The following is a 72,089-nucleotide window of genomic DNA, read 5'->3' as shown; positions in this document are numbered from 1 at the left end:
TCAGAAGTCCTAAAACTCTTTGGCAGAAGGGCATGTGGTGGTGTTTAGGTTACCCTCAACACTATGACAGTATCAGATTTCTCTCTTTTTTGTCTCAAATGAATTCAATAATCTAAGTACTTTACATCTTCTAAATTACTTTAACAAGTATTCTTTGATTTAAAACATCTGAAACCACACCATTTAACCACTTTGATCACTTCTCATTCACCACTTTCATAATTCAATCATCCAACCCATCACAAACAATCAAGTAAATCTCATAATTACACTTGCAACCAAAACAACTCCTCAATCAGAATAAATCATAGCAATCATAGTTCACAAACAATTTTATAAATCATTTAATTCTTTCAAATTCATCAACCACGCAAATTTGAAATTGAACAAAAAAAATTATAAACATATTTGTCTTCAACTCAATTGCTCCTTAGAGATATATTTCCCACACGATGATCTAAACTTACTATGTTTTTTTACGCTAATCAGATGGATGTGTAAAACTCTTCACTAAGATCAAACCTATAATCTTTGATCTTGAAACGAGGAAGAGATGAATTAGAATAAGTCTAGAAGATTGATATATATTAATAGAAACAAATTCTATAAAGATAATATTTTTTTTATTTTCTCTTAATCCAACAATCCTTAAATTTTTTAATTGACTTTAGATATTTAGAAATTGCAACATATACAAAATATGAACTTAAAATACCGTATACCTATAAATGCCTATTATGCAAATATAATAACTTATATCACTTATTAAACTATAACAGTAAACTTGTATTATAGTTATAATCATAAGATTATGTATTTTACAAATAATGAAAAACAAGTTGAAATTAGGAATATAATATAACAGTAAAAAAATTGTAATATTAGTTTATTCATTCTCTAAAAATATCATATTAATTGCTAATTTAAAACTGTTTAGTTTCATAGTGAAACCTGACAATATTAAGAGGAATAAATACTTATAAACAAATATATCCTATTTAAGATCATTATATTGCAGAGTTATGCTCACATTTCTAAATTTATATGACAAAATTTTTGTGTATGATTTTTTATGTCATTAAATTTAAGGTTTTATATGTTAAAACATTATATGTGATCAAAATAAGAAGAAAAATATTTTTTTCTTAAAACCATAATGACTAAATAAAATATTATTTAAAATATGAAATTTTTTAGAAAGGTTTTTATTTGATTAAAACTTTCAAAATTATTTTAAAGACAGCGTTATACAATAAAGTATTAAAACTTTAAATTAAGACATTGTATAATAATTATGGTCTTATGTTATTGTTTGAGTTTGAAAAAACTAAAACAAAAATTTATTACAATGTATTGAAAACTTCTTTTTTTTATAATACTTGTTTCTTATAATAAATTGTCTTATACTAATATTGTTTTTAATTATAATTATTTTAAAAATTATAGACTACCTATGTTTGGAAAAATTCAGGAAAATGATAGATTAATATTGTCCACTCTAAATAAACTGCATGATCGTGCAAAAACTAGCTAAATATCTTAAAAGAAAAAAAATAAATTATTTATATATTTTTGTTAGTGTAGACTTGAACTTGCTTTATTTAATAAATATAGTGAAAATTTATATCAAAATGTTATAATATTTTTTTATAGATTACAAAGCATCATTACTTTCAATATTCAAAAAACTGAAACAAGCACAAACAAACACAGTTTAAAAACAAGTTAGTGTCACCCACAAAATTAGTGTCCAATGAAAAGAGCGTTCAGCGATACAAGGAGTGTTTAGTGATACCTGCAGCTCCTAACTCTCCAATCCACTTGAGCTCACTTTGAAGTGAAGACCTAAAGGTATCTTCGCAGTCCAAGGCACCACGAACCCCTAATGCTGCTCCGTGACTTTTGTGCCCAACAAAACTTAGGTGGGGTCTAGTCTCACTTAGGTGGTGTCCAGTGTCGCTTAGGTGGGGCCCAACGTCAGAAGTCCTAAAACTCTTTGGCAGAAGGGCATGTGATGGTGTTTAAGTTACACTCAACACTATGACAGTATCATATTTCTCTCTTTTTTGTCTCAAATGAATTCAATAATCTAAGTACTTTACCTCTTCTTGATTACTTAAACAAGTATTATTTGATTCAAAACATCTACAACGACACCGTTTAACCACTTTGATCACTTCTCATTCACAACTTTCATAATTCAATCATCCAACCCATCACAAGCCATCAAGTAAATCTCATAATTACACTTGCAACCAAATCAGCTCCTCAATCAAAATAAATCATAGCAATCATAGTTCACAAACAATTTTATAAATCATTTAATTCATTCAAATGCATCAACCACACAAATTTGAAATTGAACAAAATAAAAAATTATAAACAAATTTGTGTTCAACTCAACTGCTCCTTAGAAATATTTTTCCCACATGATGATCTAAATTTACTATGTTTTTTACTCTGATCAGATGGATGTGTAGAACTCTTCACTAGGATCAAACCTATGGTCTTTGATCTTAAAATGATGAAGAGATATATTAGAAGTTTAGAGGTAAGATTGATATATATTAATAGAAAAAAATTCTATAAAGTTAATACTTCTTTTATTTTCTCTTAATCCTCCAATCCTTAAATTTTTTTAATTCACTTTAGACATTTAGAAATTGCATCATATACATAAATATGAACTTAAAATACCATGACGTTTGTACCTATAAATGTCTATTATGCAAATATAATAATTTGAATCACCTATTAAACTATAACAGTAAACTTGTATTATAGTTATAATCATAATATTATGTATTTTACAAATAATAAAAAATAAATTGAAATTAGGTATATAATATAACAGTAAAAAAGTTATAATATTTGTTTATTCATTCTCTAAAAATATCATATTAATTTCAAATTTAAAGCCATTTAGTTTCCTAGTGAAACCTGACAATATTAAAAGGAATAAATATGTTAAAACTTTATATGTGATAAAAATAAATAAAAATATTTTTTTTCTTAAAACGATAATGACTAAATAAAATATTATTTAAAATGTAAAATTTTTTTGAAAGGTCTTTATTTGATTAAAAGTTTTTCAAAAATATTTTAAAGACAGCGTTATATAATAAAGTATTAAAACTTTAAATTAAGACATTGTATAATAATTATTTCAATAAATATGGTCTTATTTTATTGTTTAAGTTTGAAAAAACGAAAACAAAATTTTATTACAATGTATTGAAAATTTATTTTTTCTTATAATATTTCATTTTTATTAAAATTTGTCTCATATTAATATTGTTTCTAATTATAATTATTTTAAAAATTATTGACCACCTACGTTTGGAAATATTCAGAAAAACAACAGATTAGTATTGTCCATTCTAAATAAACTGCATGATCATAAAAAAATTAACTAAATATCTGAAAAGAAAAAAAATATTTATATATTTTTGTTATTATAAAAGTGAACTTACTTTAATTAATAAATACATTGAAAATTTATATCAAAATATTATAATATTTTTTTATAAATTACAAAGCATCATTACATTCAATATTCAAAAACTGAAACAAGCACAAACAGACACAACTTAAAAAACAAGTTAGTGTCACCCACTAGATCAGTGCAGGAGGCACCACGAATCCCTAATGCTGCTACCTGACTTTTGTGTCCAACGAAACTTAGGTGGGGTCCAGTGTCACTTAGGTGGGGACAACGTCACTAAGGTGGAACCTAGCGTCAGAAGCCCTAAAACTCTTTGACAGAAGGGCATGTGGTGGTGTTTAGGTTACATTCAACACTATGACAGTATCAGATTTCTCTTCTTTTTTTTACCGCAAATGAAGTTAATAATCTAAGTACTTTACCTCTTCTAAATTACTTTAACAAGTATTCTTTGATCTTAAAAAGATAAGGGATGGATTAGAAATTTAGAGAGAAAAAAAAAAAAATATATATATATATATATATATATATATATATATATATATATATATATATGTGTGTTTATAGAAAAAAAGAATGTAGAGAAATTGTGTTTTTTAATTTTTTTTTCTTAATCCAACAATCTTTAAATTTTTGGACTGACTTTATACATTTAGACATTGCACCATTTACATAAATATGAACTTAAAGACAATAAAACTTGTACCTATAAATGTTTGTTACACAAATATATTAAACTTGTACCACTTATTAAACTATTAAATTTGTTTTATAGTTATAATCATAAGATTGTGTATTTTATTAATAATAAAAACTAAGTTGAAATTAGGAATATAATATAACAGTAAAAAAGTTATAATATTTCTTTATTCATTCTCTAAAAATATCATATTAATTGTGAATTTAAAATTAATTAATTTCATAGTGAAACCTAACAATTGAGAGAAATAAATACTTATAAATATATCCAATTTAAGATAATTTTATTGTAGAGTTATGCTCAAATTTATAAATTTATATGAAAAAAAAATTTATGTATGATTTTTTATATGTCATTAAATTTAACGTTTTATATTTTAAGACTTTGTACGTGATAGAAATAAAAAATATTTGTTTCTTACATTTATATTGACTAAATAGAATATTAATTAAAATGTGAAAATTACAAAGGTCTTTATTTGATTAAAAGTTTCAAAAATATTTTACAAATAACGTTATACAATAAAGTATTAAAAATTTAAATTAAGACATTGTATAATAATTTTTTCAGTAAATATGGTCTTATTTTATTGTTTAAAGTTAGAAAAACTAAAGCGAAGATTTATTATAATCTATGTAAATTTTTTTCTAACAATAGTTAACTTTTCTAATTAATGCGCAATGAAAAGAGTGTCCACTGGTATTAAAAATATCCAACATTCCAATCCACTAAAGCTCACTTTTAAGTGAGTACTCAAAGATATTTTGGTAGCGCGAGGCACCATGGTCCGTACCGTAACGTGTCCTGACTTTTGTGTGAAACGAAACTTAAGTTGTCCCAATGTCAATTAGGTGGAGCCAGAGTCGGGAGCCCTACAACTCTTTGCCATAAGGGAACATGGTTGTATTTAGATTACGCTTAACATTATAATAGTATCAGATTTTTCTCTTTTGTTCCTCAAATGGGTTCAATAATATATCTAAGTACTTTCCTTCTTCTAAATTACTTCAATAAATATTTTTTGATATTAAAACAATGAATGGATGAATTAGAAATCTAAAGAGAAAATAAATATAATTTTATAGAAAAAGTTTCTAGAGAAATAATGTTTTTTAATTTTTCTCTTAATCCAACAATTTTTAAATTTTTGGACTGACTTTGTACATTTTGACATTGCAACATATACATAAATATGAACTTAAAGATTATAAAAGTTGTACCTATAAATGTTTGTTATGCAAATATATTAAACTTGGAACACTTATTAAACTAGTAAATTTGTTTTATAGTTATAATCATAACATTATGTATTTTATTAATAATAAAAACTAAATTGAAATTACGAGCATAATATAACAGTAAAAAAGTTATAATATTTCTTTATTCATTCTCTAAAACTTTCATACTAATTTCTAATTTAAAATTAATTAGTTTCATAGTAAAAAAGAATAAATACTTATAAATATATCCAAATTTAAGATAATTTAATTCTCACATTTATAAATTTATATGAAAAAACTTTTATGTATGATTTTTTATATGTCATTAAATTTAAGGTTTTATATTTTAAGACTTTGTATGTGATAAAAATAAAAATAAAAATTCTTAAAATTATATTGACTAAATAGAATATTAATTAAAAATAGAAAATTGAAAATTACAAAGATTTTTATTTGATTAAAAGTTTCAAAATATTTTATAAATAGCGTTATATAATAAAATATTGAAAATTTAACTTAAAACATTGTACAATAATTATTTCAATAAGGTCTTATTTTATTGTTTAAGTTTGAAAAACTAAAAATAAATTTTATTACAATGTATTTTTTCTTATAATAGTTAATTTTTCTAATATTTTTTTTATTTAATATTGTTTTTCATTATAATTATTTTCAAAATCATTTGACAACCTATGTTTCAAAAAATTTAGAAAAACGATAAATTAGTACTATGCCCTCTAAATAAACAGGATGTTTTAATTATGAAAAAACCTGTTACAAATTTGAAAAGAAAAAATAAAATATTTACATTTTTTATTATGAACTTGCTTTACTTAATAATAAATATAGATGAAATTTATATTAAAGTGTTATAATATTATTTTTATAAATTACAAAGCATCGTTACTTTCGATTTTTAAAAACTAAAACAAAAACAAAGAGATATATCTCAAAAAGCAAGCTAATGTCATCCATTAACTCAATGCCAATAGAAAAGAGCTTCCAATGGTATTGAGAATTTTCAGTGATACCAAGAGTATCGAGCGCCCCAATCCACTAAAGCTCCCTTTTGAAGTGAGCACCCAAATGTATCTTGGTAGCGCGAAACACCACGACCTCTAATGTTCCCTTACTTTTGCATCCAACTAAACTTAGGTGGTCCCAACATCTATTAGGTGGGGTTAGCGTTAGGAACCCTACAACTCTTTTCCAAGAGGGAACACGCTTGTGTTTAGGTTAGATTCAATACTATTACAATTTTAGATCTATCTTTTTTGTGCCTCAAATGAGTTCAATAATCTATCTAAATACTTACTTCTTATGAATTAATTTAACAAATATTTTTTGATCTTGAATGGATTAGAAATCTAGAGAAAAGATAAATAAATGTTTATAGAAAAAAAATTCTAGAAAAATAGTGTCTTTTTAATTTTTCTCAAAAATAAAAAATTATTGAATTTTTTGACTCACTTTATACATATAGAAATCACAACATATTCATAAATATAAACTTAAAGACCATAAAACCTATAAATGTTTGTTATGCAAATATATTAAACTTGTAACACTTATAAAACTAGTAAATTTGTATTATACTTATAATAATAAACTAGTAAATTTGTATTATAGTTATAATAATTAGATTATGTATTTATTAATAATAAAAATTAAGGTTAAATAAGGAATATAATATAACAGTAAAAGAGTTATAATGTTTATTTATTCATTCTCTAAAAATATCATATTAATTTTTAATTTAAAATTGATTTGTTTCGTAGTGAAAGCTGCAATATTGAGAGAAATAAATACTTAAAAATATATCCTATTTAAGATAATTTTATTGCAGAGTTATGCTCACATTTATAAATTTGTATGAAAAACTTTTATGTATGATTTTTTATATGTCATTAAATTTAAATTTTTATATTTTAAGCCTTTATATGTATAAAAATTAAAAAAAAAATCTTAAAATTATAATAACTAAAAAAATATAAATTAAAAAAGTGAAATATACGAAGGTTTTTATTTGATTAAAAGTTTAAAGAATATTTCAAAAACAGCGTTATACAATAAAATATTAAAAATTTAAATTAAGACATTGCATAATAATTATTTCAATAAATATGATCATTTTTATTGTTTAAGTTTGAAAAACTAAACCAAAATTTTATTCCAATTTATTTAAATATTTTTTCTTATAATAATTAATTTTTCTAATAAATTATATTAATATTATTTTTTATTATAATTATTTTCAAAATCATAGACAATTAATGTTTCGAAAATTTCAGAAAAACCATAAATTAGTATTGTTCGCTCAAAATGAGCTGCATGTTATAAATTTGAAAAAACCTGCTAAAATCTAAAAATAAAAAATAAAATATTTATATATTTTTTTATTACATAAGTGAATTTTCTTTGATTAATAAATATAATTGAAATTTGTATGAAAATGTTATAATATTTTTTTTTCATGAATTACAAAGTATCATTACTTTCAATTCTAAAAATTTGAAACAAACACAAATAGGCACAACTCAAAAAGTAAGATAGTGTCACCCACTAAATCAATGTCCAATGAAAAGAGCGTCCAACAATACCAGTGTCAAGTGGTACCAAGAGTGTCTAGCGTCTCAGTCCACTAAAGCTCATTTTGAAGGGATGACCCAATGGTATTTTGGCAGCGCAAGGCACCACGACCCCTAACGTTCCTTGATTTTTGCGTCCAACGAAACTTAGGTGGTCCCAGCATCAATTAGGTGAGACCTAGTGTCAGGAGCCCTACAACTCTTTGCAAGAAGGGAACATGGTGGTGTTTATGTTACGCTCAACACTGTGACAATATTATATTTGTGTCTTTTGTGCCTCAAATAGGTTCAATAATTTATCTAAGTATTTTATTTCTTCTAAATTAATTAACAAGTATTCTTTGATCTTAAAACAGTGAAGGAATAGTTTAAAAATCTAGAGAGAAGATAGATATATGTTTATAAAAAAAAATTATAAAGAAATACTATTTCTTTTTTAATTTTTCTCTTAATCCAACAATCTTTAAATTTTTGGACTGACTTTATACATTTAGACATTACAACATATACATGAGTATGAACTTAAAGACCATAAAAATTGTACCTATGATAAATGTTTGTTATACAAATATATTAAACTTGTATAACTTATTAAACTAGTAAATTTGTATTATAGTTATAAACATAAGATTATGTATTTTATTAATAATAAAAATTAAGTTCAAATTACGAATATAATATAACAGTAAAAGGGTTACAATATTTATTTATTCATTATCTAAAAATATCATATTAAATTCTAATTTAAAAATAATTAGTTTCATAGTGAAACCTAACAATATTGAGAGGAATAAATACTCATAAATATATCCTATTTTAGATAATTTTATTTCATAGTTATTCTCACATTTATAAATTTATATGAAAAACATTTTATTTATGATTTTGTATATGTCATTAAATTTAAGGTTTTATATTTTAAGATTTTGTATGTGATAAAAATAAAAATATATTTTTTTCTTAAAATTATATTGACTAAATAAAATATTAATTAAAATGTGAAAATTATAAAGATTTTTATTTGATTAAAAAATTCGAAAATATTTTAAAAGTAGTGTTCTACAATAAAGTATTAAATTTTAAATTAAGACATTGTATAATAATTATTTCAATAAAGTCTTATTTTATTGTTTAAGTTTAAAAAACTAAAAGAAATATATTACAACGTATTTAATTTTTTTTTCTTAAGATAGTTCATTTTTCTAATAAATTGTTTTATATTAATATTGTTTTTAATTATAATTACTTTCAAAATCATACACAATCAATGTTTTGAAAATTTCAGAAAAACAATAAATTAGTACTGTCCACTCTAAATAAATTGCATGTTTAACTACGATCAAACCTCCTACAAATCTAAAAAAAATATTTATATTTTTTTATTACATAAGTGAACTTGCTTTACTTAATAAATATAGATGAAATTTATATCAAAGTGTTATAATACTTCTTTTATAAATTACAAAGTATCATTATTTTCGATTTTTAAAAACTTAAAAAAATAAAAATAAACAGACACATCTTAAAAAGCAAGCTAATATCATCTATTAAATCAATGTCCAATGAAAAGAGTGTCCAGTAGTGTCCACAGTGTCCACTGGTACCAAGAGTGTCGAGCGTCCAAATCCACTAAAATTCCTTTTAAAGTGAGTACCCAAATGTATCTTGGTAGCATGAAACACCACGACTCTTAATGTTCCTTGACTTTTGCGTCCAACTAAACTTAGAGGTGGTCCCAACGTCTATTAGGTGGGACCAACGTTAGAAACTCTACAACTCTTTCTCGTAAGGGAACTCTTTTTCGGAAGGAAACACGACGGTGTTTAGGTTACATTTAACACTATTACAATTTTAAATTTCTCTTTTTTGTGCCTCAAATGGATTCAATAATCTATCTAAATACTTACTTCTTATAAATTAATTTAACAAATATTGTTTTATTTTAAACGACGAAGGATGGATTAGAAATCTAGAGAGAAGATGATAAATGTTTATAGAAAAGATTATAGAAAAACAGTGTTTTTTTAATTTTTCTCTTAAATCAACAATTTTTGAATTTTTTACTCAGTTCGTACATTTAGAAATCGCAACATACACATAAATATAAACTTAAAAGACCATAAAACTTGTACATCATGCAAATATATTAAAATTGTAATACTTATAAAACTAGTAAATTTGTATTATAGTTATAATATTAAGATTATGTATTTATTAATAATAAAAATTAAGTTGAAATAAGGAATATAATATAACAGTAAAAGAGTTGTAATATTTATTTATTCATTCTCTAAAAATATCATATTAATTTTTAATTTAAAATTAATTTGTTTAGTAGTGAAAGCTGCAATATTGAGAGAAATAAATACTTATAGATATATCCTATTTAAGATAATTTTATTGCAGAGTTATGCTCACATTTATAAATTTGTATGAAAAACTTTTATGTATGATTTTTTATATGTCATTAAATTTAATTTTTTTTATTTTACGCCTTTATATGTATAAAAATAAAAATATTTTTTTTTCTTAAAATTATAATGACTAAAAATATATAAATTAAAATGTGAAATATGCGAAGTTTTTTATTTGATTAAAAGTTTAAAGAATATTTTAAAAATAGCGTTATACAATAAAATATTAAAAATTTAAATTAAGACATTGCCTAATAATTATTTCAATAAATATGATCTTGTTTTGTTGTTTAAGTTTGAAAAACTAAAACAAAATTATATTCCAATGTATTAAAATATTTTTTTTCTTATAATAGTTAATTTTTCTAACAAATTCTTTTATATTAATATTGTCTTTTATTATAATTATTTTCAAAATCATAGACAACTTTTGTTTCAAAAATTTCAGAAAAAACCATAAATTAGTATTGTCACTCAAAGTAAATTGCATGTTATAAATTTGAAAAAACTTGCTAAAAATCCAAACAAAAAAAAATATTTATGTATTTTGTTATTATAGAAGTGAACTTTTTTAATTAATAAATATAATTGAAATTTATATCAAAATGTTATAATATTTTTTTTCATGGATTACAAAATATCATTACTTTTAATTTTAAAAAATTGAATCAAGTACAAACAGGCACAACTCATAAAGCAAGTTAGTATCACCCACTAAATCAATGTCCAATGATAAGGAGGGAAAATGGTGATGTTTATGTTACACTTAACACTATGACAATATTAGATTTCTGTCTTTTGTGCCTCAAATAGGTTCAATAGTTTATCTAAGTATTTTACTTGTTCTAAATTAATTAACAAGTATTCTTTGATCTTAAAACAATGGAGGGATGGTTTAACAATCTAAAGGAAAGATAGGTATATGTTTATAGAAAAAAAAAATAGAAATAATATTTTTTTAATTTTTCTCTAATCCAACAATCTTTAAATTTTTTAATTGACTTTATACATTTAGACGTTACAACATATACATAAATATGAGTTTAAAGAACATAAAAGTCGTACCTATAAATGTTTGTTATGCAAATATATTAAACTTACATCACTTATTAAACTAGTAAATTTGTATTATAGTTATAATCATAAGATTATGTATTTTATTAATAATAAAAATTAAGTTTAAATTACGAATATAATAATAATAGAACATTAAAAGGTTTATAATATTTATTTATTCATTATCTAAAATTATCATATTAAATTCTAATTTAAAAATAATTAGTTTCATAGTGAAACCTAACAATATTGAGAGGAATAAATACTTATAAATATATCCTATTTTAGATCATTTTATTGCATAGTTATGCTCACATTTATAAATTTATATGAAAAAACTTTATGTATGATTTTGTATATGTCATTAAATTTAAGGTTTTATATTATAAGATTTTGTATGTGATAAAAAAAATATTTTTTTTTCTTAAAATTATATTGACTAAATAAAATATTAATGTGAAAATTATAAAGATTTTTCTTTGATTTAAAAATACGAAATATTTTAAAAGTAGTGTTCTACAATAAAGTATTAAAAATTTAAATTAAGACATTGTATGATAATTATTTCAATAAATACGGTTTTATTTTATTGTTTAAGTTTGAAAAACTAAAAAAAAAATATTACAACGTATTTAATTTTTTTTCTTATGATAGTTCATTTTTCTAATAATTGTGTTATATTAATATTGTTTTTAATTATAATTATTTTTTAAAATCATAGATGATCTATGTTTCGAAAATTTCAAAAAAATGATAAACTAGTACTGTCCACTCTAAATAAACTGCATAATGTTATAAATACGAACAAATTTTCTAAAAATTTGAAAAGAAAAAATAAAATGTTTACATTTTTTTTGTTATAGAATTGAACTTGCTTTAATTAATAAATATAATTGAAATTTATATCAAAGTCTTATAATTTTTTTTTATAAATTAAAAACATCATAACTTTCAATTTTCAAAAACTTAAACAAGCACAAAATAGGCACATCTCGAAAAGTAAGATAGTGTCATTCACTAAATCAATGTCCAATGGATAGGAGTGTCCAATGGTACCAAAAGTGTCCAGTCTCAATCCATTAAAGCTCACTTTGAAATGAGCAACAAGGTATTTTAGCAACGCCTGACATATGTGGTCCCAGGACTAATTAGGTGGTCCTAACATTAATTAGGTTACGCCAACACTATGACAATATTAGATCTTTTGTGTCTCAGATGGGTTCAATAATCTATTTAAGTATTTTACTTTTTCTAAAATAATTTAACAAGTTTTCTTTAATCTTAAAATGATAAAGATATTAATTGAAATCTAAAGAGATCATAAATATATTTGTATTGAAAAAAATTATTGAGAAATAGTGTTTTTTTTTTTTAATTTCTTCTCTTAATCCAACAATCTTTAAATTTGTGGGCTAACTTTACACATGTAGACATCACAACATATACATAAATATGAACTTAAAAGACCATAAAACTTGTACGAATAAATGTTTAGTATGCAAATATATTAAACTTGTATCATTTATTAAACTAGTAAATTTGTATTATAGTTATAATCATAAGATTATGTATTTATTAATGATAAAAAATAAGTTGAAATTAAGAATATAATACAACAGTTAAAGAGTTATAATATTTATTTATTCATTTTCTAAAAGTATTATATTAATTTCTAATTTAAAATTAATTTGTTTCCTAGTGAAACTTAAAAATATTGAGAGGAATAAATACTTGTAAATATATCATATTTAAGATAATTTTATTACAGAGTTATGCTCATATTCATAAATTTATATGACAAAACTTTTATGTATGATTTTTTATATGTCATTAAATTTAAGGTTTTATATTTTAAGACTTTATATGTATAAAAGTAAAAATATTTTTTTTCCTTAAAAGTATAAGTACTATATAAAATATTAATTAAAATTTGAAATATGCAAAGGTTTTTATTTGATTAAAAGTTTCTAAAATATTTTAAAAATAGCGTTATACAATAAAGTATTAAAATTTTGAATTAAGACATCGTATAATAATTATTTAATTATGTTCTCATTTTAGTTTAAGTTTGAAAAACTAAAACAAAATTTAATTACAATGTATTGAAAACTTTTTTTTCCTTAAAATAGTTCATTTTTCTAATAAATTGTCTTAAATATCGTCTTTAATTATAATTATTTACAAAATCATATACAACTTACGTTTTGAAAATTTCAGAAATGCGATGAATTAGTATTGTTCACTCTAAATAAACTACAGGTTGTGATTATGAAAAAATTGGTTGAAAATTTGAAAAAAAATAAAATAAAATATTTATATATTTTTTTTTATTATGAAAGTGAACTTACTTTAATTAATAAATATAGTTGAAATTTATATCAATGTGTTATAATATTTTTTTATAGATTAATCATTACTTTCAATTTTCAAAATCAAGCATAAACACACCAGCTTAAAAACAAATTAGTGCCACTTACTAGATCATTGTCCAATGAAAAAAAGCGTCCAACGGTATTAAGAATATTCAACGGTACTTGTAGCTCCCAACGCCCCAATCCACTAAAGCTTACTTTAAAGAAGTGAGCACTGAAAGATATCTTGGCAGCTCGAGGCACCACAAACCCATAATGTTCCCTAACTTTTACACCCAACGAAACTTAGGTGGTGACCGACATCAGGAGAAGCTCTTTGCCATAATGGCACATAACGGTGTTTAGGTTATGTTCAACATTAGGACAATGCCATATTTCTCTCTTTTGTGCCTTAAATGGGTTCAATATATAATCTATTTAAGTACTTTACCTCTTCTAAACTACTTTAACAAGTTTTCTTGGATTCAAAACATCTCAAACGACATCATTAAACCAATTTGATCCCTTCTCATTCACCATTCTCATAATTCAATCATACTATCCATCACAAGCAATTAAGTAAATCTCTTAATTACAACACTTGCAATCAAATCAACTCTTCATCCAAAATAAATCATATCAATCATAATTCATAAACAATTTTATAAATTATTCAATTCATTCAAATCCATCAACCACATAGATTTGAAATTGATTAAAATAAAAAATTATAAGTTTTCCTTACCTTTTGAAGATCTGGTTTCAACTCAACGGCTCCTTAGAGATATATTTTCCACAGGATGCTCTAAACTTTCTTTGTTTTTTACTTTAATCAAATGAATGTGTAGAGTTCTTTATAATAATCAAGCTATCTTTAATCTTAAAACGATGAAGATATGGATTAAAAATCTAGAAAAAAAATAGATATATGTTTATAGAAAAAAAATTCTATAGAGATAGTGTTTCTTCTGTAAAATGAAACTCAATTATAATAAATTCTATTTATAATCTTGACCTTCCATTAATGAAATATAAAACAATCGTAATCATCTTTTAGAATAGACATTACTCCCAAAAGGTCCTTACAAATTTCATTTCATTATTAATTTATTAAAGAAATCACATAATTTCTCTTGAATCACACAAATATCTATCTAACAAAAGATATTTGCCAAAACAAATATTTATAATACCTCTAAAAATAGTCGTATTAAATATATTTTATTAAGGATTAACATTTTATCTAATATAAAACTTAGATTAACAACAAAATTATGAGTCAAGGATCAAGGTGGTGAAGTTAATTACAATCAAAGTGACATATATACTAATCTCATCGTATGCAAGACTTCTTTTTCATTTTCTCACAACTTGATAACTTAATCTATTTGTTATACCATAGGTTCCTTTACTTAACACACGAATTTAATCAAAGTTTAGAAATCGTTTCAAATTTGTGACCTCTAGTTTTTATATATGTATATCACTTGAAGAAATTATATTTAAATATTACAATAACACTTCTTCATAGTATTGAAATAAATTAATCCATGAGTATCAACCATTTAAATAAATTAAACCAACAATATTCAACATTGTCACAACATATATATTGCATCAACATATATATTGCATCAATGTTCAAAAATAACTCACAAAAGCAAAACTCAGTTTTTGGTAACCGTTAAGTACTTCTACATAATTTCCAATTTCATTCTACATAATTTCCAATTTCAAATCCAAACTTCAACCAATTGTTTTGTTTAACCAAAATACATTTATAACAAGTTTCAAATGTTTAGCTTTAATCAAGAGAAGCATTGATTTCACGTTCACATTAATCCAACCAATTTGGATCATACAAAAAATCAATTGCTCAATCTAAGCAAATCTACGAGTGGAATGAAAAAAAAAAAGAAGTTATCTATTTTCAAGTATTATCTAGACACAAAAAAAAAAGTTATTGCACTTACTTACTCACGAAAAAATCAAAGTGTAAGTCAAAACCAACTTAAGACTACTAAAAAAAATTTATTACTCGTTACTTATTATTAAAATATACAAACATTGATCAACTTATAATCTAAAGCTACTTAAATTTCGTCTAGTTCGATATTCAATAACTACTCATGCATTCCATATTTCTTTATTTCTTCAACCTTAATTTCAATCTATACTTATAGCACAATCAAATTTAGAAAAATTAGTTTCCTTGTCTAAAAATCTAGTTTACTCCAACCAAACTTTAACAATCTTTGATTCATACAAGAAATTCAAATCTATCTATAAAAAACTTTGATCATTAAATTGAAATTTCATTATGATCTTAAATCAATATATATTCATTTAGATTATACACATGCAAGCACATAAACCTATGTATGAAACCACTCTTCATGCGACCATACAAAAAAAATACACTAAGAGGAAATAAAAATCTAATTAGTTGTTCTTGTTATCTTTTTTGCTAGTTTCACTATTTTGGAATGTATGAATAACTAAGAAATAAAAGAAAACAGAAAGAAAAATTATTTTAAAGAGATACGAATTCTTATAAAATAAAATTTAAATAATTAACTTTTATTTATAACTTCGACTTATTTTAATTAATTTTACTATTAGACAAAATATTGCCCGTTTACTTCCATAAAAATAATTTTCCATGATATAGTTTTAAATTTTAGGTTTTTAAAATTTAATATTTTTAACTTGTGGGAAAGGAATTAATACTTTCATTTTCTATAACTTTTGAAATGTGTAACTTGATATTCCCATAATTAATAAAACTACAATCCTTACTTTATGGAATTAGAGAACATTAAAAAACAACAAAGCTCAGTTAATTATAATATACCACATTAGTCTTCTTAATATATTTAACAGGCTACTTTATTTTTAAATTTTTCTAATATCTAAGATTTATGAAACTAATTAGATGTATTAAAAACAAAATTTACATGGAGTGCCCTAAATATTTTTTTCTTACTTTGAATTAAACGTAAAGTTTCATTCAATAATATGTGTAAATAATTTCATCAAACAATGCAATTATATGTATGTATATATGTAGTATTTTTGCCAACTTGTGTGAGTTATGAATGTATATGTAGACTTTTTGGTGGGAATGGTAGAGAATAATTTATTTATGAGTTGAATCAATTATCAACACTCATTCACTCTCCTGTTTGGGAATTTTGATATGACAAATCACTAAAGTATATAGAAAAGATGAGGACTTTATACAACAAACAAATACCTCATAATGTGCTTCTAGCTTTTACTGTAATAAAAATCAGACTCTGCTTCAACTAATTTGGAGGGTGTCCTTTAAATTCTTTATATTTTATTAAAAAAAATATTATAAACTTTATTTTTATTATTTTGAATTAAAATTTTCATATACGGAACTCCTGATTTATCTACTTTTTAATTTAAAATAAAACTAATAAAATTTATAAATTATCATGGAACTCCAAAATGTCAAAACCGATATCAGATAAGATACCGGCCATTAATTGATCAACCAACGAAAGAGTTTCCTTCGTTTAATTTTTTGGTGAAACTAAAATATCATATTTTAATAAGAGAAAGATAATTCAGGTTAATCTTACTCATTAAGGTTTAAATAGAAGTAACAATAAAAAGAAATACAAACAACATATATTTTAATATAAGATTTTATAATATACTCTTTAGGAGAAGCTTATTGAAAAATATTATGAATATTTAAGGTGATCGATTTTATAGTTTTAAATGGAGTAATTGAAAAGACAACATGGTTAAAATATTTGAATTAGAAACCGACAACTCTTTTAATTTATTTTGAAATGATACATGGAATTTCATTTCGGAACTGAAATATGTTCCGTGCAAGTCATATAGTTTATAAGCAGCAAAAATCTACACGAAAGTCACTCTGTCAAATATCAGCCATTCTTAATATAAAATAAAAGAAGATAATTGGTACTTAATTTTTTTTATTAGTAAGAATATTTTTATCAGTAATTGATACATATTATTGAAACAAAAAACAAAAAAAAAAGGTGTAGGAATTTGGAAAAGAAAATATGATATATTATAATGGAATCACCAATTTAACCGAAAAAAAAAAAGAAATTACATAGGAAAGTGAAGTGAATTTGAGGACTTAGACTCTACCAACCTCTGGAACATAAAGGAAAAGGTAAAAAGAGGAAAGAGAAGGAAAGTGAATATGATACTAAAAAAAATGCATTTGCTTTTAAGTTTCGGTGGAAATTTTGGCAGATTGTGATGTTGCGTAAACCATGGTACACTAGAAGAAGAGATTGTTAGAAATGTGAGGTGAAAGAGGAAAAGCAGAATGATCTAAGAATGATGCAGAACAATGCAGAGTCGGTGAATATAGTCAGTACATAACAGACACACTGAATTTTATATTCAAATTGTTTGTAATAAATGGTTAAGAGCAGCAAGAATTTTTATGAGGTTTTTTCTCATGACCATTAAAGAAATTACAATTGAGTTCTACATTCTTACGAACGTATTTCCAGGCGCCTAGTATCCATCATTTATAGTTAGGATTATTAGGGTATTTAATCTCATTCGCTCTCCTAACTTTTGTTTTTCAGTGTCAGTGTCAGTTCAGCAGAGTGTTTTCGCTGTTGGTGTTCTTTTCGATTTCTATACATTTCATCACTCTACCAAAAATTTTATCTGTTTCTACCGTATTCCAGCTTGGTAATTTCCACTGTCTGTCCAGGATTGAGTCCTGGGATATTAAAGATTTTGATAAAGTTGATTAAAAGAAAAGCCAAACATTTACTATATGTCTTTTTGTAACTACATATCTTAAAAGTTTGTCTAAACACGAGCTTATCAAATACAAATTTATATGCAAGCTACTTCTGCATATAAGTGCATATAAAAGGTTAATAGACTAAAGCATAAATTATGGGTTAAGTTAAGACTAACTTTTTTATTTATTTTTTTACTTCATCATATTTACTTTTAAATTTTTCATTGAGTCTCTCAAAATTATTTCAAATTATGTAATTAAATATTCCTTTAACATATTTATTTTTACTTTAGTACATTGTTTCTTCTGAAATTTCTTGGTACATATATTTTATGAAACCAGTATGTATATTTAAAAATTTAAATTGTTGTGAAAAACAAGTAAAATATGAAAGAAGAGAGAATTTGATTGTGTATTAAAAAAAGTTTGCAATAAGTGGAAAGTGCATGTATATTAAACAAACAATATTTCATAACCACAATCACTGTAATACTGAAGACAATATAAGTCAGCGTCAAACCAAACATCACTTTATCAAACCATAATAAATACAGAACAATATCATATATTTATAATACTTCATCCAAATACTCATACACTAGTTCCTATTAGAGTTATCTAAATATATTAAAACAAAACTAGTATAATGTTACATTCTAAATTCCTAACTAAATATCACAAAAATTAAACTATATATATATATATATATATATATATATATATATATATATATATATATATATATATATATATATATATATATATATATATATATATTATCAGACAATACAGCAACATCTAATAATTAAAATGTACCAATTTCGTGAATTCAAATTTCAAGCCCTTCAGATTTAATTTTTAAACATGATTTAATTCTGTTTTAAATTCTGGATAAATTTTAAAACTTTCAATTAAATTCATAATAAATTTTAAAATCTATTGAGTTCTTAAAATTGTAAAACATTACATTTCAATTAAGTCTTTATCATTAGATGTTTTTTTTAATTTTGTAATATAACAATTATATTATATTCTCACCTGTCATCATATAATATTTTGTTATAAGAGATTTGATGACAAGATATTTCCTATTTAATCAATTTTTTTTTTAAATTTTATTAAAATTATAAAATTCAAAATAAGCTTAATAGTAATTGTCACGTCACAGATTAAAAAGACATTTAATTGAGACTCAAAATTGAAAAACTTAAAAATATTTAAATTTAATGTACCACAAAAATTTATTAAATATTAAATTTATCACAAACTCAAAATATAATTAAGTCTTTAACTATTATATATTACATCATTAATATAATATTTATAAAGTTCAATATTAAAAAAATACCACAATAATATTTATATTTAGAAAATTTTGAATTGTAGATATTTTTTTAAGATATGTATGCCGACCAACTCACCCTAATGTATATGCACGCGTTGATATTTATGTGGGAAAGTAAAGAAAATTGAAACACTGAAGTGATTATGTCTTTGTTTGTTCCTAAGTCAATTTGAGGACTTGACTCGAACTAGCATCAGGAAAATCAAAGTAAAAGGAGGAAAGAGAATGAAACTGAAAATGATACTTAAAAAAATGCATTTGCTTTAAGTTTGTATGGAAATTTTGGATTATTCTGCGTTGCGTAAACCATGGTACACTACAATAACAATTTGTTGTTGTTGCTCATAAAAAAAAAAAGATTATTAGGAATCTGAGACCAAAGAGAAAAAAACAGAATGGTCTAAGAATGATGCAGAACAATTAAGAGTCGGTGAATTTAGTCAATACCATCCTTCAGTCTTATTAACACAGATGGACCCTTTCATTTTTTTAATAATATGAAAGAAAAAAAAATCCCTTTCGTAATATATAAGAATGTGCCGAGAGAGGTGAAATATTTAAATAAATCTTAGTATTTAAAAATAATAATCTTTAATTTGAATAAAAATACATTCACATTTAATTTTAAATAAAATCAATTACCCCACCATATTAATGACACTTTTAAATACAAGTTATTTTCAATCATATTATTCCTTTATATTTATATTTTACTTTCAAACTCACCTAAAATCTTTAAAAGATGAGTATTTTTCTTTCGGTTAAATATAATTCTAACATTTATAAAAAATTGAGATTACATCTAACTTAAATCTTAAATATTAAGTTTGTGAATTTTATTTATTATAAATGTTTAACTTTCTTCTCTTTATTTATATGATATTTATACTCGTATTTAGATTTGTAATACGCGTTAATTGTTGGATTCTTTGACTGAATACCAAATAGAGTTAATAAACAATCGGGTAGATATATTTTTTATCCTCAAATTATTGTAAAAAAATTGTATTTCATCCATAAACTTATAAAATATTTCATATAAATCAGTCTTTTCTACAAATGACATGGTAAGAACTAATTAGTTTAGTTGCAAGACACAATTATTTATTATTATTTAATATATATATATATATATATATATATATATATATATATTAATCTCATTCCTTTAGACTCAAAATGAAATTCCCACCTAGACACATGAATTCCTAAATAAAATTTATTAAAAAAAAATTAATATTAAAAGAAACACTGTATACATCAATTAAAAAAAAAGCATCTTTTAACATTGTAGATTTACCCAAACACCCCTATAGGACTAGGTCTCTCATAAGGAAACCAAAAGTTTATAAAATATGGTAGTGAAATAAAGAGCAATCTTTTGTTATTATGAGCAATCTAGTAAATAAGCAGAAGATTTGGCTTTGTCATAAAAATGAAACGAACATTTCTTCAAATTCCTTGAATTTGAACCATCAAGAATTTTCCATGAACCTTCCTCCACCATTTTATTATTACTTGCACAGTCAATGAGTTCATACACTTTTGAATTAAATAAAATCAGCATTGAAATTTGCCGTGGGATTCTCTGTCTGGTGCAGATGACATTTGCAAAAATGTCTTCCAACAAGAGACAGCATTAATTCAATTTAAAGGAATAGTTCTCTTCACAAAATGTACGAAGGTAGCATGTTGTTTCCTACAATTAAATTACAAGAAAACCGAACAGTTTCTTCCACAGCTTTTATGAGATTCAAAACTGGAATATTGGGAACTATATTTCAAAAGATGACGTAGGATGTAAGACTTTGTTACGTGACAATTATTTAAAGTTCTGCAGTTTTGTAGGATTATTAACATACTTTATGCTGATAAGCAATGATGCAAAACAATTGTTCATTTAATTATGCTGTTAAGTAATTTCATAGGAAAGTTATACACGTTTGAAATATAGTGATCATGTGTTTCTTTGTTTTGATTCATCTAATAGTTCTATATCGAAATTAAATACACTTTCTAAACAAGGTATGTTAAATATCACTACAAATTATGAATTTAAGGACAATTTAAATATTTTTTTACTTTGGAGGCTTTGAAAAAACCCCTTGATAAGTGGGCCACGAAAATGGGACCTAGCTCCAGGACAGGGTCAAGGCTAGGACTGGTCCAGGAACTACAAGAGATGGCAAATAAATCCGTGCCCGTGGGTATCATTCGAACCCGTTCCCGTTTTGACGGGGAATCCCCGCTTTGACTGGGTATGGGTATGGGTAATACCCGAAATTTTCAACTGGGGATGGGGATGGGGATGGGGATATATATATACCCGCTCAAATACCCGTCCCCGCTTAAATTACTAAACTATTTATAATTTATTAAATAATCTAAAAAATATATATAAATAAATAATATATTTACACATAAAATATAATATAATATAATATAATATAATATAGTATATATACATATAAATAAAATATACTTTTATATATATATATATATATATATATATATATATATATATATATTTACACATATACATGTAATATAATATAATATAATATAATATACATATAATATATATACATAATAATATAATATAATATATATAATATATACGTATAAAACAAATTAATCATTTAACTAGTGAGATCTTTTATAAACAAATTTATAACATTACAAATTTATAAAAATTTAAAAGAAATATATATATATATATATATATATATATATATATATATATATATATATATATATAAAAGCATAAAATATCTACGCATATACATATAATATATATACATAATAATATAATATATATTATTATATTTATATTATTATATAATATAATATAATATATACTTAAAATAAATATATATCTATAAAATATATATATATATATATATATATATATAAACATAAGATATCCACACATATAATATATATACATAGTAATAATAATATAATATAATATATATAAATAATTATATATATATATATATATAAACATAAGATATCCACACATATAATATATATATACATAGTAATATAATATATAATATAATATAATATATATATATATATATATATATATATATATATATATATAACATATTTCTCATTCTCTTTGTTTTTTGTTATATAACATATTGGCAATTGCTTCAGTTTTAGATCCAAGGTACAAGATGGACATGTTAGAATATTATTTTTACAAATTGTATGGTAATGATTTTGATCTGAAACTTAGTAGGATTCGTCAAATGTGCTATGATTTGGTTTTGGAATATCAATCAAAAAAGAATGAAACTTCTTCTTATAGAGCTACATCATTGGAGTTGGGAAAGGATGTTGATAATGATGCGAATGAATTTTTAGAGTTTATGACAAAAAAGAAAAAATCTAGAACTACAGTTATGAAAACAGAGTTGGATTATTACTTGGAAGAAGATAATTTGCCGATTACACAAGAATTTGATATCCTATCATGGTGGAAACCAAATGGGTTAAAGTTTCCAACCCTTCAAGCAATTGCAAGGGATGTTTTAGCTATTCCAATAACAACTGTAGCTTCTGAATCTGCTTTTAGTACTGGTGGTCAGATATTAACTTCTCACCGTAGTCGACTTCATCATATTACTATAGAGGCTTTGATGTGTACAAGAAGTTGGATATGGAACTCAAACCATCTAGGTAAGTTACTCAAATTTATTAATATTTTTTGTTAGTATTTTTTGTGAATTCTCATCTAATATTCTACATTTGGTGTTTGTAGGTGTTAAAAAATTAAAAGGAAAAGATGTTCTCATGAGTGAAAATGAATCTGATGAAGAAGGTACATTATATTCTAGTAATTAAAATTTTCAATTTCAATTATTATATCATATCTAATTTTTCATTTTTTTTCTATGTGTAGGTGGATCGAATGCAAATGAAACCACTGATCATTTGTAAAATTAATAAATATTTTGGTTATTATAAAATTTTAGTAATGTGTAATTTTTTAGCTTTTATATAATTATTTGAATTTTATTTAGTTGTTATTTGATACTTTAATTTGAGATTTATACTATTATAATATTTTTCTTAATATTTGACATCATGAAAATAAAAAAGAGTATGTTATTTTAATATTGAATATTTTGATAGTATCACGATTCCGTTGGTGTGATTTTTATTTTTTTTTTATAAAAAATATTTAATTGATATATGGAACAATAAAAAAATGGGTATGGGTATGGGTATAAGAAAATACCCGTTACCCGGTGGGGATGGGGATGGGTCAAAAGTTGTATACCCGTTGGGTTTAGGGATGAATTTTTATTATGGGGATGGGATCATGATACCCGTACCCGCCCCGTTGCCATCCCTAGCTACAATGAAAAATGACAGCTCTACTTAAATGTGTTAATTGATTTCAGAAAATGTGTAATTAGATATAGATGGATAAGAAAAAAACTAATTAAAATTGAAGTTAGCATAGAAGAAATGTGATGACATAAGAAAATTTTTAAGATTGAGAGGTGTTGGCTAGAAAAAGGAAGGTGTTGGGAAGAACATGAAAGTTGGGATGAAAATTTTCATGATCGATAGGAATTAACTAAAATGAAAAGATATTTCCACGTTCAAAAATTATCTCACTTTTTAGTAATAGTTCAAATCTAATATTGTGGAAATATTTTGTATGATAAAAATATAGAAATAATAAAAATTGCATAAAAGATAGAGAGATCAAAAATGAAAAAACAAAAAAAAAACATTTAAATTCATAATTAAAATGTGTATGTGTAAGGCTACCTCTAATTTAAAATCCCTAAAATTAAAATAGATTTCCTTGAAATTGAATGTAACAAACTGAAACAGATTTTAAAAGAAGATAAAATCTTCAACCATAACAAAATTAGGATATAAAACTCGAGTAACGCAAAGTGTCATTATTCTCTCACTCTGTAAAACTTTTGGATGGAACTTACGCTTTGGTTGGAAGATGTTTAGTATGAAAAAACCTTTGGATGTGTGCTACGAAACACTTCGAAAAAGGTAGCACCAACACAACGTTATCATCAGACACTTCACCTTAACACAGTCGAAGAACCACTGTCACAGTGGTACTTGCTCAAAATCCCTTTATGAAAAGTGCAAAATTTTTGTTAGTTATTTCTAGACACACCAGAACATCGTCAAAGTGGAAGTTATAGCCTAAACAAAGAAGACGATAACAAAGTGCACTAAATCTAAAGATAAAATTTGAATTAAAGTTCGACAAAATTCTTGAATGCAAACCTCAGCTAAAATGTTAATATCAAATATCATAAAATTAAATCAAATCAATTACAAACTTATACAAAGTCCCGAAATTGATTGGCCAAATGACTTGTACATCTTAATATCGAGTACGACGTTAACGAAAAGCAAATGCTAGTTGTAAACGAAAAAGCAATATCAGTTGTTTATGATGAGAACCAAGCCCATGGACTTGAACAAACCCGTTGTTGAAGACTTTCACTTCACGATTGAATTTTAATACTACAGACAAAAAATTATATTATTAAGTGCTGAATTATAGAAAAAGAAATAATGTTTTCAAGATACTTCTTAATACACGACTGTATAACTCGAAAATAGACATTTTAGAAAATAAATGACTCGAGAGTAAAAAATATGATTTAGAAAGAATATTTTAAAAAATAAATAAATAAACAATGACAGGTACGCAACAATTTTCAGTTTAAGTTTCATATCAAACAATTGATTTTCATTAAACATAAAACAGATCAAGGGTATATATATAGTTATAATTTTAATAAGCGAGTTACAATTAAAAGACAATGCAGCTTTAAACAGATAATAGCTAAAACATTCTAGTATTGGATATGACACTACAATTAGGAAATGAATCAGATGTAATTAAAACTCATGAGTTTATCACACAAGACAGAACATGCACGTCCATAAACTGGAAGAGTAAAGCACCAGGCATAGGACGACATGAAATGCCAGAACTATAGTCTATTCACTTTGCTTGCAAAACGATGAATGATAACTACTACGAGACTCTACGAATATAACATGTCTGGAAATTATACAACAAAAACCGAAAAGCTGTGGATCCCTTCGACCCATATGTAACACCAAAAGTTTACTATAAAATATCTTTGTCGGGCTTACAAAATGAAAGAGTCGTGAAAGACTGTATTTTCATCAATCTTCATTTTGATTTCTCAAGCCTATTGCATCATCAGTCACACAGACATTTCTATCCTTTGCATTTTTTTTTTTGTTTACTACCCTCGTCTAACATTTCTGCTCTACAAGGTTTTTATGCATTCTCTGTCCCATTTCACAGCAGGTGAACCGAGCCTCATTTCTTCCCCACACATCCTATGCATTATCTGATATCTCATTAGCTTCTGTGGTTATCTGAAGGAGGTCTAAAGGAGTAGCGGCTGGATCCAACTCTCGACAACCCTTTGGAGCATTCTGAGCTTCTTGGCCAGTCAACAAGCAATTAGGAACCTGATGAGAGAATCGAAACATCTCCTCTTTAAGAATCCTCCTCTCCTGATCACGATCTGCATGCCTTTGAAACACAGTCCTAAAACCAGACACCTTAACTAGAGGGGTAACTAATATGCCATGTTCTTCATTGAAATCTTCGAGCACCTCCACCATATCATACTTGTGTATCACTTCATCTGGGGTGTGTTCATTCCAATCAGGAGACCAGTTCCTGTAAAGAGCCCAGACTTCCCCCTTTCCAGGAAAGATGCGAACAACACCTCTAAGGCCTTTTGTCCACCTAACCTTGTGAGAGAAAGAATTTAATGATTCAGATATTTCATGCTTGCCAGTTCTGAAATCCCCACAAGTCTTATAAAAACCAGAGCCCACCCAATCTATTGGGCCCAATTCACTGTTGCTTCGAGAATTAAGCCAACTGATCCGCATTTTAAAGGGCTTTATAGAGATCACCTTGTGAATTCTAGCATAATATCGAGGCATTCCATCATCATCATCGTACGCAGCCCACACCTGGTCCTCAGCAAAGGAATTTTCATCTCTGTCCAAATCAAAGTTATGAAAATCAGGGTCTGGAACATTGATGGTAACATAAGCTTGATCACTTCTGACAGGGAAAGAATCCATGTTTGCATGCCTGTTACCATTGACAGCAGGCTCTCTCAGCTTTTCTGAACCAGTTGTTAATGTGCTTTTCTGTCTCTTATTTTCTTTATCCCTGTTAATCTTAGCTTCAGCCATTGCTTTCAATTCTTGAAGTTTCTTACGAATTACATTGCGTGACTTGTCCATCAACATGTTTCGTAATTCAAACATTGACAATTCCCTTGTGCTGTAATGCTTGCCAGGCAGACCAGAAAAACCATAATTCCTTTCTGCTTCCAAGTTGGCCTTTCCTGAGTCAGAAAAGCTTCCCAAGCCAGCTGCTCCATGTCCCCCAGTCATATGATTAGCCATGTATCCTTGATAGCCATTAATTCGAATATCATCTGTCCTCCTTTTTTTCATAGGTTTTTCAGCTTTGTGAAAAGAACCCTCTCTCCTTACTTTCTCACTTGCCTGCTGCACAACACTTGCTGCTTGAGCTGCAACAGATGTTGATCCGTCTGTGCTACCAAAACCAGCCATTCTATTGTGAGAACCCCACTGAAAGTTTGTATTATTACTTCCAGCATGGTGTTGAGAATTTTGATGTCGTTGTTGATGAGAAGACCAATTTGTTGGCTTAAAAACATTTGGTGGTGGACCCCTCTCCACAGCAACAAAAGCTTCATTACAGTTTGGACATAAAAGGGTGTGATTCAAATAAATCCTGAGATATTCATAATGTGTCCTGCACCGGTTGCAGATAGTCCAAAAGGTATCAGCCTTTTTATGTGGAGGAGGAACAGCAGTTGAAGGTGCCCGACCATTATTATTTCCAGTCCTGACATTTGAAGTGACATTCTTCTTTAAATTGTAAAAACCATTTGAACTGGGTGCATCTGACTTAGATCCAACATGGTTGGAAGTATTATGCTGGAATCCTTTCAAACTCCTCTTCTGGTTATACTCGAGTCTCTTGGTCTTATCTGATAACAAACTCCATGCCTCTGAAACCAGCTTAAATGCACCCTCTGCGCCCAAAGACTTGTTTTTGTCAGGGTGAAGGGTGAGAGCCAGCTTCCTGTATTGCTTCCTGACAATCTCCTCGTCAGCAAAGGGACTCACTCCAAGTATACCATACCAATCCATTTCTCCACTTACTTTATTCTCAGCAGATATATAAATATCAATCGTTGTCAAAAGCTGGGTAATATCCTCCAAATCAGGATACAGATTTTGAGCCTTGAGAGCAAATTTCTTTGCACCAACATATTCCCTTTCTGAAAATTTCCTCTCTGCTATTTCTTTGGCCCTAACTGCCTCATCTTTGTTGCACTCCATCATTATCCAGTAGTCTTAATTATCCGTAAGTTACTTCCTCAGATAATTAAGAGGCAGAGATATTGACCACGACTACTGGATTTTATATCAGGCCTCCTCTGCTTGAGGAAGCCCCTCAACCATGTACCTGAACCAAAGGAGAGAGAAATTGAAACACAATCACTAAATTTCTTAAGATTTTAGTGTGTGTGGCCAACAATTACAAGTAAACCAACTCTTCAAAGTACAGATGAAAAATACATATTGGAAACTATTAATGACAAAAGCTGAAGTTTATGACATAGTGTCAACATTCTATAAAGAGTTTCCGTTTTAAATAATTACATGTTTGATCAGTTACACTGCACTACATAAGAAACCTTTATCATCATCTGTATGGAACAACATAAGTGTCATTAATGTCTAGGGAAAACTATACAATTTTTTAGTAGGTCAACATAAATTCAAATGAAGAAATAAGAAGAATGATAAGACTCAACTCTTGCATGTACCTTAAATTCTAATATTCACAGGTATGGGGACATATTCACTAATCAGGCCTAGTGATTAAACACGCCAATATTACAGTGTGATTTAATGGATGGAACAAACTATGTGGGAGTAACATTTGCCAATGTCAACATTTGTTTACTATTAGTGCAGTCCCGGGTAATTTTTGACGGAACTTGGGCATAAAGAGACTGGATAATTGCCCTTTCCTCACATGCAACATTAAGCGAGGATATCATAAAACTCACATGGTAGTGACTGATACAGTTACAAAGGCCAATTAAATCATCAAGTAGCCTGAATTGAAGAGCAGAGAAGGTAATGTGTTAGACATATTGGTGCGGCACCAACAGAGGAAAATATGATACTAAGTTGGTCACGGTAGTTAGGGCAAAAGCCGAGATCTTAGAGATGAGGAGTGTAAAATGCATGACTTAAAATCGCATGAAAATGGAAAGAGGGAGACGACAAAGAACATTGGAGGAAGTTGTTAAAAGGAATCTCGTGGTGAAAAACATATGAAAGGATCGGGTCTTGAATTGAGCCAAACGGCATCATGCGATTCAAGTAGCTGGCTTCAGCTACTGAGATAAGGCATTTGTTTATCCTATATGGCAACAAGACAACAACAAAAATCCAAAAATTCAAGCCAAACACTTAAACAGAATCCGTCCAAGTGTAATCAAAATAAATATCCGAAAATGGGTTCTCCTTCATCCTAAGTTGTTCACTGACACTGAAATTTAGACCGCGCTCAATACTGTAAGCAGGTCTTAGTTTATAATATTGTAAATAGTTTTTCCAGTTCTAAAAACCGAAGATGAGGACAGATCTACACGAAAGCAAACTACAAACGGCCACAAATCATATAAAACAACACTTGTTATCCCAACCAAAACCTAAACTAGCAGCTGCCGCTTCAGTTCCGGTCCCATCACACCTACAAGAGAAAGGCCAATCCTTCCATCAAGCAGCCATTCATTTGCAAACTCAACACAACACAACACAACGAATAACCTTATCTGATTTCCCCCTTCGAACAAAGACAGGACAAAACCAATACCGGGCTTCATAAGTTGCGTACCGAGCATGAAGCAATCACAAGTAAAATTTACAAGTAAAAATCGGAAGCATCCGAAAACCCCGCCGCGAGCAATGGAATTAAAACTAAAACGCGGAACCCGAGAATTACGAAAAATTGAGAAGTGAAACTGCGGCGAAGAGTTAAGAAGTGGAAGAAGTGAAAGGAGAGGTAAAAGAAGATAGGGAGACGAACCTGTGGGAGAAGGAAATTCAAAGTGAAGTGAATCCCGCCACGGATCTACAGGAGCAGCGCATTTGAAAAGAGGAGGCAACGGTCGAGATTGACGGAGGAGAAAATCTGGAATTGGAGGTGGAAACCCTAGGTGGAAGGTGGAGCGTGGCGAATCTAGGGGAATTGAAAAGCGGAGAAAAAAAGCGGTGAGGCGTTGGCGCAGTGAGGAAGAAGAGGAGTGAGGTGTGAGTGAAATTACCTGATTGGCGATGTGAGGAGAGAGTAGAGAGGGGTGTGACGTTTCAGGAATTTGAATCTGAGAAGACCGTCACCATGTACAATGACCCATCTGTCAAAGCCCTCAACAACTGTGAAGAATCTAATTTCCCCCAATTTACTACTCAGAAAATGGAACCCCCGTGTTTAGCTGGTTAATACTTTTTTTTTTTCTTTTTTCTTTTTTTTTCTCTTTTTATTCTTCAATCCATATACACTTTTTTATAATACACTGGGACCCACATAACTTAACCATGGTTAACTTTTAACTCCAGGACTGGAATTGGATTTGCAACTTACACCAAGAGGATTATCATTAGATTATTCCTTTTGTGAATATTTGGTGTTTTATTTTTGTGTGTGGGTATATGTATATGTCATTGCTATGAATGAAGTATGAAAGCATTGGATGTGCTTTACTTATTCACTCCATAAAATGTTAAAAGATTCAACCTATATAGAATACAAGTAGATATATACAAGTATAATTTAAAATTAGAGTTTTATTCCTTAAGTTTTGGATTAATCAATTTCGAAACTTTGGACTAATTTAGTTCTTCATCTTTTGAAATATGTAGATTTAGTCCTTTTTGAAAATTTTGTTAGGTTTATTTGATGTTTCGTACTCATCTTAGGATTGTATTTGAGTTGTTTATACTGTTTCACATATTTTTGCTTTAATATTAAGTCAAATACTATTATCAAACGCATTTGAAAAACTTAACGAAATTTGATTAAAAGGACTAAATTCAATTATTTCGAAAGATGAACTACTAAATTAGTCTAAAATTTCGAAATGAACTAATTCCAAAATTCACTGAAAGTTAAGGGACAAAAACATATTTAACCCTTAAAATTATTGAATTCTTTAACAATTAGTTATAAAATAATGAAAATTTAGTATAAAGTGGTGTCGAATAAAGAGAAGTAACAAATATTTGGATTTTTTTTCTAGTCTTAATAAACATCTTATAAATTTTAATCGGTCTGACCTTCAATATTCTAAACAGATTACAATTTCATATTAAGTTTCACATTTCATTGTATACTTAATTTTTTAAGTTTATAGAGTGACCTTTCTAGTTTACACACTAAATTTCTATGTGGAAACTCAAGATTGCATACATAAATTTTATGATATCATGAGGATCGAGAGTAGTTGCACAATTGTCATGTTGACTACATCACTAAATGTTTCAAATAAGTAAAGTGTACACTCTTTATGAAACACTTTTAGCAACTAAATGAGACTTTGTGTCTTCTCATAATACAAGTAAAATTTAAGTTTGAAAACTCATTTGTATCTTATGGTCATTTTATTTAGTGAAAGAGATGTGAATTATTCACAAGAGCATATTTCATACCTCTTATCCAATAATGTCTCCTTATGGTAATTTATCTTAACAAAGATGAGATGAAATATGAAATGGAAAATATTTATGTTTTAAAAAATTATAAAAAATCATTTTAAGGAGAGGATACCGATTATCTTAAGATGATGATGATGGGACTAATTTATAAAGAAAAAAAGATAAATGAAAGTCTTATAAGTATTTGGGTGTGGATGGGTGGTGTGGTGAAAAGATTTTATTAGGGAGATTATATATGTCGTGACGGAACTTGAACAAAATATTTAAGGATGTCAAATTATATTTTTTTAAATTCGTTATATATAACTCTAAAAACTTTAGAGAATTGTTTTTCATTCTTTTTAATTCTTAGGTTGTCATGAAATTTCTCAATTTTAATTAATATAGATGCATTTTTTTCATCTTCATCACAAGCATTTTTTTTGAAAAGAAAATCAATTCTTTTACTCTTCATCATAATTTTTATAATATAAATTTGTCTCATCTCGCCTATTTAGGAAAAAATAATTTTATCATCGCCTAATGGTACACAGTAAACAAATTTATCACATGTAAAGAGAAAATAGATTGTTTAAAAAAAGGTACAAAATGTATTGGGTTTATATATTTTTCATATGGATTGGTAATCGAGAGATTGTGGTTCATATATATATATATATATATATATATATATATATATATATATATATATATATATATATATATATATATATATATATATATATATATATATATATATATATATATATATATGACATTAGTCTTACACATAAGACATTTGAAATCACTTTTATCCCCGAAAACTTAAGGCAATGGGGTTATGGGTCTTTTATCTTATATAGTGTTTAACTTTATTTTTCTATCTAAATGTAGGACTTTGACTTACACTTGGATTATTTATTCCCAACAAAATGAAATTATTCAAAAGAAGAAATTGATCGGTCCAAAATCTTGCTTAACTCCTTAATTTTACTAGGGTGAATTTTTATTTTAAAAAGATGAGAAATTGAGGGTGAAGATTGATATAAAAAGGGAGAGGTGAGAAAGAGGTGGAAATACAAAAGAAAAAAGATAAAGATAAAAGACTATGGATGAGATTTTAAAAAATTAAAAATTAATATAAATTATATATATATATATATATATATATATATATATATATATATATATATATAATTTTAAAAAATATATATGAAAAATTAATAAAATAAAAATTGGGAGAGTCATGACTCCCCTATATCTATAAGAAGGTCTGTTGGTGTCTACATGTGGAGATGGTGTAATAATGTTTGGATTTTCTTTTCTTTTGTTCATTTACACACGATTTGCTTGCATGGATCGCACTATTTGCAGTCATTTACACCGATGATTTGTGGACTGAAGCTTGTTCTTTTCAATGGATGTGGTGTAGTGATTTGGAAGTGCAGATTTGTAGGATGACTTCGATATTTCATCTTTGCTAATATGCGAGGATTTCAGAGTGATACGAGACGTTTTTACCAAATTAACCATGTGTGTGAGTGAAGCACTATGGCATGGGAAGTAGGGGTGAGCGGCGGTCGGGTTGGATCAGGTTCGGGTTCAATATGCTCAATCCAGCATAATCAAAATTTAATATTTTAAAATTCAATCCGACCATTTTAGTTGTCGGGTTATTTGGATATGGATAATATCGGTTACGGTTAAATACGGTCGGGTTGTTCAAATTTAATTTTAATTTGAATAAATAATAAAAAAATTATTGAATTTAAATAAATATGTTGACTGAATTTATAAAATTTAATAGATTTAGTAAGTATATCAACCATTGATAGAATAATGAATCTGCAGTTACAAAAGAAAGAACATACATGCTTGGATCCAAACCTACACCTCCTCGCTTGGTTATGACACATATATACCCTATTATTAACTGAGATGAAAACTACAGAGCTCATTTGTAATTCTTCTTCTGATATTTGCAACCACAAACAGTGCCTCCCAGTCTGAAAAACATAAATGATAAGAAATTATCACATGTATGAAGAGATCATTATTATTACAAAACGTATGAGAAAATTAAAAACCTCATAACTACTATTAATTACAAATAGAAATCAAACAACCATTTCAGCCTCAAAATTAAAAATTCCATAACTATACATTTAATTACTATTAATTAGAAGATAGAATATGATACCTTAGTGATTGTAATTATGACAGGGACTCCAGATATTTCACATTCCAACCTCACACTTCATTAGTATTTAGAGTTTTGCTGCCAATTCCAAAACCTAAAAAGCATCTAATTATCATATTTCCAAAACCTTTAGAGTTTTTCTTCACTGGCAATGTTATTTCTTATAGTAGTTAAGAGTCACAACATTGGTTGTTGTGAGATGATGAACCAACTCCGCTTCCATCCATTGTGTTACCGTTAAATTCTGAAATTAATTGAAACAAAATATTATTAATATACACAACAACATAATTACAAAGGAAGTTTAGAGAACAAATAAATTAAACTTGTACTTGTGAAAACCTTCTCAGAAAGCTCAAACTCTTCATTGACATTGATACCATCAAATTGAGTTATAGTGGTCCTCAACCAATTTTGAGCACAGATAAGTGCCTCAGCCATTGGTGGATTTAAAGAGCTTCTAAAAGTATCCAAAACCCTACCTCCAGTACTAAATGCACTCTCAGAGGCAATTGTAGAAATAGGGGTGGCCAACACATCTCTAACCATTCTTGATAGAATGGGAAACCGTGAAGAGTTTATTTTCCACCAAACCAAAATATCAAGTTGGTCATCACCATCAACAACAGATTCATTTAAATACCTCTCTAACTCATTCTTTCTATCTATGGTGTCCTTTTCTCTCAAATGCTTCTTAAAAGCATCAGCCCTTGCCAAATATATAGGAATTTCAGGAATGGTTGATGCATCAGATTGATGTTCAAGTGGTTGCTCAGGTCTATGTTGTTCATCATGAAGTGATTTGTACCAATCATACATTTTCTTCAAACTGTCTTTTACACAGTTAGTTAATTCAACAACTTTGTTTGAATCATGTTTGTACATTTCTTGAAAATTCCAAATGACATACTCAAACTTGTATCGAGGATCAAAAATTACAACAAAATATAACAAGTGATTGATGTTGTCAACATTACCCCAATATTTGTGATACTTCAACCTCATGTCACAACTAGTAGGTGCTAATATACTATTCAGATTCATGGTTGTCTTGTCAAGTGCAAAATGAATAGTAGCCATTTGGTGAAACGCAATGTGTATACTCACATGCAATGATGTTGAGAAAGATTTAGTGTCTTCATAGAAAATTTTTAGAAACTTCACAAAATCTTGGGCATGTTTCCAATCACTAGGAGATGGGGGACCTTCATCACCAAAAAAAGCCATATAGCTAGAGTCTTCATTGTCAAGCTTTTCAAATGCAACTTGAAATTTGATTGCTACATCTAACATCATATATGTGAAATTCCACCTTGTGGGAACATCAAGACACAACAATTTTTTGCATTCAATTTTTGAAAACTCCATGCACTCTCTAAACTTAGCCAATCTTTGTGGTGAAGACCGTACAAATCTTACAGCATTCCTAATCCATTACTAATCCACCCATATTCTTCATCCTTTTTTTAAATATGTAACAGCCACATCATTAGATGATGCATTATCAACAGTGAGTGTTGACACATTCCTAATTCCCCATTCCCTTAAAATTTCTTCAACTTTCCTTCCAATGGTTTCCCCTTTATGATTAGGTATGACTGAAAAAATGATTATCCTTTTTTGATACCTCCAATCATTGTCTATGAAATGTGCAGTGAGTGTTAAGTAGCCTAAGTTCTGAATTGATGTCCAACAATCGGTAGTGAGTGCTACTCTAACACAATTTGACTTAAAGAACTCCTTTAACCTAACTTTTTCATCCATATACAACTGAAAACAATCTATAGCTATGGTGAATCTTGATGGGACAGCAAACAAAGGTTGTAATTGTCTACACAATATCTTAAAACCCTCACCCTCTACCACCTTGAATGGTTGTTCATCCACAATAACAAACATAGCAATTACCTTTCGACAAGCTTCAACATTATACTTTAGGGGTGTTGCAAGGAGACTGTTATTGTCACCACTTTTAAAGGTGAGAGTTGTTTGGTTAGGGTCATTAATGGCAACAAATGGATATTTAGGACACAACCTTTTAAGGTGATTAAGAAGTTTAGATGTTCCATGTATCTTTGGATCACATCTAAATCGCTTACCACAATGATTACATGTTGCAATCGAATATGTGGATTAAAGAGATCTTGTGAAGTGGTCCCAAACAACAGAGGTTATTTTCTTACCACTAGCATTTGGTTTTCTCTTTTTTGTATTTTGGGAATGAGGAACATCATGTTCCCCTCCTACAGCTCCTACAGGTTCAGTTGTAGGGTTTGGTGGGTCAGATTATTGTGCACTTGGAGGCAATTCTTGGCTATGTCTCTCCATTACAACTATAAAGAAAAAAAAAATCATAATCAATAACTATCAATCATATATGTGTAATTTATTTTAGGAGACACATATCAATTAGCAAAATAAAATCCAATCAAATATGAATTACTGGATACAAATTATATGTCTCGGAATGAAATCAAATTCCAATTCAGTCTTGTTTTATGAAATAAAAAAAAAGAAAAAAAAACTTTAAGTAGTGAAACTAGATGTCTGGATAGTCCGATCAAGGATTCTCAAAACTAAAAAATAGTAAGAAAAGATAATTTTGTATTTGCTTACGGACCCAATAGTGATAATATAGTATTATTATGTTTCAAATTGCTTGATAAATAGCTTTCTCGTGATTAAATGGCATTCAATATTTGGTTCACAATAATCAGACACCTATATGTAAATCATGCATATATACACGAATATATATATATATATATATATATATATATATATATATATATATATATATATATATATATATATTATATTCAATCAATTATAATAAAAAAAATATTTGACATTTTAAAAGAAACGAAAAAACCATTTAAAAACAGTAACAGTAACGCATAACATTAAAACTTCTTAAAATATATAATAACATCACATTAATTCCTAAAAATATTATTATTAAATATATCTAAACTTTCTTTTAAAATTATATACTTTTCACAATGATATTATCATGCAACCTATAATTTATTAAATAGAGATTTAAAATTTCTTAAATAAATAACTCTTAACATTATATTATCATTCAAGCTATAATTTATTAAATATGATCTAAACTTTCTTAAAACCATAAACTCTTCACGGTGATAGCTATAATTTTTTAAAATTTTACAAAAGATTTTAGCTTTAAAATATAATTTTAGGATTAAAGTAATAATATAGTTGTTTAAAATAGAATTTTAAGATTAAAGTAATAATATAGTTGAAGAAAATGGTGAGATTGATACTGTGAAAAAGCTGAAATGATGGACACAATTGAAGAACTGTAGAGTGCATACTAACAATATTATAGAATTGCAAGATATAAAAGTGAAAAAATTAATGAAAGCAATTTATAATTTACTAGCCTGAAACCCTCAGTTTTTTCAAATGTTACAATTTGTAGAGCAAGCCAAAAGCAAAACACTTACCAAACCAAGCAAATAAATATGGGTTCTTTCTTCACTATGTGTGAAATAGGAAATAAAAAAGTTACTTTTTTTGAACTTGAAATGGTAACCATGAGTGAAGAAAGGGAGGGGTTGTGGTATGTGGTAGCGTGAAGGTTCAATAAAGGTGCAGTAATAGTGTGCAGTAACGTAATGATGGTTTGTGGTAATGTGAGACACAGTGCAATAAATGAGTCAGTAGAATTGGATTGGACTTCCTACTTTTAACATAAAAGTATAACATATTTAATGGTCGAGTCGGGTATCTTTTAAAAAATAAATCTATACCCGAACCGACCATATATATCCGTTGAACCCGTTTTTTTATCCATTTAAATCCGTATCCATTAAAATCCGACCCATAACTAATTTTATTTTTCGATTTTTTCGATTTCGATCGGTCTCTCACATTTTGCTCACCCCTAATGGGAAGAGTGTGTGTGTGTGTGAGTGAATCAGTGTGGGATGGGAAAAGTGGATGGTGTATGAGTGAAAGCACATTGGTGCTTGTTGGTGAGTGTTTGTGCACCGGTTACATAACTGATGCGGTAACATGTATGTGGCACTAGTTACGTAACCAATGGTACTGGTGTAGTGAGAGAGTGACACTGATTAAGTAACTGATGTTATGTGCATAATATATATATATATATATATATATATATATACATATATAATTAATTAAATAATAATAATAAATAATATATATAGTAATTAAATATAACAATAAATAATAAAAATAATATATAATAATTAATAATAATATTAATTAATAATAATATTTCAAATATTAATTATTATTATTATAAAAATAATAATAATTTAATGTAATTTATGTTTTTATTAATTTTTTTATTAAAATTTATTAAATAATATTTTTAACTAATCAAAAAATGATTTCATATATTCTTACCAAGGGTATTTAAGTAATCTTCAAATTTTATTTATTAAATTTTTTTTAATCTATCACATCACTCAAATCCCTCGGATCACTCACTAACTTTCACAAAATTTATCTCCAAATCCATTCACTCTACCCTCTAAATCCACTAAAAAAATCACATATATTCATTCACTCAAATCCACACAATTCATCTTCACACTTTCTTCCAAATTCATCCTACTAAATTAACACACCTTTAGGTTGTGTTTGTTTTGGAAAGATGATTTGAAAGAGATTAAGTAGATGTATTTGACGGGATAAAGAGGTGATTGTAGTGTTGTTTGTTTTGAAGGATAGATAAAGGAATTTGAATAGAAAGTTTGTAAAAGTTTGTAAATAATTTAACGAATATGACAAATAAAAAAATGTTTTAATAGAATAAATTATAAAATTACTCTTTTGTCCCTATAATTAAAATGAAGAGAAAATAATTTCTATTTAGGTAAAATTAATTTAAAATTAATAGAAAATATAAGCTATTTAGTTAGAATAAAAATTTAATAAATATGATAAATTTAAAATAAAATTTAATTGGCTAAAATTTTGTTTTAATTGTTTGCTGAATTACAAAAATTAATAATATTATTAGTTATTATTGTGAAGGCAAACCTACTCCAACACCACACCACAAACCCACCACCACACACACTATAATTTGAAAAAGAAAAGAGTGAAGAGCAGTTTTGATTATTTGCATTGGATGAATAGTAAATCTTTATTCATCCTTCAATTATGTGAAGATGGGAATAACACACTCTCTTCCACATTCGTTCCTTCTATCGTCTTCAAATCTATGAACACAATTATTTCTTGCAAATCCATCTATTTGAATAGTACATGACCAAAAGCGAACAGCGAACACAATATTAAGGATAAGAGAGAGTTATTAATCGTCATACAAATTTTGTTATATGATTAATTGTTGCAAGGCAAAGCTAAAAAAAATTGTAATTTTCATGATAAAATAGAAGATAAGTTATAAAAAAAATACAACATATTTGAAGATAAACATTTATATTAAAATTAAATATTATTTGAAGATGATTTAACAGTGTAATATATAAAAAAATATTTTGATTAATAAAACTATAAGAATATAATTTTGTTTTTGTAATTATAATTAATTTGAAATAGAATTTAATTAGTGTGAATCAATTTGAAATAAAATATCATTTTTAAAAGTAAAATAAAAATTAATTGATTTGAAATAAAATATAATTGATTAAAAGTAGATTAAAATAAAATATGAATAATTAATTTAAAGACGAAAGTACTTTAATTGATTAAATTTTTTTAAATTAATTATTAAATTAAAATTTTATTATTAATATTAATTATATTATTAGTATTAAATATTAAAATTATTTTAAACATTTTATTCACATTTAATGCATATATATATATATATATATATATATATATATATATATATATATATATTATATAATGAAATGGAGAATCGATTCTTAACGATTTTATTATATATACAAATTTCGAATTTTTATATATAAATATATTAATAACGTAATTGAAAATTGATTATATTTATTTTTAATTTTAATGGTGTTTCAGTTATATAATTTTAAGAGGATGAATTTTTTGTTTAAATTAAAGAATAATTTTATATTTTTAATCATTGTTTAGTTAGCTATCTTTTTCATTTTCTGACCTCTCTTTTATGTATATTGATAAATATAAACAAAAATAGTTCTGACAAATCTTTACGTAAAATTGCTCATTGAGATAAAATTTAACATTTAATTAAATATTTTGTTATATATAGATTTTCAATAAATGACTTGTGAGTGTGAAAGTTGTTTATTTCATAAAGTTGTTTTAAGTTTGTGTTTGGATTAAACGATGAATTTGACAAGAAGGAAAAAAAAATGGATGTGAGGTTGTTTGAATTAAAGAAAAAATAGTAAGAATTAAGAAGAAAGTTTCTGAAAATTTATGGTAATGTGATTGATTTAATAGTTTAAAAAATATTTTAATTGATAAATTTTAATATTATAATTTTATTCTAGTATTTAAAATAAAATGTTGTTAGTATAAATTATGTTATAATAAAATGAGTTATTATTTAAAATTAAAAATCATTGACGAAATTATTATAAAACAAAACAGAATTATTATTATTATTATTATTACAAAATAAACAACTTTTATTTTATTTATTATTTTTATTGTTTATTTTATATAATAATAAAATGTATTTATAAATATTTAATTATTATATCTTAAATTTTAATTTAAAAATATATAATAAAATCAATTTAAAATTTAGTAATTAGATTAAATTTGTTGATGAGTACTTTCTCTTCAAATCTTCTCCAAAATGCAGAGAAAGTTTAAACCTATTGTGTTTGTATCAGATGATTTGGGAACCATGGATTTAGAGAGTGGGAGAGAGAGTTATCTACTCTGAAGTGAGAAGAGTTGAGTGGAAAGTCAACTCTTTGTCCATAATTACTATTTTATCTTCTTTTTTTTACTTTTCACTTTTATAACAAATTTTAATTAATTATATTTTAATTTTAAATTTTTTTTACACGATTATATGAAAATAATATTAAATATACAAATTTTAATTATTGAATTGTAATTAGTTAGTGCTTTGCTTGAACGATAGAATAGTCAATTTTTAATTAGCTAAAACTTACATTTATGTTTAGGTTAAGTTAGTTAATACATTTTTTGTTAAAATATTATAAATTTGTAGATCTAGTACGTGGAGTGTTATTTGAGCATCTTTTTATTATCAATTTTTAATGTGGACAATTTCATTTAAATTATTTTCATCAATATATAAATGTTTGTAACAAAACTATCCCATTAAATTTATATTAATTTTAAGCAACCACATCTCAATCTGAAATAATTTTATAATATGAAATTATTACTTAATTTTATTTAAACTAATCCCCAAATTTATTTCATATTAATTTTAAAAATCATATTTTAATTTAATATATTATAAATCATATTTTAATTTAATATATTATCGATAGTGATTTCTTTCTGTTTAAATAATCAACCACATTTTATTATAGTATAATTTACATTTTTAATAAATTAAGTTAAATTATATTTATATGAAAATGTAAAATGGTAATCTTTTAATTTTATCAATCAAATCATTATTTTAATTTATTATATTCATCTCACAACACTCACTAATTTTCATAATCTTTCGTCTCATTTATCTGTAAATCTCACGATCGTTTCTTTAATCAAACAACCAACTTTCACCTCTCTTTCCCTTCAAATATAATTAAATCCATTCTCTCATATCACTCTTAGAAACAAAGGCAAGATAAATGGTAGATGAGTTATGATTTTCAGTATTTTAATATTATTTTATTCATTGAAATTCACACTTTCATCTTATTTATTTCCTTTCAAACAGTACACACCCCGAAACAGTGTGAAAATGAAGGAATTTGAAGATAAAATTTGTAAAAATTTCTTAATTATTTGATGAATGTGATAATATAAAAGTATATTGGTAATAAACAAAATTATTAGATTAAAGTTTTATCCCAGGGTTAAAATTAACACAAAATAAACTATAATTATTAGCATTAGTTTTATTTATTTTTATTATTATTATTTAGTCTGTCGCAAAAATAAATTGTACTTAAACAGTAAAAAAAGTCTAATTTGAAAAAAAAAATCCACTAAGTCAATAAAGTTCATAAGTAGTTTATATTAGAAAAAAAGTCACACTAGTAATTACATCAGGTTAGGGTGACTATTTAGGGTTTATATATACTTAAATAAATTATTACAAAGTATAAATTGTAAAGAATTATTAAAAAAAAAAACAGCTTTAATTTCATAATTTTAAAAAATATAAATATATAAAATTAAATTCTAAGTAATGATTAATATTTCTTTCATTAATTTATTTAATAATTTGATTTAAAAATAAAATTCATTAGCATTATTAGCATACTGTGGATATCTAGCAAGAAACCATGATATACTCATATCCGCTTATTAGTAAACGAGTAATTAAATATACTAGCCACAGCATATGATATTATCCGCATATATTGACGATAATGAATTTATTGGTAAATGTTCTTAGTCAATTCTTCATGAGTTAGAATCCTTCCTGGAGCATATTCCTTTGCATTTGAAATACCCACTAAACAAATGTCATTCCCAAATCCAACCTGCCACCAGCCCATTATGGCTAAACTTTGCTTTCATTCCACGCCGAATCAGTTTCGTAGCCACAAACGTTGTAGCAGCAAAAACAGTTAAATAATTTGGCTATGTCTTAAAGGGAACTGGAACATTTATTTTACAAATATACATTATGAATAATTTCACATGTTACATTAAAGTATTCAAAAGATACTATATAGCTTAAGGATACTGTTGCGTAAAAAGAAAACTTGATTTAGTAAGTATTGAACAAATATGCTTTGAATGCACAGTAATAGCTTTATTTCATCCAATAATCACCGTTTCACTTGGGAGCCCATACTTTTATTAGTTAGCTTAATATCACCAAATCAAATCAAAGGCTAACAAAAAAGGAAAAATGGCCAAATCAAGTGAAACAATGCCAATCATTCATGTACTTGAAACAGGAATCTAGAAATCATTAATTGAACAGGTAGTTTCCCATTCTATTCAAACTTCTTTTTTCTTACTCCACTAATTTACACCAGGTAGCACTTTGTATAAAGAGTAATTTTATTTAACATTCTCTACCCAAAATATAGAGATCATAAACCAATAACCATTAATAAATTAAAATAAGGTCCAATTTGCAAATAAACATTTTCAAACCCTAAAACGATATGTAACATACTTCTAGGACCTAGCAACAAATAAAATAACCTGAAAAAGCTTCTACAACCAGTCAATCAACAACTTTCACTAATATATGCTCCATTCATAGATATTTGACGTGAAAGCTGAAGAATACATGCATTCACCAAAGCATAATTAACTCACTTATGCATAATTCATGTGCTCACTCTGTTGAAAACACCAGAGAGATACCTCATTGTAAGCCATAACCACAGATTATCCAATATTTCATTTTAGGTAAATTCTACAGAGCAAGGCCATTCAGTTTTTTTTTCCCTAAAAAGCATTTTCAATTAAGTTCTAATTCAATCTATTAATTAAAAACTTAACGTTAGCATTACCACATTGACTTAGCACATGAATCAAGCACAATACCAGAAAATGAAATATGAACAACGCTACAAGCCGACATGTGGATGGTGGCAAATACTAGGCTAAGGTTCATGAATTGTTGTTATATTGTACTTTTTTTAAAACATCTCTTACATTATAAACCTCAGAACTGTGTATGAAGAATGGGTTGTCATTTGTCAATCTACATGGGCAATTGCCAACTATTCACTTTGTTATACGACATGACATACGAACCAATGCTACCAGCTGTTTCCCTCAGCACCAAAAGGGGTCACAGACAGCAGCTTACTTGTACTTTCCCAAAGCTCACGTGCTAATTTGGCGTTATGTGAAAGTGCTGAAGGCTTGATAGTCCTACCTTTGCCCCCAAAGTAATAAGCCCCTGATGTTCCCTGAAAAATGTAAGTCCATTTAGCAACATGAACTCAATGGCTATTATAACTGAAAATAAGAGCAGGCCTGAGAAATCAGCGTAAGCATCAGCATAAAGTTGCATACAGAGGGTGTAGTTGAACTGCTAGGTACAGATTGGTATAGGCCCTGCTATATTATTTTCTAACGACTTCATCAAAATAAAATGGAGGAAACAAAGGGATTGGTTAAGTTTGGCCATACTTTACTTATCACTCAACCAAGCTTGAGAATAAAAAGATATTTAATTACAATAATTAAATTAATTTTTAAAGATGTAAGAAAATAAAGTAAAAAATATAAAAGTTAGTCGTATAAAACCTTACAATTTGAGCAAAACTTGTGAGAAGGTCTTGATAATGATGTGGTATGGTAAGATCCAATAAAAGTAAAACTTGTGAGAAGGTCTTGTAAGACCCTTACCTTGGCGAAACACTTTAGATGATTAGTCATTTAAAATACAATAAACATCATATGTTGATTTGTCGACTGCTACAACATACGGGAATTTGGAAACAGAATATTTATAGACTGCTATGAAAATATTTGTACAATTAGAGACGAACACTGACCATCTACAAATTGATCAAGCTAATATCTTAGCTATACCTAGCTATGCGCCCCAATAGCACCAATCATATTATTAGTCGTACGTTGTATATAAATTCAAAAAATAAGTTTAGTACTCAGGTGTACCTAACGGGTACAAGGGTGTAGTAGTACAAGAGTAACATAAGGGAAACCATATATCTTTGTGAGCATACATCTTAATTTCCTAATTTCAAAGAGGTTTTATTTCATAAGAGAGTATTGCAGAGTTACTCCAACTGAAAATTGAGAGAATCCTACGTTAAATAAACGTGTTTATTAGTGTGCGTGATGTGTAATTAGATCCACTAATGTGTGTAAAAGCGTTCTTTGATGAGATATGATAGAGAAACCTATTTTACCTGAAAGCACCGGTTTGTGTATGCGTTTTATAATGTGTATTTGGATCCTCTAATGTATGTCAAAGTTTGTTGAAATAATTGACAAAATATGTTGTTTCCTAGCCAGAGTTCAAGATGCCTTTCCATCACAGAAAGGATAAAATAAAGGAATGACAGAGAGCAATTGAGAATGCATTGCGTGGTGATAGAATGGTAATTAAGGGAATTGGTGCAGTGGTTTATAAATGGCATTTTGTAAAAAAAGGTTATCAACAATAAGTACCACTGAAGTTCTTACCGGTGGAGCTAGGGCGGCATCAATAATAGAATCAACCCCAGACTCGGGGAACTGCAACAGATGCAGAAATTTCAACACACGTAGTGCCAAACTAGATAGGATGGTTGGAACTTCTCTCATGAGGTTTGTCTGCACAACTCCAGGATCCGCAACACTAATGCGCAACAAAACAAAAAATGAAAGTTAAAGGTGAAGTACAATCCATGATAAACATGAACAAAGCTTCATACAGAAAGTTTGATACATTTTGCATATCCTTTTTCATTTTATTTCCGTACCAGTTTCTGCTCCTTGTCTTAACTTTTTATTTATATTCCTTCTCTTCTACCCAGACGATTGGATCATCTAACCTAGCAACCCAAAATTCACTCCAATAACCCAGTAAATCTCATCCTTTAATTGAAATTTCAACACCCAAAGAGAGTTACATTGCAGGTTTGTCAAACATACATGCATGAATTGCATCCATGGCACATGATTGGCAAATAAGCAACTGAGTCCTTATGCTTTGGCCAAAGAGAAGAACAGATGAGCTGTGCAGAAAAGATACATAGCAAACCAAGGGCACATTTGGATAAACAGCTTAACTAAATTCAGTATTTTTTATCAAACGATAATACCCTATTCATAAACTTCATTTAAAACTTATTTAAGAAATAAAAGAATATATTTAGATCATTTTCACCATGCAGATTATTGCCTTGCTGAAGTGGGCTAAAGAGAGCTTATAGAAAAGTCAAAAATCATTTCCATAAGCTGAAGTTAGTTTTTTCAGATATCTCCCTGACGCTTATAATTTACGTAGACTGGGCAAGAAATGAAAATATCCCATGGACACATTCAAACAACAAAGTTGACAGTTATACATTGATTAGTAAACTGATAACATTAAAAGAAATCAATACCATAAAAGTACACGGCACTTGGAAACAAGACAGAAAAGGAAGTAAAAGTTAGATTAGTAATTACATACTTGACAAATATCTGGTGAGATTTTCCCATTAGGCAAAGCTGTCGGTGGAGTTCCGTCGAGAAAAGAATTAGGTATACTTCACCAAAATTAAATGCTTGTTAGGAATAAAGGCACAGTAATTTATATAACTTAATCCAAAGTTTGAAGTATACATTTAGAATACTCATATATTTGTGCATATGGATATTGTATAGATCTCAAAAATCTCTTCCCGGATACAGTTCCCTCATCAACCTGCACATCAGTAACTAGATAAAACAGCTTGATCAGTTTCTATATGAGATGTATTTTTATCATAAGTATTGGTGTGCTCCCCTCATGATTCTTTTAGTATTTTTATCATTTTTAATAATAATAAAAAAAAAAGTTTCTATATGAGAAGTACTGATTCAGAGAAATTTAATGGAACAAAATCAAACCAGAAGTGTTTGATACCATACAACAATACCAACAACTAATGATTATGATGATTATCCGTACCAGCTCGATGTGTGAAGGATGTCACATTCACAATTTTGGAAGATACAGGGCTGCTTTCAAGAAGTGGTAGTAGAAGCTTTGTTAAAGCAAATGCACCAACATAATTTGTACCAATCATCCTGGGAGTAAACCAGTAAAACATTTATACATTTAAATGTTAATACTAATTATACAACTAAGGTGCCAAACAAACTTGGAGCTGAAAAAGAGGTATAAAAGAAAGGGGGTAGCACCACCGTCTAGTACAGTATTGGAAGGATAAATATATGCAGTTTTACCCCACAAGCAGAGAGGCGATCTACAAGAATTAAAACCAGGAAACAACCTTATCGTTGAACCAAGGTTCACCTTCATAGAGCAAATAGTTCAACAAAATATTTGCATACAACTACAAACATTTCTTTCTAGTGTTTTTGTGTTCTTTAAAAATCATGCTAATCAACATTTTCTAAAAAATGTAACAAACACTTATAAACCATTTACCTTAGCTTAAACAGATTATCAACAGTCTAAAAGTAATAATAAAATTTGAAAACATGTGGCCTGTGTGATGATTTTTGTGTCGCAAAGAGCATGCATATAAGCACAGGAGTTATTCAATAATAAAGTGAAACTTCTTCAATACAATCAAAGGAGTTAGATAAAAAGTTGTATAACTGATCATAGCCCTCAGCTGTGACTCTAGGTGATGTTGCAAGTATTCCAGCATTGTTTATCAGTAGTTGTAGTGAGCAGTGCAAATCAGAATCCAAAAGCCACTGTCGCAAGGACACTTTGAACTTTATGATTGATTCAATTGATGACAGGTCCACCTGAAAAGCTTTGAGGTGGGCATCTTCATTGGAATCTTTGATTTTTCTTATGGTCTATCAGACAGAGGGAACCAGGGAACACCGATAAGAGATTTATGAAGTGTGGAGTCATCATCATCATTACTTTTAAAAAGTGTTGAAGGAAAATACCTCTGACAATAGCTGTTGTGAACGTCCAACTGCATCCACAACTGGAATCTTAAGTATACATTAAATAGACCAGAAGAAGAATGCAAAACAACATACTATTTTCAGTATCTTTCCTTTTATAGGAGAAATCTTATGCAGATTCCGCCAAATAACCTGACCCCCCATTCTTCATTAGTGAAGCCAGCACTATATTCCAGACAGGATTTTGATTTTCTCATACTCGCTTTCACTTATATTCCTATTAACAATAAACACTTACCAATAGCAACAACATATCCTTCCTTGGAAAGTTTATAAGCAGCAGCTAATCCCAGGCCAGACGTTGCCTACACCAACACAAAAAACAAAATCCCATAATCAATTTGAAAAATTCCCAAAATCAAACAGTTTGTTACTAACTAAAACAAAGAAAAAAAAAACACGGAAGGAATATATAAATATAAATGAAGGACTTACACCAGTGACAATGCAAACAGGCCTAAAATTACTTGTGAAAGGGGAGCACCTGGGATAGGACACGAGTTTCTGAGACAAGAAAGGACATTTCTCGAGAATTACAGGTTTGAACACTAGCCACTGTGATAGGGAAGCCTTGAACAATTGGTAATAAGAAAAAAGAATAGAGAAAGACCAGAACAACCCCATTCTCCAAAATTGCACTGAACACACGAAAAAGAAAGCCATCAAAAGCTCCTTTACCAACGAAATCAATCCCATTTTTGCGATTCGAAGCGGAGAAAATAAATGATGAAGATTCTAGTTTGCCTTTGTGAAAGAGTGTAACGAGGAGATTAAGGAAGTGATGAAGTTGGGTTTTGTTTTACCATCTTAGGCTTCGCGTTATTAAGTTGGTGTTCTGCCCTGCTTTTCCGTTCGTGTCTATGTCGATCCCAAACTCTGAAAATGTCAACCCCCATGGACACACTTGGATTTAGAACTTTCTTTTACTTCATCAAATTTCAATATAATAAATAAAAAAAAAACAAGTTACAGTTTTTATTTACCAAATATTAATAACAATTATTATTTTTTAAATAACATTCAATCACGTGTTTGTTTATAATATATTAATTTGTTTTATATTTATTCAAATAATAAAAATTAACTTATGTTTACATTAATTAGGAGATAATTGAGTGTATTGATTATAACATATACTTTTTTTCATGCACACAACGTGTCCAAAGGGATATGCTTATTGCATTTCATAATTGAAGAAAGGATTTTATTACAAGTTGGGAGAATAAGCCAAAACTACATGATGGAGATTTTTGATGGATAATTGAAAGTGAAAGAGGTGAAAATTATGAAAGTTCTTAACTTTTTTATGTATCCACCACATCTTTTATTGGTGATAATTGTCAAAATCTCTTCATCTTGTGTATCACAGCCAACCATTGATTATATGTATTGAACATTTTTTTGAAAAAGTAAATGTAAATTTATATAAAAGGAACAATTTTGTTAAAATAACATATGATTATGATTGAAGTTAATTATGATATCCCATAAACAATTCTAACTAAATGTGATAACCTATAATCAATTATAATGATAAATTAAATAATTTCAGGTAATTAAAATTTATATTAATTATCCACTTTATATATATTTCATTTCCTTATTTATTTCTCACTAAAAACCAAGAAGGATAAAATTATCACATAATATATCCTGTTATTTTATATCAATAATAGTTTGAATACATTTACTTCCATGACAGTGAATGCTTCATAGCAAATTAATTATATTCCTAATTTATAATTAATATATTTGAAAGTGATTGTATATATTTTCTATAATTTAGGAAAAAAAGTATTTCTATATGTTGCCTATATGTATTTTAAGTATGGAAGATTGATTTCATTTTATTAAGTGGTGATGAAAAAAATTATTGGATTTTAAAAATTTGAAGTTGAATGATTAAACTTCCAAAAAATTAAAGAGATAAAGTTTATTAAATTCATCTTTTTATTATAAATTAGTAAATAAATTAGATAAATTACTTCAATATGCACTTAATAAATAAGTTGTTTTATTACTTGTGACTCAGATGCTATTCCAATCTTGTATCAAAGCATTTTCATGAAGCAGATATATGCTTTGTTTATGACAAAATCATAGACATTACAGTAACAAGAACATGATTATAAAAGAAGAAGAAATAATGATGTGAGGGGAAAACTAATTTGTTTAACTCAATAAAAATACTTTTCAAATGTTAACAAAAATTGTTTCATCTTCAAATCATACAATTGTTTCCTAAAAGGAGGTTATAGAAGGTTAAATAAAACATATTATTTTAAACTATACTGAATAGTATTTGTAAGTAATTAAAGACAATGTTTACCTTAAAAACCCAATAATATTTTTGAAAAGTATTTTATGAAATTGAAAAAAATCACACTTTCTTTACGTGCACTGCTTCAATATTGACTTATTTTCTTGGTAGCATGAATTGAATATGGGTTGAGCATAAAATCTAGGTCAAACTATTTTTCTTGTATGATCTTGTCTAATGAAACAATAATACCAAAATTTGTAATATCTTTAATAGGCAAATGAGAGATAAAGGAAAGAGACTAGATTAAATAAAAAAGAATAAATACATGTTAGAGTTTATAATTTTTATTTATTTATATAAGAGGGAGTTTGTTTTTTTTTTTTTGTATAAAAGGATTTAACTATATATGTAGAAGAAAAAAAAGGAAAGGACGGGTGTTTTTAGCATATACGGGTAGTGTAAATAGAAAAAATAAGGACTGTAAATAGAGAATGCTTCTAGGTATCATTTTATTTATGACTAGGGTGAATGCAGAAAGCTGAAATATATTATTTAATCATGCCTATAATCGTCTATATGAAAAACAATTTATTTTATTTAATTTTAATTTTTATAAACGTGAAATAGTCAACGTAATGATTAACTGAAAATCTAAATCTATCACCCTTTCTTATCAGTTAAAGTTAATATACTGGATGGAAATAATTACCTTACCACAATAAATAACTGTTTTAATATAAATGTCTCAGATAAAAAAGAAAAATGATAAACATATTTATGCACAATTATTTTATTTATTTTGTAGGATTTACTTTTGGGTTGGTCAGAAAATAGTACAAAATTAATCTCAAACCAGTTGCAAATCCATTTATTGTTTAATGTAGAGGTATCTGTTGACTTTATATAAATTGATCTAGTAAATATTCAACTCTTACGCTATCTACTTGCACTCTTTTGTCATCTTATTTTGCATGAAAATTTTTAATGTAATCTACTCAATGAAAGACACTTTAATTTTTTATTTTTTTTTGGAAATTTCATTTTTGGATAATATCAACGCATGAATTAAGTTTAGAAAACAAAAAGATAGTCTATTTTTTCTATAAGGTTGAGTACAAAAATATATTCACACTAAAACCCTCAGATGCCAATGCCAAATTTAAAGTCAACATAGTATTACTTCGAAAGAAGACAAATAAACAGGGGTAAACAACATTTCATTCCTGCAATTTTTTTTGACAGATTTTTTTCACTGTAATCAAAGAATGGTATGCTTTGAACAATGTAAACAACATTCCATAAAAAAAATAAATTAAAATTTACTTTAAATAATTTTAGGTTATGTATGGTTCCATGTTTTATGTTTAATCTTCTCATGGAAATTAATTGTCTCTGTTGTCCTTTATACATATAAATAAGTCAAATAATACGAATTATTAATATTTTGAATTTCTTGTATTGCCTGAATAATTAAAATTTTTTGGAAGATGATGGTGTTTGTGAAGTTTTACAAGGTAAAAGTGTTGACCAGGCACACACTAGCACTGTTACCAACCATAACTACCAATGACCATGGCCGAGGATTAATAATAATTAAGGTTAAAAAAAACAAACACAAGAGAGTGAGTGGGTCCCGCGACAGACAAGACTCTCTTCCTTCCATCCTCAACACCAACTGTCTCTTTATCCATCCATGTCTATAACACCATCACCCTTTCCCGCTTTCCACGAACCTTCTTTTTCTTCTTCTTCTTCATTTCTCTCTCTCTCTCTCTCACAGTTACAATCTCTTCTTTCTAATCCTCCTCACAATCAATCTCTTGTTCACTGCAACTACTTCCAACGCTCGTCATTTCGTTACTCTCCTTTCGGTACTCCTCTTCTCTCTCTCAATCACTTTCTATAAGTTTTTTTTTTTTTTTTCAATCATCTCTGACTTTCTTCTTGCTTGCCAACTACTCCTAATTATTTATTTCTCTTTCTCCTGTTTCAACTCGGCTGCGAATTTCACAATTCACTTAATTAGGTTATCTAATTTGTACAAGGATATGGATACTAATCCGCTTTTGCGGAATCATTGTTGTTAATTGAGTACCTGGAATTTTGTCCTTATTAATGAATGATATGCTGTTTTTTCTACTCCTGAACATTCGGTAACTGTCTATCTCATTATGTGTACTGGTGTGTTTGTATGTGCTGCTAAACTTGAGGGAAACTGTAGTTCTGACTTTCCTGCTGCTTTATTTGGTTGTTTGAGTTTGTTGTCTCCCTGAATACATGAATTTATTATGGTTTTGACTATTTTTGTTTTCTTCGGATCAATCTATGGCAAGGTGATTGGGCGGCTATTTTACCCTGTTGATGTTGTTATCGATGGGTTGGTTTTTTGTTTTGGTTGACAATTGGAGTATCTACTTAGGATGTCGTTCTTGTTTTTCAATATTTCAGGAGTAGGCTGTGAGATTTTGAGGTGTATGAAGGAGCTATTCACTGTCCTGTGACACTTGCGCGCCACTTATTTGTTGAATTTCACCTTGTTCTTGAACTAGGCTACAGTCATGAATTTTCAGCAAGAAAAATTTGTTAGGTTAGTTTAATGGTGCATACCGTTATTTATCCTCTGTTGTGGTGTTTGTGGTATTTCGGAAGCGTTGTAGTTGTCATTGGATTCAATGTAGGTGTTTCATGCTTGGTTGGGAGTAAGGCTTCTCTCTTCTTGTTCTCATCTTTTGGAAACACATTTTCAGTCACCACTCTTCAATATCAATATACTTAAAAACTTCAAATTCTTATCCTCTTTCAGAACTTTTGTTCCTAATAATCACTTTTGTGTCTGTGTTCATTTCATGGTGTTATTGCCACTGCTTTGGATATGTTGTTTATCGGATGGTTAGTCATGAACCGAGTTTTATTGTTTCCATGATGTTTAGATTTCGTGATTGGAATTCAGACAAGGGTTCTGAGAGCAGCTCTCCTGCAATTCATATAGAACGCCCAGGGGGAATCAAGAATACACTAAATTCAGTTTCTGAGAAGTTTCAAAGGGGTTTGGAATCCAGTTCAGAGGGGATGAAGAGATTTAGAAAATCATTCAAATCTCTTCCCTATAACAGAGTTCTCTCTGGAAGTTTTAGTTCTACAAAGAAAATTCTTGATCCCCAGGGTCCTTTCCTTCAAAAGTGGAATAAGATATTTGTATTATCATGTCTTATTGCTGTGTCACTTGATCCTTTGTTCTTCTATGTTCCTGTGATCGATGATAACAATAAATGTCTTTCTCTGGACCGAAAAATGGAAATTACAGCAACTGTTTTAAGATCTTTCTCCGATATTTTTTATATAATCCATATAATTTTCCAATTTCGTACTGGATTCATTGCTCCCTCTTCTCGAGTATTTGGAAGAGGTGTTTTGGTTGAAGATGCTTGGGTAATAGCAATGCGGTATCTATCATCATACTTCTTAATTGACATTCTTGCAGTTCTTCCCCTCCCGCAGGTAAGGATACTCTTTCCACTTTGTATTTTTTGACTTTCATCTTTTTTACATCCAACATCCAGTAACTGTTGAAGAACTATGGGTTGACAAGTTCGTGTATGAACATGAAGCAACTTTTGTTTTCACGTTCTTTCTCTCTAGGAAGTTGACTTGATTTGCAGTCATTAATGTATCAAATGATTACATTTATAAGGTACAACGCAAAACATGTGGACTCACTCAGAAGATATATTGTAATTAGTGATTAAGTCAATCCCTGCAAGATTGTGGGTTTGAATTAGAAAAAAAAAGAAAAACTATTTCATTGAGTTGATTCAATGTTTTTGGACTCAAAACTTGCTCTTATATTGCTAGGTGGCAATTCTAATTATCATTCCCAAGTTGAGGGGCTCTGAATCACTGAATACAAAGACCCTGCTGAAATTTATTGTCTTCTTCCAATATATCCCACGATTTTTGCGATTAATTCCATTATATAAAGAAGTTACTAGGACCTCTGGCATCCTCACTGAAACAGCTTGGGCTGGAGCTGCGTTCAATCTCTTTCTATACATGCTAGCAAGTCATGTACGTCTATGCTCAGTTGTTTTTTTGCTTTTTCTTGTATATATTACTGACAATATTTTTTTGTTATATTGCTTTGCACTAAATTTATTATTTATGTTATTTTATGTATTCTGTTTGAGATCATTGGTCATTTTTTCTAAGCCTGAATCTGTTTTTAGTGTTTCTGTTTGACTGTATCGTGGATTTATTTTGCTCAATCACTAGATCAAACAAGTAAAGTTTGATAGGCACAAATATTTTGTGATCTCTTGTTAATGTGGTTCGAGCTTATGTTCTGCAATCATGTGTTTCCATATTTTGTAAGGATTGTAATCTAATGTCTAGTGAAGTATGGATTTCTAATGTCTAGTGAAGTATGGATTAGTGTTTTATGTTTTGTAACAAATTTAAAACATCATGTTATGGCTATAATCTACGGCCTCACTTTGTTTCCATGGATAATTTTTTCTCCTTCCATTCTGTGCTTCTTCCATCTCCTTCAGTGGTTTCTGCCATCTGCTGAGGTGGTTCTTCATAGTGTCAGAGTGGGATCATGGACCCCTAAACCTTTTAATCTATGTATATGCATGCATACATGCATATGTATACGTATACTTGTGTTTGTGTGATATACTTATGTTCATGTAGTGTATATAGATTAAAAACGATCTATATTTAGTTGGCACTTATATCATTTCTTATTTATATTTTCAAATATTCTTTTATGTTGTTGTTATTCAATTATAAATTATTTTATGCCATTGAAAGTAGAACAGCAATTTAATTGAAGGTAATATTTAGTTATTTTCATTATTATTGGTGTAGTCATTTTTATGTTGATATTATACTTTTAATTTTTCTATTTTTATAACATAAGCCCTCATGGTTGATTTTAAGCATTAAAAAACCATATATGAACTACTTCATTTATCAGTTGTCCTTTCATATTATAAAACTTTTTTTTTTTTTTGCATTCTTCAAACTCATTTTTCTGTGACTTTTATATCGTTATTCTGTATAGGCTAACTTATATCATGTGATTTGGACCTAGGGATATTCCTTGGGTACAGATTTTTCGTGAATATTTTTCTGAGAGTTTTGTTCTTTTCTTGTGATACTTTGTAGATTTTACTATGATTTTGACAAAAATATGATTATTTCCTTAAATTTATTGAAAAATTCGTAGATTTTTGCTTATGTGAATTCTTGTGCAGACTTTCTTATATATAAATTAACTTAATTCTTACAACTTTTTTACAAAAAAATGTATGCATAAATTCTTCAACCATAAGAGGAAAATAATTAAAAAAGAAGTTAATATTTAAATAGTATTATTAAATCCTTAAAATCATCAATAAGAGATGATATTTTCAAAACCATTAGATTTAATTTATACATTATGATAAACATTTTGGCCTTTCTCTCGCTCCACCGTTTGTTGTCATCATCCACTGCTGTCTGGATGTCAATCAACACTGTTTCACCACCAGCTTCCTATTTTCATGGCTGTTTTACTTTCTTGTTCTTTTACTATCAAATGGCTCTTTTTTCTCGTTTTAACTAGTGGTTTACGAGGATATTTATGTTGATGGTCATCCCAGCCATTCTACGAAGTTGTCTTTGCACCAACACTATCTATGTAGTGTATCCAGCATCCTTTAGTTGCCTTTCCATTCCTCTTACTAGGACTGCATATTATATTTTTACGTTTAAAAAGGTTAAGTTTAGTAATCTGTAATTTAGAGGTAATTGGTGTGATATAGTATTCGTTGGTATGAGTAAGGATTAGTATTTTATGTTTTGTAACGCATCATTTGATATAATTTTCATCTTAATATCAATATCAGACTATTTAGTCTCTATTATCTCATTTTCTTCCCTCTATACCCATACCCGTATAATTTCAATACCTTTATTGGACACTCTCATACTAGTTTTTTTTATTTATGGCAATACTGCATAATTTTTCTGTGTCCTTGTATTGATACTGCGCCTTGTGTCCATGGTTTTTAGGTTTGCATGTTGTTTCAAACTGGCAGGTCCTTACCTTTTTATTTTGGTTCCCAATGTGGCATATTAAGATTTCTTATCATTGTTGCACTTATATTTGTGAAAATGATCTTACTAATAATGAAAACTAATGATATCATCTGCCTCTCTGTAGGTTATTGGTGCCTTTTGGTACTTGTTTTCTATAGAAAGAGAAACCACATGCTGGCAAGATGCGTGTCGAGGAAATAGCACATGTAACACAGAAGCTATGTATTGTGATAATCATCAAGTTTTGGGCACAATTTCAGTATTCCTGAATGCTTCTTGCCCAATACAGGACCAAAATACAGCACTCTTTAATTTTGGAATATTTCTTGATGCCCTTCAATCTGGAGTTGTGGAGTCAAGAGATTTCCCACAGAAGTTCTTTTATTGTTTTTGGTGGGGCCTGCGAAATTTGAGGTGTGCTTTATTGATTATCTTTTATTTGATGCTATTTATTTTAAGATTATGCAGTAGTCGTGCATCGCAACATGTTCATGATTTACTTGAAACAAAATTTAAGTTGATAGTGTTATGCTATGAACCTGTAGCTGTGTTTGGACTCTATATGTCTGCATGCTCATAGTGTATAATTGTTTCTTATAGTTCTGTTTGCTGGCATCCCTTGGATCAAAGTATTCTTCTACCTTTCAGTGTGTATATACTCACTAAATGAATCTTTTCCCAGGGGTTTTGTGTGTTAAAACGTGATTTTGGGGGTTTGTGTTGGGGCACGAAATGATTGTGGATAAAGTGGAAGTATCAGTGTTATCTGATTCATCTTCTATTGTTCTGGTTATTAAAATGCCATTAGTTTTAAATGACAAAAATTGTATAATCTTTAATCACGTAAATGTTGGAAGACTTCTGATTTGGAGTTAGAAGTGGAAATAGTTTATCTTCAGTTTTAAATTTGTTTAATAACAGGATTGTGAGATGAGGGAATGTTAGAGTTGTCAGTCAATTATCAATTTCAAAGATACATGTAAATATGTTTTGAATTTTTATTTTTTTATATTTTTACTATGCTATTTGACATTCTGCTTATATTCCATCGTTTATTGCAGTTCTCTTGGTCAGAACCTTGCAACAAGTACCTATGTTTGGGAAATATGCTTTGCAATTTTCATTTCAATTGCTGGTTTGGTATTATTTGCATTCCTCATTGGAAATATGCAGGTTGGTGTCAAATATTCCTTTCTTAATCAAGCGATACTGGCTAGCAGCACTATTTGTTGATTTTGGAATAAAATGCATATTCTACTCCTGTGATCTGTCTCCCTCCACTTCTTTACCATAACAGTTTTTTGGTGCTTTAAATTCTTTTATTGTTAGTTAATTAAGATTTCCTCTTTGGGACCTCATGAAGCAGGACATCATATATCAGTTTTTGCTATTATAATTAGAGCACTTCTGTTAATGTGCCGTATTAACTTCTGATGTATTTTTTGGGGGAGCATCAGCTCTTGTGGAATTCTAATTTCAGTTGGTCGTGAGAAAATATTCTTCCCAAAGGAACAAAGTCTTAATCTTATCTTTCAGTGGCTTTTAAGGAAACACATTGCATTTACAATTTTCAGTTTCTCAAGTGTTGTTAATTACCTTATGCCTACGAATGTTGCCTGAAATAGGGTGAAGATTAAGTTATTATAGTACTCTCTCTAGGTAGGCAAGGTAGGCATGGAAAAAAGTAACTGTTTCTAATTCTCTTTCTCTTCCAGAATTATGTAACAAAGTTTTCTCATCCTATTTAGATGTATCCTAAAGTTCTGCTCCTTGTTGTTTTTTCATCTCTGTTCTGGTTTGAAACTAGTTTCACACCTGGGCCAAATTTCTTCTACATTGGACTCAATTTTATATTTTTTGGAACAGACATATTTGCAGTCAACGACTACCAGATTGGAGGAAATGAGGGTGAAAAGGAGGGATGCTGAACAGTGGATGTCTCATCGATTACTCCCTGACAGCCTGAGAGAAAGAATCAGACGACATGAGCAGTACAAATGGCAAGAAACCAGAGGTGTTGATGAAGACAACTTGATCCGAGATCTTCCAAAGGATTTGAGAAGGGATATTAAGCGTCATCTTTGCTTGGCTTTGCTGATGAGGGTAAGTCTCTCCATATCTTGGTTTTCTTTTCATATCATGTTACTAGTGTTCTTTTACAGTGACTGTGATATTTGCTTTTTTATTGAAAATGAAAAGTTACTTGGTCTATTTTAGTACATCTGCTGTTGCTTTTGGTTAGTGATTACGTAATAGAATATCCAAAGATAGGAAGATATGGTATTCTTACAAATAAATATAACAGAAATACTGGTTTGATAAAATTCTGAAGTTTCTGAACTTTGTTTCTAGGTAAATTAAATGAATAACATCCTGGTGCTTTACTATATATCTATATACAAATTGTTCCTCTGTTCCTGGTATTTTCTTTGAATGTGTTGTATGTACGTCTAAACTCTGTAAAGGAGTGTTGTGCACGTTTTCATTTGTAATTTTGAAGCACTGCGGTTTTCTATGGTTAAGGATGAAAAAGGATGAACATAGGTGTGCTAAAACTATTTAGGTGTACTGGAGAAGGATCCATAATCCATTGGTAATTCAAAACATTTAGGTATATCAAGATGGGGACAGATTCAATGACTTCCCGGGAAAAAGTCACTGAATCCGTTCATCAAGAGGGGTTTAGGCGATCAGATGGATTTTTAAGACAATCCTTGAGAAGTAAACCAACATCATTTCATTTGTTATTGGAAGCTTTGAAGGTGTAGTTGGTTTTCCATGTAATATTTTTTAGCAACAACTAAATCTTTCTCTTGCATGAACTGAAGGTGCCAATGTTTGAGAAAATGGATGAGCAACTTCTGGATGCAATGTGTGACAGACTCCAGCCAGTGCTATACACAGAAGAAAGCTGCATTGTCCGGGAAGGAGACCCTGTTGATGAGATGCTGTTCATAATGCGCGGCAAGCTATTGACTGTGACCACTAATGGTGGAAGAACAGGCTTCTTTAACTCTGAATACCTCAAGGCTGGTGACTTTTGTGGAGAGGAACTTCTGACATGGGCTTTAGATCCTCACTCCTCATCCAACCTTCCCATATCAACTAGGACTGTCCAAACTCTTTCAGAAGTAGAAGCATTTGCTCTAAAAGCCGATGACTTGAAGTTTGTTGCTTCACAGTTCCGGCGCCTCCATAGTAAGCAACTTCGTCACACTTTCAGGTTTTATTCACAACAATGGCGTACATGGGCTGCATGTTTCATACAAGCAGCGTGGAGGCGTTATAGTAAAAAGAAGCTGGAAGAGTCTCTGAGAGAAGAAGAGAATCGGTTGCAAGATGCATTGGCCAAAGCTGGTGGTAGCTCACCTAGTTTAGGTGCCACAATATATGCTTCAAGGTTTGCAGCTAATGCACTCAGACTTTTACGTAGAAATAGCACAAGAAAGACCAGGGTGCCTGAAAGAATATCACCCATGTTGCTGCAGAAGCCTGCTGAACCTGATTTTACTTCTGAAGAACGATAGTTGTGGATGCCTGGTTCTGCAAGACAAGAAAAGGATGAAAGTGAAGGAAAAATTAACATGAAGATGACCTTTTTGACAGAGGGCCAAAATGACATTTCGTTTATTTGTTTTATTTGTAAGTTAGTGTAACATATAATGTCTATAAAATATAAACTATGAAGTTGTATATATACATACATATATATAATTATACGATTGTTGCAGAAGTCTTTTCATTCGTGAATGAAGCACAAAATGAACTATTTTTTCACATCTGATTTCTTTATTTCTGCGCTTGCTGGGTGATGGGAGGTGTCTGATGTTTCAAACATGAAACGGGAAAATCTTCCATACAATTTATTTTAAAGTTGTCTCTACTGGATTACTTGCCTTTGGAGAAGTTTAATATTATTTTAAAAAATTGTTGGTGATGCATGACATGTTCTACTCGTTTTTTTTTTCCGAAGCGAAGTAAATAAATGACAAATGGAAGAAGATTAATTGAATGTGGCTAAGAAGAATGACCTCTCTGGTATTTCTAGATGTTAGACCAACAAGACTATAAACAACTTTTAATATACTTGTAAACAAGCAAATAAGATTGGTTAAACCTTGAGTTCAATACATTAACAACTAGAACTTCTTCCTAAATATTATTTTATAATTTTATAATCATTATTTATGTCGTAATTTTTATCACCAATTTCAAATTTCTACAATATCTTGTTTTTCTTTTTTAAATCCTGATACCTTCTCTAGCAACATTCGAGTTAACTTCTCATCCAAACATTAACTTTATCTCTTCAACTTTTCCTACAAGAGGGTCAATAGAGGAATATTTGACTGTACTCCTCCAAAATCTGTATTATATTTGGTTGTATTTGACTATTAAGAATTGTTCATCTTTGGTCCATCTCACTGCAAAGGATAAGACTTCACTGAATTTCTTCCTCCCACCCTGAAAATTATGCCAAAACTTTAGGTATTTTCGCTTTTGCATAACTAGTTTTGAAGTTTGATCCCCACCTTTGTTTTCGTAATGTGTATGTGCGAAACATGAATCTTGGGTTCAATTCCTTCATGGTTTTTTATGCAATGCGGTAGTATTTTGAAGGTTTTGGATGTTTTGAGGAGAATAACACTCTTCACACGGGCAGTTTCCCTTATGGTGGTCACATGACAACACTTCTTTATTAGTTCTTTGCCTACGAAAAAGGGATTCAAAATTAATTAAGAAGAGAAATTGTAGTTGTTGAGATCAGTAATGAAAATGACGACGCTGACACTAAAATTATTAAACTATTAAATTATAACACCGTAAAATTACAAAACTACAAGATTCTATAAAATTATAAAAATTTTAATTTTAAAACTTAATTAAATCTAAAATATATTTTTACCTTTACACAAATTAAAATTTTACTGTTACATACATGACATTAAAATTAAAAGTGTCCAAACGGTAACCTAGAAAATCACATTAAAAGAGTGACTCTGTTTAAAATAATGAAATCCTATTGTTATTATTATTATTATTATTTTAATAATAAACCGTTTATATATAAATAGAAATTTCATAAAAGGATTTCATTGTTTAGAAAACACTATCTCTCTAAAACTTCGTCCTGTAAATTCTATTTGACTTCTCTCTAAAATATCTTACCATTCTCTCATCCTTTTTGATATCAAAGACCGCCAGAGTGATCACTGCGGCGAGATCTCCAAGTCTGTCCGATCAGAACCTTGAATTGAGTAAGTTATAATTATGTTCTTTTCTCGGTCTTTTCTTGAAAATCTTGCATGTGTTGTAATCTGTATCGCATATGAGGTTTGCGTATCTTGTAAAAATTCTCTGTCGATCAGTGGCTCTAATGATGTTCTCTGATCATGTTTTTGATAATTTTATGTTGATTTGTGAGCATCGGCACTGGAAAAGGGGTTTTAGGTTTTTGACAGTAGATTGTGCGAGTTAATCAGGTAAGGGAATCTGATAATTGAATTTAACTAGAGGATATAATGAATGTAATTGTGTGTAATTAGAATTGATTGTTTGAAGTGTGATGGAATGTGAATTGTTTGATGTTTGGTATAAGTGAAATTGTGATTGCATTGTGTGAATTGAGGTTGAATTGGAAAATGAACACTTGAATCATGGCTCTAATTGGTATCAGCTCACTTTGCTTGAAAACCATTTTGAAAACTAGACAACACTCCTAAGGAGGTGCCAATTTGGGTCATGAAATCAAGTGCAACATCTCCCAACGAAAACCAGAATCTGTGTTGTTTCCTGATGTGAGGCTGAGCCTTGTAAATGCGAGAGGATCAACTCTGAGCGCCAGCCCAGCGGTGCCTAACGATTAAAAATGCGAGAAAAATGAGGCTGAGCGCCAGCCGGGCGGTGCCTCAGCGCTAAGACCCATGCAGGTCTGGAACGAGAATATAATGTTGAGGCTGAGCGTTGGCTACCAGATTTTCTGTGTTTGCTGTTTTGATGTGTTTCATTGCATTAATTGATCTGAAATAAATTATTTTGACTATCTTTGTATGCTTTGAGTGAGATTGGGTGAATATGGACATGTTGTATGTGAATTATGGAGTAATTTCGTGAAGAAATTCTAAGTGTGGATGAGGTAGGGTATGCAAAGACATAAAGACTCAGTTTTGGTTGGTATCTTGACGCTCCAATAACCATTAAGGCTCATATAGAGTATAATGAGTTATGTCGTAAGGAGTAGCAGGAGGTCTTAGCCATTGGACTCGATCAAGTCTTTGGCGCGAAGGAGACTTACCTGGTGTGATGATTGGGTGATAACCCCTTGAGGCCAAACTCTTCGGAGTTTGGGAATCATACACCGATGCAAGCCACTAAAAAAGCCACTAAAAGGTCTGGTGTTTTGATGCGTGAGTATTGGAATGTTCCTGTGTGAATTTGTGATAATTGATTGTATTATTCTCTTACTCTAATGTAACATTCTTTAAATCATATTAGCTTACCCTATGTGTTTTATGTTTGTCTACTCTTTGTTTTATTCTTTGCAATGATCACTTAAATGTGTGAGCAAAGGGGGTTGCAGGTGGAGAGTTTTCGCGTGGTGTTGATAGTAGGACTGAGCAGTAATATCCAGAGGTCCTGTAGATAGGTGTATTTTGTAGTAAGTGGTTAGAATTTACCTTCCCTTTCTTCTAGAGTTCTTGTACATATAGTATTGTCATTATTCAGTTTTGGATGACTGTATAAGATTATATTTAACTTCTATGCTATCTGCTGGATATCACTATATAATGTTTTATTTAATAGTTTAAAAGTTATTAAATGAGATGTTACACAAACATAACACCATCCTAAACAATTAAATATTAAATGTAACATTGAATCATTCAAACATAAGCTATAACTGAATAAATAATCATATTTAAATTTAAATTATATAATTTAATTATTTATATAAAACATTTTAATTAAATTACTATTTGTATACATATTGTATTATATAAATTAATATTTAATTATTGAATTTCAAATTTTTTATAAAAAGTTTAACTTTTTATGGAGACAATTTCGTTAAAAAAGAAATGATATGTACACCCAAATAGTCCACTCTTCTTAGAACACAAACTTAGCTATTACTTTCTGCACCATATCTATACATTCTGTGGTTCCGGAATTCATTTTCTGGATTCACCCACTTCTATTAAGGAAATAAATTTTCAAAGGTTTTTTTATGGGGTGCACCAAGAAATTTTATTGGGGCGCAGGAAATCCTTGCCCAAAAACTTTCACCGTTTCCTCTTATCACTCAGATATTAGACTCTCCATTCAAAATACCATGAGACAAGTTTGTGGAAATAAATTATAACATAAATATATAAAAGTCAAACATTTATAAAAAGAAAAATATATGAAGAAATGGGTGAGTTACGTATAAAAGTAAGTAAAAGCTCACAAAAGACTATAAAAAACCATGATTACATAATTATAGACATAAGAGTTAAGAAACAAATTGTAATTATGACATTTTTTAAATTCATATATTAATTAGTGAAACAAATTTAAAATTTATTATATAACCTTTCCAAACATAACATTCAAAAATATGAAAACATAATATTAAAAATATTTAAAGAAATATTTAATTTTAAATTTTTTAATATAAGTCATATTTCAATAATATTATAATTATATTTTGTGACATATTAATCTTAATTTAAATTATAAAAATAATGGTTTACCAAAATAATAAGAAATAAAAATTAGGAGATCATACAGTAATCTTGTGTAAGATAATATTAGTTAAGAGAAAACTTCCTCCTCTACTTTCATAATTTAAATTTATACATTCATAAATTCTAATATTTTAATATTATGAAATATAAAATCTGAAATATATTTATATTTTGAATTATTCATTCACACAAAATATATGGCTATAAATACAAATATTATATGACCACAAGTAAAAATTATAGGATCACTTCTTCCTATATCTCCAAAATTTAATATTTTAAATTATACAATATAAAATAAAAATATATATTTTAAATTATACAATTTAAAATACAAATTTTTCATTTCATATCATAAATAATTCAAAAGAAAAAAAAAATTAAAGAATGGGGAGAGAATATTGTGCAAGTGTAAAAAAAAAATGAGGATATGACTGTCCAAGAGTGGAGAGAGGAGCTAAGGTCCGTGGTGACAAAATAAATTTTAATATGTGAACTGGTGTACCACAAATTCGAACCGGGCTTTAAGTTGACAAAATTAAAGTTTTTTCTTTTTTAATTTGGATTGAACTAAACACAAATGACTTAATCCATAGGTTAAATTGATTGTTAAATTGATTTAAAGTTGACCAGTAACTCACTACCCACCAACATCACTTTTATTAACTTTTTTACCATTTCTGTTATAAGATTTTTTATTATATAATTATTTACTAGTTTAAATTATCCGGATTCACAATTTGATCCTTTCAAATATTAAAATTTTGTTTTAATTTGAACAATTTAAATATTAAATTTATTTCTTTGTCAAATTACATATAAATACTCTAATCTTCAACTAACAAATTACGTGAATACTTAAATTTCATGACTATAAAAGAATCGATCCATATCTATTGTACTATAATAAGTATATAAAATAAATTACAAAACCAAATACTTCATAAATAAATTAATCTATTAATCTTAAAAACTCATGATAAATAAAATCAGATTATAAAATTTATAATTTATCAAAAAAATAAGTTTAACCTATTCCTTTTGTAATCCAATCCAAAGTGATTTAACTCATTTTTAACACCTCTAGTTTGGGTGGAGGGCATCGATATCGACATCAAATATGGAGAAGGTCAATGCTAGAGTTATCATCAAATATGGAGAAGGTCAATACTAGAGTTATCGTCGAAGGGAAGTAACATCTATGGCAGGAGAAGCCCCCAAATTATAGAGGTGCGCCAAGTAGTTACCCGTTAGCCTACATATTTCGTTCAATATTCAATCCAGGATATAATTAAGAACCCAATCAATTCTTTGAAACTTTAATTTTTTCAGGACCTACTACAGAAAATATTGTAAGCATACAATGTAAACAAAACTTCAGTAACACAAAACAGTATTTTCTAGACGAAAAAAGGTTTGTATTTTTATTACTTTTTATATAGGAATTTCTGTTATATGGAACAAGTAATAAAAGGCAGTTAACTAATTAATAAAAATAAGGAACTTCTAAACAATACGATGTCATTTTTCTAACTTTTTCCATGCTCAACCCCAAAATAAAGTTTGAGTTTAAGGAGGCATACAACCAATACATTATTTTTTATATTTCATATTATATATAATAAACTTCAAATTACATGAAATGAGAATTCTTTAAAAACCATTTTAATTTATTCTCCTATCTATATTATTATGTTAAGTTTATATTCTTAAAAATCACACTTGCATCGCAAATTATTTTCATGTATTTATTTAATAATTGGTAATTCATGTCTTACAAGCATGTGCAGGAAAACCTCTAACTATAGAATAGAAAACTAGATAAGAGGCAGCCATCCGAAAGGACTAAGCTAATCAACCTAAATATAATAATCACACCACATTCCTATTTCTCCCACACTCCTCAATGACAAGTTAAAATTGCTTATTTAGGGGTTCAATAAGCAATCACACCTGGCTACTGAAGCGAAGGATCACGGAGCAGACTCACTTCTCTCTTCAGGAAACCCGGCAATGCAAAAGCAGCTGAGTGCATCTGCAAAAACCATATATCAACAGTGACCAATTAACATTTATAGTCTGCTCAACTATACAACTTAAATAATAAAATATTCAACCACATATACCATATATTTTACCTCTGAATTGTAGAATCGAAGTTCTCTTTTGTGCTCATTAGCACCTTCCAACTTTTCAATGGGATTGATAGGGTTAACAAAATCAACCGGTGGTCCTTCCGTTGCACAGAGAAGAAAGCCTATCACACCACTGCATGCCAAGGAAAAGATAACATATAATCAACAAGTTTAGATAAACCAGAATGTATATTGAATTCCTCAAAAATAATTTATCTGAATCAAGTTGAAGAGCTCACTCTCACAACAGGTGCAAGCAAAACATAAAAACAAAGACATAACGAAAAAAAAAACATGAGAGGAACTTCAATGCAGAGCAGAAGAGAAATATATAAACTTAACACAAGCCAAAGTGCACTACCTTGGATATGTTGGAACACTCGCCCATGCGTAATGTACAGAACCTTTGAATGTTTCTCGACAAATAGAGATCATATCTTGAATAAGGTGAGTATGAAGCCACATACTCTCTGCCATGTTACAAAGGACTCCACCAGGCCTTAATGCCCTTGCTATGGTATCAAAAAAAGGCTTCTCAACAAGTTCCTGGGCCGGACCTAAATTGCAGAAGTGATTCAGCAAATACTTAATAATAATAACCAAAAGCTAAGGAAACCATATTCTTAAATTTCTCTGTATGATTAGTGACTGGCTGATGGGATGCAGATAAAACTAAATCTTAACAGTTGAACTAAAGGTAGATGCAGATAATTGATCAATATTTTAGTATACCAGCTAACAAAGCAACCTAAAAACTTGCTGAAAAAAAGTTCCTCATACATGAAAGCTAATTCCAAAGCTACACGGAATAAACTGTGTGTAATCACCTAATTGAGTATGAAATGGAAATACAAGAGTTCGGGCCAACCTCATCCAGTTAAGCAAAACTAAACGGCTCTAACAAAATTATGTTAAATGAATAATTTTAAATAAAAATGGCATACCCACTGGATCGGAGGAATCAACAATTATCGCATCATACCTCCCTTCAGGAGCAGATTTAAGGAATTCAACAGCTGTCAAAATTGGAGAAAAGATCCAGTAAATAACCCAACAAATTATAATCAGTATATATAATGCAACAGAAACAAAACACATTTAAAACAAGACCAGCAGACAAGAATATACCATCTCCAACGTGCAGATGTACCCGAGAATCTTCAAACCCAACAGCTAAATCTGGAAAAAACTTCCTAGAAACCTGCATTATGACCATAATTTTTTTTTCTCAATATGGAAGTAGCTATATGAATGATCAAAATATGGTTTTACTTACGTCAATAACCATCTGATCTATCTCACAGATATCAATATGTTCTACAGAGCTGTGGCGGGATACTTCCCTAAGTACTCCACCATCTCCACCACCAACAACTAAAACCTGAATGAACATAAAATGTCATGACATAGATTACGAAAACAGACAGAAAGAAAAAAAAAAGCATGAAAAGCATAAAATGTCAATCAAACACTTTTTTAATATATATCAACACTTTCTCCAGACAAATGAGAGGATAAAATAAGGAACAATAATCACAGCAAGGCTATCAAGATTATGATGTTATTGCTAGACAATGATATGCTCGGAACAAAAATCATCAGATCAAATGACTTCACCGTTTTGGGGGAAGGAATCGAACAGAGGGGTAGATGAGCAATCATCTCCTGATAAGCACATTCATCCTTCTCAGTCAATTGAACAATTCCATCAAGTACTAGTACTTTCCCGTATGTTGATGACTGCAAGAACAAATGGATTAGTGTTGATCCCTCCAACGTAAAAGTTGGAGTACATTAAAAGATGAAGAGGCCAAACCTCAAAAACCAAGACCTCTTGGTAATCTGACTTTTCTCTGTACAAGATCTTTTCAACTTTAATTGAATGGGCTTCCCCTAATTATGCGCACAAAAGCCATCAGGAGCAATAATTTCACACGCAATACACAAATAATACTAAACAATCAAAGTGAAAGATTTTATACATAACTGTAAAACATGGACATTTGTTATCAGGAATTGTAGTTCAAATAAACAAGGATAACAGTGGCAAACGTTCAATACAATAACATCACACATTTATGTCAGACAATCTGGTCTTTCCTCAGAAGATTCAACGGTATCTAAAGTCTACAATAACTGAGGAAGCTATCAAAATAAGAACATGGACGATTTTCAAAGGCAAGTTTTGAAATTAAGGATATCAAAAATCATAAAAGAGGAAAAACTCTCGCTGCAATAAAGCAAATGCGCACCAACTGTGCAGAATTGCAGACTAGTACGTAGAACCTACCTGGCCACATCGGGTTGTTGAAATAATCTGGTTTTACAGATTTCCCTGTATAAGCAAAAAGATAAAATAGAAGTCAGGTCTTAGTCAGAAATCAGGCGTTATTCTTTTATAAGTGAAACCGTAGCAGATAATAACCTGAGCAAGTTTGAGAAGCCGAAAACCACCCAGAAACAACAGTGGAATGGCACTTTGCCTCTGACTCAGGGGCTGAAGCTTTAGCCTTCAAACAACAAGAAGGAATTTCCTTCTCTATCCCATTCCCATTACTCGCCTTCCCATCCATAGTCTTCGGGCATTCCAAACCTTTTCCTGCGCCGGCCTCCATATATTATTCTTTTCTTCTCTGGCTCCAGTCTCTGTACAATAAGCACAAAAGTTAAAAAAAAAAATACACTATCCTTAAGTTCATATTACATAAAACAAAAATCACAGCACGTCCAAAACGAGCCTACAGGCAACACAATGCCAACAGAACCTCACTAAACAAGAATGACCCACAGAACAAATACTAAAAAGAAATGTCTTTCATATTTTGTTTGGTCATACAAATTAGGCTTCAACTTTTGTTCACCAACAAATAACGGGAGATTTCCCAAGAAATAAGCCACCAGAAAAAGAGAAATCAAAATTACAATTACAATTACAATTGTACTTTGAGCATAACTAAAATAATAGGTATATATAAAAAGTTAACTAAGTATAAGCAGAAGGAAAACAAAAAAAGATTTTCATAAAAACAGCAATATAATATAGTATTCTACAGAATCAAATAATCATGATTCAGCCTACAAAAATAGACGGCACAATCAAATCTCTCTCTCTGACAAAATAACGTGCCTAAATATTTTATTTAATTCCATATTTAAGCCCGGCAGCCTCTGATTATGCGCCCTTAAAAAGGAAACAAATCATATCTCGAAAATCCGCTTCTCCTCTCATTTCCAGGTTTTCTTTTCAACAATTCAAAATCAAACGATCAAAAAATCAAACAAAATAAAGTAACAAAAAAACTAATACGCCAACGAAACAACAAGCAATCCCGCGAGAAAGTTCCAAACGCGTGCTTAAAAACGGAGCGGCAAATAAAACAGAAAATGCAGCGCGTAACATCACATAACAGAACGGGAAGGTGCAACGTGGAATTGCTACGGTGCACCGCAGAAAAATAAAAGAAGAACGCGAAACGCTAGGGTTTAGAATTCGAAAAAAGGAAATAGAAAGAAAGAAAAAGGCGAGAAGTGAAAGAAGTTAGGGTAAAAAAAAAACGGTGGTGGTGAGAGTAGAATGAGGATGTTGCCTGATGAGTGATGCGAAAGGTAGAGAGTGAAGCAGAACCAAAGCGACGAAGGAAGATGGATAGAAACTAACTCTGCAACACCCTATCCACCTTCTCTTTCTCTCTCTTAATCTCTTATTTTCAGAGCTTGTTTTTGGAAGAAAATGGAGGTTCTGGTGCCTTTATTTATAAGACATTTTTAGAGGTGCACGCTTTCGATTCTGGCTTCCACGTTTGCCTTTCTTTTTCTTCTTTTTCTTTTTCTTTTTTCTTTCTACGAAAAAAGCTGTTTTCGCCTTTTTTTCTGCTTAACGCACAGTCACAAATTTGCGGATTTTTAAATAGTTTGTACCATGTCAAACAGAACCACACTGAGGTGTAAATGTCACTCCAAACATTATTTATGTTCTATGATGTCATGTTTCTCACATGCCAAACTCATTTTCACCCATTAATTTGTAGTTCTCAAAATCAATGCTTTATTTTTTATTTATTTTTCGCCTTTCTCTTTCTTTTTGCACTCTCTTTATCACCATTTTCATTGTCACAATCACTATTCTAAAGCTAATGACAGTGACACCTCTCTTCTTTTTTCCTAACACAGTAATAATTCCTCTATAACCCTAAAAGGAGTTGAAAACCTACATGAAGCTTGTTCATCTAGGTAACAATTAATTGTTGAAAAATGTAAGGTGGTTTATTGAACCGTAATCACTAAAAAAAATTATATACTATTTTAGTTTTAATTAGTTTAAAACCTTGTGTTTCGTTTGTTGGTTTTAGTAGTTATTTTTTAATAATTATTACAAATTTTGGTCAAACTTAAAATAAAATAAACATAGCATGCAATGCAACTTATTATAAACGTATATTTTCAAAATTGGACCGGACCAGTTGATTCAGTTGAAAATTTGATCAAGTGTTTGGTCTATTACCACAATCACCGACCTCTGATTAAATTGATCCAAAAATTAATGAAATTGTAAGAAAATCATAAATTTGGTTAAAAATCTTTTCAAAGAGTATTAAATATTTTTTTTAAGATATTTTAAGAAAATAACTTTTATTTTTTCCTTAAAAATAAAAATTAAAGTATTTTTCATTTTCTTTTTAGGAAACGTGTTTCTTTTATTATTATGAATTGTTGAAGCTTGAATCTAAATATTACGATGTGTTTTATTTTTATGTATATTTTGAATGTTAAAAACTTACAAAATATGTTATTTTTAAATTTTGATACTATTAAATTATGATGTTATATTTCCTTAGTGTTATTTTATATATTATTTATCAATATTGATTCAATTGCAACTCAATTATCGGTTCGTGAATCTTCAATCTGTATCTTTATCGATTAAATAATCAGTTAGATTTTCAAAACATATATATAATGCATATTTTTATCAAGTTAATACAGTAGTCAAAACTTTTTTAATATAATATCATATAATAAACAGTGTAGTTAATGAATATAATATAACTTCCTATAAATATACGCAAGACACTTAATACATATATCACAAATTAAAACACATAAAATATATATAAATAAATTGGAAATGTCAATTTCAAAACATCTTAACACACAACTCTTACAAATTAAGATATGTACATTTATATATTCTGAATTTATCAAAATATCCACCATACAATAAAAATACAATTAACATAAATATCTTATCATGATCTCACTGAATATTTTATTTGTTAGATATTCACGTGTAAATAAATAATCATTACAATTATAAGCATTACAATTATTTGTTATATATATATAACTTGTCAAATTTAACTCAATCTTAAACAACCATATTCAAAATCATTTATTGACAGCTTGGAGAAAAATCTTCAAAAGAAGATTCTAAACTTTTCACTTTTTCTCCTGTTATAAACATTGAATCTTCTTCTATTTATTTTTTTAAAATTTAGTATAAATGAGGTTTGCACCCCACCAAACCGACTTGTAAGGTGAGGTCCTTCGTACCGAGGTATATACATCTCGTGCGTGGGACAAAAAATTAGTAGGTGGTCCGTTAGCAGTTCGATATCAAATGAAATAAAATATCCAAGAAAGCTCGCTAAGATAGACTCTAATCTAGCTCTGATACCAGGTTAGAAGTGGGTTTAAAGTCTAACTCAATTTCACAAAACTAGCTTGTAAGGTGAGGTTCACCTCACTTATGTATTATAAAATTGTCTTATCTATAATCTGTGGGACTTCCAACAACCGATACAAATTTTTGACATCAAGTTGAGAGTAAAAAATTACCGATGAAATGTGTAAGAAATAACTTTATTATAAGAGTTCGTATATCTGATTTATACAAAAGATTATAGAATATTAGACTAATCAAGTATTATTATCCATGAGATGAATGACCTTTTATAAGTTGATGTGTGATTATACATGTATGCATTTTTATATGTGTAATTAAATAGTTAACTCCTCCTTTCACGTATTTTATGTGTTTTGTAATTGAATTATGATCCTAACACATAAACAAATAATTATACAATAGCCTATATAGAAGGAAATATAAAAAAGTAAGTAAAATTGCGCTTATTTCTCTTTTATATTTCTTTGTTTTAGTTGTATATATTTAGACTATTCTCAAGATACGAAGAAAATAATATATAACTATTATATTTTAATAAACTTATAAGCAAGTGTTACTCATTCAATCTAAAAAAAATGAAATTAATCAAACATAAAATGAA

General features: G+C 28.4%; 4 protein-coding genes and 1 pseudogene across 8 annotated transcripts; 1 reads left to right on the top strand and 4 right to left on the bottom strand.

Moving 5' to 3' along the window:
• Positions 1 to 25,775: 25,775 nt before the first annotated feature.
• Positions 25,776 to 30,496, bottom strand: LOC114162876 (DnaJ heat shock amino-terminal domain protein). 2 transcript variants are annotated; one of them, XM_028046862.1, is made up of 3 exons: positions 30,339 to 30,496; positions 30,101 to 30,253; positions 25,776 to 28,462 (listed from the first exon to the last, which is right to left on the bottom strand). In XM_028046862.1, the coding sequence occupies exon 3, from the start codon at positions 28,336 to 28,338 to the stop codon at positions 26,272 to 26,274; it is 2,067 nt and encodes a 688-aa protein (XP_027902663.1). In that variant the 5' UTR covers positions 28,339 to 28,462; positions 30,101 to 30,253; positions 30,339 to 30,496; the 3' UTR covers positions 25,776 to 26,271. The 2 variants fall into 2 exon arrangements, with proteins under 2 accessions (XP_027902663.1, XP_027902665.1); XM_028046864.2 differs by lacking the exon at positions 30,101 to 30,253 and having other exon boundaries at positions 30,339 to 30,487.
• Positions 30,497 to 34,074: 3,578 nt separating this feature from the next.
• Positions 34,075 to 36,232, bottom strand: LOC146883936 (zinc finger BED domain-containing protein RICESLEEPER 2-like; annotated as a pseudogene).
• Positions 36,233 to 43,605: 7,373 nt separating this feature from the next.
• Positions 43,606 to 48,511, bottom strand: LOC114164348 (uncharacterized). Of its 2 annotated transcripts, XM_028048984.2 has the most exons (10): positions 48,397 to 48,511; positions 48,029 to 48,097; positions 47,832 to 47,898; positions 47,573 to 47,601; positions 47,268 to 47,476; positions 46,611 to 46,729; positions 46,283 to 46,378; positions 46,131 to 46,206; positions 45,158 to 45,311; positions 43,606 to 43,911 (listed from the first exon to the last, which is right to left on the bottom strand). In XM_028048984.2, exons 1-10 carry the CDS (start codon positions 48,487 to 48,489, stop codon positions 43,759 to 43,761), a joined length of 1,065 nt encoding a protein of 354 aa, XP_027904785.1. In that variant the 5' UTR covers positions 48,490 to 48,511; the 3' UTR covers positions 43,606 to 43,758. The 2 variants fall into 2 exon arrangements, with proteins under 2 accessions (XP_027904785.1, XP_027904784.1); XM_028048983.2 differs by having other exon boundaries at positions 48,029 to 48,499.
• Positions 48,512 to 51,515: 3,004 nt separating this feature from the next.
• On the top strand, positions 51,516 to 59,673 carry CNGC1 (cyclic nucleotide gated channel 1). 3 transcript variants are annotated; one of them, XM_028047144.2, is made up of 8 exons: positions 51,532 to 51,727; positions 52,305 to 52,443; positions 52,787 to 53,354; positions 53,709 to 53,921; positions 56,065 to 56,354; positions 57,002 to 57,113; positions 57,807 to 58,043; positions 58,769 to 59,673. In XM_028047144.2, exons 2-8 carry the CDS (start codon positions 52,415 to 52,417, stop codon positions 59,465 to 59,467), a joined length of 2,148 nt encoding a protein of 715 aa, XP_027902945.1. In that variant the 5' UTR covers positions 51,532 to 51,727; positions 52,305 to 52,414; the 3' UTR covers positions 59,468 to 59,673. The 3 variants fall into 3 exon arrangements, with proteins under 3 accessions (XP_027902946.1, XP_027902945.1, XP_085522579.1); XM_028047145.2 differs by lacking the exon at positions 52,305 to 52,443 and having other exon boundaries at positions 51,516 to 51,727; XM_085666453.1 differs by lacking the exon at positions 51,532 to 51,727 and having other exon boundaries at positions 52,305 to 53,354.
• A 5,719-nt stretch (positions 59,674 to 65,392) lies between these two features.
• On the bottom strand, positions 65,393 to 69,626 carry SPDS3 (spermidine synthase 3). Its single transcript, XM_028049627.1, has 11 exons — positions 69,393 to 69,626; positions 68,231 to 68,451; positions 68,096 to 68,140; positions 67,622 to 67,698; positions 67,423 to 67,545; positions 67,082 to 67,186; positions 66,934 to 67,006; positions 66,750 to 66,821; positions 66,167 to 66,362; positions 65,809 to 65,938; positions 65,393 to 65,705 (listed from the first exon to the last, which is right to left on the bottom strand). The coding sequence occupies exons 2-11, from the start codon at positions 68,418 to 68,420 to the stop codon at positions 65,628 to 65,630; spliced, it is 1,089 nt and encodes a 362-aa protein (XP_027905428.1). The 5' UTR covers positions 68,421 to 68,451; positions 69,393 to 69,626; the 3' UTR covers positions 65,393 to 65,627.
• Between the last annotated feature and the right edge of the window lie 2,463 nt (positions 69,627 to 72,089).

The sequence above is a fragment of the Vigna unguiculata genome, chromosome 9 (genome assembly GCF_037176805.1).
Source record: "Vigna unguiculata cultivar grain cowpea cultivar isolate G323 ecotype 2 chromosome 9, ASM3717680v1, whole genome shotgun sequence".
Lineage (NCBI taxonomy): Eukaryota > Viridiplantae > Streptophyta > Magnoliopsida > Fabales > Fabaceae > Vigna > Vigna unguiculata.
Note: the sequence above shows the minus strand (reverse complement) of the source record. Positions and strands in the feature narration are given on the sequence as shown.

What these genes read in the sequence shown, in the direction of transcription:
- LOC114164348 (XM_028048983.2), bottom strand. Translation starts at nt 48,289, where the DNA reads ATGGGATTGATTTCGTTGGTAAAGGAGCTTTTGATGGCTTTCTTTTTC. An exon ending in CACAACAGCTATTGTCAGAG is followed by an intron (nt 47,477 to 47,572) that starts GTATTTTCCTTC and finishes TCTGTCTGATAG; the next exon opens with ACCATAAGAAAAATCAAAGA. An exon ending in ATCCTTCACACATCGAGCTG is followed by an intron (nt 46,379 to 46,610) that starts GTACGGATAATC and finishes TGTTTTATCTAG; the next exon opens with TTACTGATGTGCAGGTTGAT.
- SPDS3 (XM_028049627.1), bottom strand. Translation starts at nt 68,420, where the DNA reads ATGGAGGCCGGCGCAGGAAAAGGTTTGGAATGCCCGAAGACTATGGAT. An exon ending in TAGATCAGATGGTTATTGAC is followed by an intron (nt 67,007 to 67,081) that starts GTAAGTAAAACC and finishes GTCATAATGCAG; the next exon opens with GTTTCTAGGAAGTTTTTTCC. An exon ending in ACATCTGCACGTTGGAGATG is followed by an intron (nt 66,822 to 66,933) that starts GTATATTCTTGT and finishes CAATTTTGACAG; the next exon opens with CTGTTGAATTCCTTAAATCT.
- CNGC1 (XM_085666453.1), top strand. Translation starts at nt 52,743, where the DNA reads ATGGTTAGTCATGAACCGAGTTTTATTGTTTCCATGATGTTTAGATTT. An exon ending in TGGGGCCTGCGAAATTTGAG is followed by an intron (nt 56,355 to 57,001) that starts GTGTGCTTTATT and finishes CGTTTATTGCAG; the next exon opens with TTCTCTTGGTCAGAACCTTG. An exon ending in GCTTGGCTTTGCTGATGAGG is followed by an intron (nt 58,044 to 58,768) that starts GTAAGTCTCTCC and finishes CATGAACTGAAG; the next exon opens with GTGCCAATGTTTGAGAAAAT.
- LOC114162876 (XM_028046862.1), bottom strand. Translation starts at nt 28,338, where the DNA reads ATGATGGAGTGCAACAAAGATGAGGCAGTTAGGGCCAAAGAAATAGCA.